This window comes from Nicotiana tomentosiformis, chromosome 8, assembly GCF_000390325.3.
Source record: "Nicotiana tomentosiformis chromosome 8, ASM39032v3, whole genome shotgun sequence".
Classification (NCBI taxonomy): domain Eukaryota; kingdom Viridiplantae; phylum Streptophyta; class Magnoliopsida; order Solanales; family Solanaceae; genus Nicotiana; species Nicotiana tomentosiformis.
Window position 1 is genome coordinate 144,604,576 of NC_090819.1, and position 72,089 is coordinate 144,676,664.

At 39.2% G+C, this 72,089-nt stretch overlaps 3 protein-coding genes across 3 annotated transcripts; all 3 read right to left on the minus strand.

Moving 5' to 3' along the window:
• Nucleotides 1–13,511: 13,511 nt before the first annotated feature.
• Nucleotides 13,512–25,460, minus strand: LOC138898276 (uncharacterized). The gene is made up of 8 exons (XM_070184335.1): nt 25,283–25,460; nt 18,023–18,322; nt 17,327–17,521; nt 16,303–16,371; nt 15,396–15,664; nt 14,929–15,110; nt 14,551–14,812; nt 13,512–13,742 (listed from the first exon to the last, which is right to left on the minus strand). The coding sequence occupies exons 1-8, from the start codon at nt 25,458–25,460 to the stop codon at nt 13,512–13,514; spliced, it is 1,686 nt and encodes a 561-aa protein (XP_070040436.1).
• A 141-nt stretch (nt 25,461–25,601) lies between these two features.
• On the minus strand, nt 25,602–30,775 carry LOC104103582 (uncharacterized). The gene is made up of 3 exons (XM_070184336.1): nt 30,717–30,775; nt 28,165–28,687; nt 25,602–25,691 (listed from the first exon to the last, which is right to left on the minus strand). The coding sequence occupies exons 1-3, from the start codon at nt 30,773–30,775 to the stop codon at nt 25,602–25,604; spliced, it is 672 nt and encodes a 223-aa protein (XP_070040437.1).
• A 13,235-nt stretch (nt 30,776–44,010) lies between these two features.
• LOC104089642 (putative F-box protein At3g10430) lies at nt 44,011–44,891 on the minus strand. The gene is made up of 2 exons (XM_070184337.1): nt 44,687–44,891; nt 44,011–44,642 (listed from the first exon to the last, which is right to left on the minus strand). The coding sequence occupies exons 1-2, from the start codon at nt 44,889–44,891 to the stop codon at nt 44,011–44,013; spliced, it is 837 nt and encodes a 278-aa protein (XP_070040438.1).
• Nucleotides 44,892–72,089: the final 27,198 nt, after the last annotated feature.

Here is a 72,089-nt window from a genome sequence, read left to right on the forward strand (position 1 = left end):
CTGGACTAGGAAGGTCAATGGCCGCATATGCGCATTCCTTACCGCAGAAGCGGAGTCGCACCTGCGGCTTCGCGATAGTAGAAGCGGAAATGGGCAGGGCCAAGCCTCATCGCAGAAGCGGACAGCTTCTTCGCAGAAGAGAGTCCGCAGAAAGATGAAGGCACTCAAATCTGTGAGTCCGCAGATGCGGCTAAGTGCATCGCACATGCGAAAAATGCTTGGGCAGAATATAAACGAAGGGTCCGACAGGTTTTTAAATTTTGGACTTTCAAGCACGGTTTAGGGGCAATTTTCAGAGAGGATTCACGGAAAAACTTGAGGTAAGTCACTTGTGATCACTTCTACTCCATAATATTGAATTTGCATCGAATAATCCGACTAGATTACGTGTTTTTAAGGTGTAAATCGGGAATTTGGACCTAGGGATTTGGAAATAAGATTTGATGATTTGGAGGTAGAGTTGATGTCGAAATTTGGTAAAATTTATATGGTTAGACTCGTGATTGAATGGGCGTTTATATTTTGTAAATTTTGTCAGGTTCTGAGTTGTGGGCCCCACGAACGAATTTTGGGTGAAATTTCGAAATTTGACGGAAAATTTATATTTTCATATGGAATAAATTCCTATATTTTTGTTTGGCTGAATCTAATTAAATATGGCTAAATACAAGGCTTTCAGAGACCAATTATTGCATCCCGTACTTTAATACTAGGATGAGTCGTATTAATCCATATGAGCTTGAAGGGATTAAGACCATTCACGAGGTTATAAAGGATTTGATATTATGTTATTATATTGAAGGGATTAAGACCACTCACGAGGTTATAAAGGATTTTTGATTATGTTATTGTAAGACCCCGTAAGTTTAACAACTTTGATACCGTTATATACATTTGATATGGTATTTTGAGTGGAACAGTTTTGGTAAAAAAAAAGTTTTAAAATATGACTTTGTATAGTTATTAATATTACTACTTTCAAACATGCTTTAAATTATACACATAATATGAGAAAGTTTATGAAATTTTCTTTATTGTAAAGATAGAAATTATTTTCTCACAAGAAAAGAAGGTTATCTTTTACCATTTTAAGAATTAAGCGTACGAAAATTTATACTCTTTATATGAGATTAGAAAAATTAGAAGTTGAGAAAGTATATGTATTTTTACATGGATATTTTAATGAAATAATAATGTATGCACATGACCATGATAGTAAGGTATATAAAGTATGTTAAAAGTGAGTAGTATTTTAAGCAATTTGAGATAATTCTTAATTATGTTGGCAATGGATTAATTATTAATTTAAGTGGACAAGTGTATGAATTGTTTTGTCCACGTGGGACCATGACAACAAAAGTAAAGTGTGACTAATATGTGTGAATGATACGGTGGTGTCACATTTTGGGATAAGAATGCTTGCTAAGCATGGAAGTTATAAGTGGGGTGGACCCCACGATCCTCCAAGAGATATTAGTTGGGAATCCTTTATTTAAGTGGCTTTCTAGGCAAAACACTAAGGATATATACAGCAAGTATAATAGAGATACCCTTAAGCTCAATGAATAGAAACATAAAAAGTACATGAGCAATCATATATTTCCATCTTTGGAGGTGATATAACGTGACTTCTATTTATGTAAAAGCAATCTTTTATCTTTGAAAATTATACGTAGCACCAATACAACATCAAATGGATATATCATCAACGTGAATTTATATTGTAGTAGCAGCAACGCGAGTTGGTATTCTATGGAAGAAGAATGCAATCTTTCTCAAGAATATCATACGTATTTTCCCCTACTTTGATCTGTGATTACGTATTTTTCGCAAAAGACGTGTATTAGAGGGATTGTTAAGAGAACCGGCTCAGGTATGTTAAGACTATCCCTCCTTTCTTTTGGCATTGTCCCAGTAACGACACGTAAACGTAATGATATTCCATAAGTGGTTCTACTCTTAACAGTTAAGGATGTCTATGTTATTCATTCCTGTAAGGTTATATCCAAGTATGTCTAAGTATGTTCCTAAGTCTCTATTGAGGTATATGATAAAGATGTAAATGTTTATAATATAATGATACATGCATCTTCATGCATTTACCACCGAGCTACGGCCGGTTGGACAGATACACATTTATCACCGAGCTACGGCCGGTCAGGCAGTCATTCATTTACCGCCGCACTACGGCCGGTCGGGAAGTCATGCATTTACCACCGCGCTACGGCCGGTCGGGCAGTCATGCATTTACCACCGCGCTATGGCCGGTCGGGCAGTTACCACTGATCAGTTGGGTAGTCATGCCTCATACGATATCGATAAGAGTCTAAAAGAGAAGTATTATATATATAAGTATACTAAGTATGTATATACGGTGGAATTTCAAAGATTCAGGTTGATTCTTATATGTCTTTAATTAATGTTGACTTATTGTTATGTTTCAATTCCGCCTTACGCACTCGGTACATTATTCGTACTGGCGTTCTTTTGTTGGGGACGCTGCATTTATGCCCGCAGGTATAGATAATCAGTTTGACGAGCCCTCGTAGTAGACGAGGTTATCATTCAGCAAAGGATCGGTAAGACTCTACCTCATTCGGAGTGCAGCCGAGTCTATGAGTCATCGTGTCAGAGTTTTGCTACAGACTTATGGGTAGGTCGGTACCCTGTCCCATTTGATGTCAAATAATCTTAGAGGCTTTGTAGAAAGAGGTTTATTTTGTACAGTATGTCAGAGGCCTTGACGGCCCATATGAATTCATGTCTTAAGAAAGATGGTTCATTGATATAGTGTTTTCCCACTTACAGTTGTACATTATGAGTTGTGTCCATGTGGGCCCATGATAGTTACAAAAGGAATGAGTTCAACTAACTCGACCTATGTATGTTCTAGTTTTGGTCGAACGATCATGAGTTACAGAGTGGTTCGCTTGGGCCAGCATGGCACCGGGTGCCAGCCACGCCTCCCCCGGTTTGGGGCGTGACACCAATTCATAAGGCAATGGCATAACGGAGTAAGAAAATACACGGTTCGAGGTAAGTAATATTTCTAAACTTGGCTCTGAGGGTATGAATCCCCGAAATTGGTTTTATATAAATTATTTGGAGATGACACACACGATAGGTGATGAGCGTGTGGATGTGAACCATAGAAATTGTGACTTGAATAAATCCTGTGAAGTTGTAAAATTAAAGAATCATGTTATTATCTGAACATGTTCCACGTGCTAGAGAAATTAAGCTGAGGCTGTTATTAAAGATCATGTGTAGGCTACGTGTCGATATTTTGGGACCCAGGGGTCGTGTTGGTGTTGAATTAATTGTTTTAAAAATGTACATTTCACCTCAGTCATATTCGTCCATTGTGAGGATATTTGTGGGATCGAGCTCCGCGTCGCAGGCCATATTGGCTTTATATATATTATTACTATATGGAAAGAGGATACCCGCCTGCAACATGCCTTATAGGTTTTATTATTATATTGATTGGGGCTGCCCCCTACAACAAGCCTTATAAGCTTTATTATTATACGGATCGAGACTGCCTGCCTGTAGTAGGCCATATCGGCTTTATATCATGCTTGGGCTGAATGAGCCCCTCTGGAGTCTGTACACAACCCTAGTGAGTGTAGATGATTATATATTCGGAATGTTCGTATCATTTACATTTGGGGATAAATTTCCCATTGTTTGATTGACCTTATATGGCACTGAGTGACTAACTATAGTCGATGTATATATATATGTGTATATATATATATATATATATATATATACAGGATGGAATATCCCTGGGCTGGATTGGCCATATACAGTACTGAGTGACCGAATGCATTGTGACCAGTAGTACATGAGGTCTTTCCACTAAGAAATCATATTCCTCATATCATGCAGTATTGATCTATTTTTGCTTGTACTGAGTTTAACTGTTGAACTTGAAAGCATACCTATATTTCTACACCATTATTTATGCACTGGACTGTACTACTTTCAGCCTAGAGGTTAGTCTTGTTAATTATTGAGTTGGTTGTACTCATACTACACTTTGCACCTTGTGTGCAGATCCAGGTGCTTCCGGACACTACGACTGTTAGACCTCAGTGTGTTACCAGTTGGAGACTATCAAGGTAGCTGCTTGGCGTCTGCTGACCTTCTCTCTCTTTCCTTCAGTTATTGTACTGTTCTATACTTTCAGACAATGTTTTTATCAGTCAGACTTTGTATTCATATTATATGCTCATGTACTCAGTGCCATCGGGTTTTAGGAGTATTTATATTTGTATTTGTGAGATTTTTTCCGCTGAGTTTAATTATTATGTTTTCAAATTTAAAAGATATGGTGGTTTATTGAGATTGTCGGCTTGCCTAGTATTGAGATAGGCGCCATCACGACAGGTGAGATTTTGGGTCGTGATAAGTTGGTATCAGAGCCTAGGTTACATAGGTCTCACGAGTCATGAGCAAGTGTCTAGTAGAGTCTTGTGGATCAGTATGATGACGTCCATACGTATCTTCGAGAGGCTACAGGGAATTTTAGGATAAACTTCCCATATTTCTCTCTTTATCATGTAGAATTGATTCAGCTTGAAATATAACTCTTTAAATTCCTTCCACGCATTCGTGTGCGCATGTGAGTGCTCAGTATCAGTTGTGCATCACTGGCTTATGATTCCATGAATGAGGTTCGAGATTAGTATTATGTGTTTTGGTGATGGGCCAGTCTAGAGGACTTGAGGTCAGGGTTAGACCACATCTTAAGCTCGGTAACTTCAGTTGTAACTTGTATATTTGGACTCATATGTCCGGTAATGTCCCTACGAGTGGCATTTATGGCTCGATGAGCGGTGGAATGGCGTTGTGATGAGTATGATATTACTGCGGGATGTGTTAAGATGATTTGAATGTGAGGAGAAGTGTTTCCTTGAAATGTAAAAAAGTCCATTGGGTGCTTGATTTTTGTTTTGATGTGACGTACAATCTCGAGTATGAATGTTTTGAAGAATATTTCACGTTAAATTTTGGGACAAATTAAATTCTCATGTCTTGTTAATGAGTTTGGACTCAGAAAGATTAAGTGCTTGCATCGTAATTATGACTACGAAAGAGTATAACATGATGCTAATTTGAGGCTAATTAGGTGGGTTATCCCCTACGGAGAAATCTACGTAGAATTATTCCTTATAATGTGGTGAGATTTGAATTTGAATCTGATTGAGAAAGTTGACTTGAGTGTCAAGAGAATGAATGCGAGCTTAGTGTATGAATGAGGTATTTTTATGGTTGGCATTGCATGAGCTTAAGAAGAATTTTTGTTAAACTGACTGCGGTATTATGGCAGTAGTAGAGTATGGGTATTGTGAGTTATCGAGTGTTTTAATCTATGCCTTTGAGCCAAGTGGGGTATCCTGCTATTGACAATTCAATTTCATGGTTATATGTTAAATTTTAGTTTTGGTCTGAGGCATACTTGTGGATTAGTTATGACTTACAGAGATTGAGATCAAGGATGACTCGAGTACTAAAATTCCTAAATATGGGTTATATTGCGCTTTATGAGTATATGAAAATCATGGGATGAGTGAGTTGTTATTTGTGAATGATGTAGTGCGCACGGAGTATGAATTTGATCGGTGGTGTTAAGGTAGGGTTACCTCTTTGAGTGTTGTTGTGCTAATGGGGCACGTGTTTTTCAACCCGTTTGGGCGGTGCAATTTAGATTTGAGCAAAGTAAGTGACTCCCGAGAAGGTTCTAATGGGTTCGAGATTTATATATAGCAATCGAGAATTTTTTTTCTGGATTTGTGTATGGATAGAATCTAAGATTTACATTTAATGGTGTCGGGACTTGCGGTAATTCTGCATGACTACGGATTCTACATTTTAGTTTAAGAAAGGTAAGAAGAACAATTTTAAATTCACATAAGGTATTTTTAGAGTGAGTGTTACAGTTGTGGTATTTATGGAGGTGCTTAAGAAGAATACAATGGCTTATGGGCCTTAGGGCGGTGTGGTTTTATATTAGGATGTCTTGTAGTGAGCTTTGGGTAAGGATCGTAGTGTTCTGACAAGGAGAAGTGTCAACTTGAGGGTAATTTATAAGAAACTCAGAGAAAATAGGACGACTAGGTAGTAGGCTAGACCAATATGGTAATGATATGCTCGGTTCTTTTGGGTAATTATGATGTGGTGAGGCTCTACAGATGGTTTGGTGACCTGCGTGGCTTGGTCAAGTTAGAGGAATTCAGTTATGATAGCTTGATTTTGTGCAAATGGACTTCAAAGTGTTCTTGATGATTTCTACCATGGTTTGAGCCGGGTATTTTCTACCGGTGTGGGGGACATGTTGTGCATTGCAATTTCCTCTTGGATGCGAGAAAATGGAAGGTTTCTAACTAACCGGGTATGTAGTTTGCTGGTGACTCAGAGTTGATAATGAGATTCTCGTGCTTTTCACATGATTACATGATAAATGAGGTGTGTTGTGCAGGATTAAAATTTACATGTACAAGGTGGTAGTTCAGTCTTGAAGGGAAGGTCCCTAATTTTTGGACAACATGGTCAGTTTCAGATATTTAGATGAGTGTTATAACTGCTCGGTAATTTCTGAGAAGGGTGCGTATTTCAGAAGGCACATTGTGTTTTGACTTACAAATGTTTATTGGTATTGCGGTACTCACCTAGTTGATAGACTGCTGATATTCAAATTATTGCTATGTGGCATAGAAGAATTATGGAAGTATTCCTAGTGGGATAATCGTGCAGGAAGGATGTGATAGTCATTCGAGTGCTGGAGTTTTGATCAGTTAAGGTGGTTTATGTGTTCTATGAATTTGGGGGACTGGGAGTTCTCAGAAGCAAATTATTTTAGGGTTGCGGCCTGTTTGAGGGGAGTATTTTTTTTAAACTCAGTGGAGACACTAATTGCATTAATTATTTGTGATAGTTGCGCACTACAAGTGCGTACATATGTTAGGTTTGATCCATGTGCATGTATCGGGGCAAGTATTCATACTCGGAAGAATGCTTAGGCAAAGATATGCCTAGAGTGGACTGTTAAGCGTAAAGTTATAACGTTTATCGTATTCGTACCTTTGTCGAGAACTATCTGGGATACACTTGAGGTTACAAGGAGGCTAATTCCCTGAATAAATTGGGTAGTTACTATTTGTGCGTTAACTTGCCGATTTGAGTTATGATAGCACACATTGCGCATGCCTACTCTATGGCGTGTTATTTATATCAGTGTAGGAGCATGTGAATTTTATTTCATTTATCATATACATATGTACTTATTTGATTGCTCATGCATTATATGCTTGGACTGGAGGCATGTGACCATGCCAGACGATTGATATTATTAGCATGTGAGTTATCCGTGCGGGTACAAACATTTATGTTATTGGTACGTGAGTTGTCTGTACGAGTCCAGATATTGATACTATAGCACGTGAGTTCTCCATGCGGTTAGTGTTAATGTGAGCTCTAGAAGAGCTGGTTACTGTTATTATATTCATGTGTCTTGGTTCTACTATATATGATGAGCTTATAGCATTGCAGTTGTGGTGGTGCTTGTTGAACTTGCAATATGGTTCTCTTCTTTGAGACATTTTCCATTTTTGGGTACACAGATTGCGCAATTGTGGCTTGAGTTATATTGGTTTCGCATGTCTATGGGATAGTTGTGTTTAATAATATATGGTCATTGGACCTAGAATGGGTATTATCAGGTTGATTACGGTATATTTGGGAGGATAATATTGAAAGTCATCTTGGAAAGTGATTATGGTTCTGGTTGGGGTGCGAGAGCTCCATGACTTTTTTTATCTCATAAGGGGTTATGAGATTCCGCATGTTTCTTTTATTATCAGCAGTGTACAAAGGTTTTTGGAATGAGGTTTGGCCTGATATAGGGTTTAATACTAGTACCAGGTTAGTTTGGAGTAGTTACTGTGATGGGGAATGGTGCTGTGAGCATGCGAGTTGTGTAGTATGTTATGTGATTATATCTGGGTTTTGGTTATGGCTAGATACAGCTTGTTCAGACTCATACAGTGTGTAGATGTGATATTCGTGTCTCGGAAAGAATTATGGATGTTGGAAATTTGGGTTCTAAGTTTTAAGGACTAAAGTTAAAGTAATGATATTTAATTATGTTGTATTGTCAAGCCTATGTTGAATAGGGTGGCGTGGGATCACCCCCGGGTACGTGTGTGGTAAGATGGAATAGTGATTTGATGTCTTGGAAACAACTCTTGGCACGTTCGAAGATGAACGTATGTTTAAGTGAGGGAGCACGTAATGACCCGGCCGGTCGTTTTTACTACTATAGCCTCGTTCCACATTTATTTCTCAATTTATGCTTTACAGTTTTTATGTGACTCGCCGGGTGATTGGTTCGGGTCCGGTGAGGTTTAGAAATAAATTGAGACACTTAGTCTCCAAGATGAAAACATAAGTTGAAAAGATTAACTGGATGTTGACTTATATGTAAACGACCCCGGAATAGAATTTTGATGATTCCAATAGCTCCGTATGGTAATTTTGGACTTAGGAACGTGCCCGCAAAATTATTTGGAAGTCCGTAGATAAATTAGGCTTGAAATGGCTAAAATAGAAATTTAAGTTTGGAAGTTTGACCGAGGAGTTGACTTTTTGATATCGGAGTCATAATCCAGTTCTGAAAATTATCATAGCTCCGTTATGTCATTTATGACTTGTGTGCAAAATTTGAGGTCAATCATAATTGAATTGATAGGTTTCGGCATGGAATGTAGTAGTTGGAATTCTTAGTTTTCGTTAAGCTTGAATTGGGGTGTGATTTGTGATTTTAGCGTTGTTTGAGTGATTTGAGGCTTCGACTAAGTTTGTATGATGTTTTAGGACTTGTTGGTGTATTTGGTTGAGGTCCCAAGGGCCTCGGGTGAGTTTCGGATGGTTAAACGGACCAAATTTGGACTTGGAGCAATTCTGGAACTTTTCCAGTTTTGGTGCAATCGCACCTACGATGGAAATGGTCGCAGGTGCGGCCTGTACTAGGAAGGGAAGTGGCCAAGCCTCATCGCAGAAGCAGATAGCTTCTTCGCAGAAGTGACTCAGACCACAGAAGTGTGAAGACCCTCGCATCTGTGAGACCGCAGATACGACTAAATGCATCGCATATGCGAAAAATGCCTGGGCATAATATAAACGAAGGGTCCGAGAGTTTTTCTCATTTTTGGACATTCAAGCACGGTTTTGGGGCAATTTTAAGAGGGGATTCACGGGAAAACTTGAGGTAAGTCACTTGTGATCATTTCTACTCCATATTATTGAATTAGCATCGAATAATCCGACTAGATTACGTGTTTTTGTGTAAATCGGGAATTTGGACCTAAGGATTTGGAAATAAGATTTGATGATTTGGAGGTCGAGTTAATGTCGGAATTTGATAAAATTTGTATGATTAGACTCGTGGTTGAATGGGCGTTCATATTTTATAAATGTTGTCGGGTTCCGAGATGTGGGCCCCACGAGCAATGTTTGGGTGAAATTTCAGAATTTTGATGGAAAATTTGTATTTTCATATGGAATATATTACTATATTTTTTTGAGTGAATCAAATTAACTGTGGCTAGATATGAGATTTTCAGAGACCAATTCACGAGGTAAGGGCATAGTGGAGTAAGAAATTACACGATTTGAGGTAAGTAACATTTCTAAACTTGGTTCTGAGGATATGAATCCCCGAAATTGGTGTTATATGAATTGTTTGGAAGTAACGCATACAATAGGTGATGAGCGTGTGGATGTGCATCATAGAAATTGTGACTTGAATAAATCATGTGAATTTGTAAAATTAAAGAATCATGTTATTATATGAACATGTTCCACGTGTTAGAGAAATTGAGTTAAAGCTAATATTAAAGATAATGTTTAGGCTACGTGCCGATATTTTGGGACCCATGGGGTCGTGCTGGTGTTGAATTAATTGTTTTAGAAATGTACATTTCACACTCAGTCATGTTCGTCCATTGTGGGGATATTTATGGGATCGAGCTGCGTGCCGCAGCATGCCATATTGCCTTTATATATATTATTACTATATAGAACGGGGTTGCCCGCCTGCAGCAGGACTTATAGGCTTTATTATTATACGGATCGGGGTTGCCCGCCTGCAGCAGGTCTTATAGGTTTTATTATTATATGGATCGGGGCTGCCCGCCTGTAGCAGGCCTTATAGGCTTTATTATTATACGGATCGGGACTGCCCGCCTGCAGTAGGCCATATCGTCTTTATATCACGCTTGGGGTGAAGGAGCCCGTCCGTAGTTTGTACACACCCCAGTGAGCGTAGTTTATTATATATTCGGGATGGACTTCCGAAGGCATGGACTTGCCTTACTTATTTATATTGTGATAAATTTCCCTGGACATGGATCTTGTCCGTATCATTTACATTTGGGGATAAATTTCCTAGGGTTGGATTGGCCTTATACGGTACTGAGTGACTGACTGTAGTCGATATGTATATATATATACGGGATGGAATATCCCTGGGCTGGATTTGCCATATACAGTACTGAGTGACCGAATGCATTGTGACCAATAGTACATGAAGTCTTTCCACTAAGATGTCGTATTCTTCATATCATGCGGTATTGATCTATTTTTGATTGTACTGAGTTTAACTGTTAAACTTGAAAGCATGCCTACATTTATGCACCATTATTTATGTACTGGACTATACCTGCAAAGCTCGTCACTACTTTCGGCCCAGAGGTTAGTCTTGTTACTTATTGAGTTGGTTGTACTCATACTATACTCTGGACCTCGTGTGCAGATCCAGGTGCTTCCGTACACGACGATTGTTAGACCTTAGTGTGTTACCAGTTGGAGACTATCAAGGTAGTTGCTTGGCGTCCGCTGACCTTGTCTCTCTTTCCTTCAGTTATTGTATTGTTCTATACTTTCAGATAGTGTTTTTATCAGTCAGACTTTGTATTCATATTAGATGCTCATGTACTCAGTGACACCGGGATTTGGGAGTGTTTGTATTTGTATTTGTGCGATTTCTTCCGCTGAATTTAATTATTATGTTTTCAAATTTAAAAGATATGGTGGTTTATTAAGATTGTCGGCTTGCCTAGTATTGCGATAGGAGCCATCACGACATGTGAGATTTTGGGTCGTGACAATATACTCCTCTACTTTCATATATTGTCTATATTTAACCTCCGTTATACTATCGGGCCAAATTTACCCCTACAATTAGCAAATTTTTAAAAATACCCCTTGATCTGTTAAGTAATCCAAAAAACTCCCAAATTCCTTTTATTTAAATCAATTGTTGTTCTTCTTGGTCCACCATTTTTTAATTAATTGAAATTTACATGCTTTCTGAATTAGAGAAAAAAATAAGAGAAAATAGTACTAAATAATACAATCGAATAAACAAAGTATAGTAAATTGAAAAGTCTAAATTAGGTAGCTTTTATAAATTCTAAAAGTATTTACAACATCCCAATTTTAATGAATTCATTGCACCAAATATATGGAGATTTTGCAAGTATTAGTGATTGAAATTGAAGTTCCTCGGAGATTTTACATTGTCTAATTCAACTTTGCTTTAATTAAATGCCAACACATTGTGCACTCTTAAGTTAGTCGATTGAACTTTATACTAACCAGGCAATGACAAAATATATTTAAATATACATGTACATACATGATGATCAACTACATATAATACATAATAAATAGACCCACTAAATTTTACGGTGTGTATATGATTGAAAAATAAATAAAATTCTAAACCAATTTTATTTATTACAAGAAGAGAAATGGGTGCATTGGTAATTAAAAACAAATTATGAATAATTTGTATAGTCTAGTAACTTTAATATTCACATCAATAGTAATTTTTGAAAATAATGGAGAAAGAAGAACAACAAGAGATTTCAATAAAATGAATTTGGGAGATTTTGGATTATTTAACAGATCAAGGGGTATTTTAAAAAAATTGCTGATTGTAGGTGTAAATTTGGCCCGATAGTATAACGGTATGGGTAAATCTGGCCCGATAGTATTACAGAGGTTAAATATAGAGAATATATGAAAGTAGATGGGTATATTTGGCCCTTTACATGCTGCGGCGTGCAGCCCGATCCCATAAATATCACTCAAAATCTCCAGTATCTCGAGCTCTCAATGACATAAAAATCAACCCGGCATGATGATATGATGTATCAGTGAATGACAATAGAGACTAAGATATGATATGCAAATAATAGATGTGACTGAGTACAAAATTGTAAATTTAAACAAGTAATTCAATAGCAATAAGATCTTTGTGGGTCCCCAAAAATTGGCACGTAATCTGAACATGATTCCTAACATGAGTCTCGGCTCAATTTCCTCTAACAGGTAGAGGATATGTGGATAATGACAAGATTATTTGATTATGCAACTCCACGGAATAAATTAAGTCACAATTTCTATGGTGCATTCCCACACGCCCATCACATAACATGTGCGTCACCTCCATACAATTCATATAACACGCAATTGAGGGATCCATACCCTCAGAACCAAGTTTAGAAGTGTTACTTACCACAAACCGCAAAATGCTTTATTCCAATATGCCTTTGCCTCGCAAATTAGCCTCCGAATGCCTCATATCTAGTCACAATTAATTTGATACAGTCAACACAAATTATAGGAATCAATTCCATATGTAAATACTAAATTTTCCAACAAAATCCAAAATTCAACTCAAAACATACAAAATATGAACGCCCATTTAACCACGAGTCCAACCATACCAAATTTACAAAATTCCGACATCAACTTGAGCTTCAAATCCTCAAATCTTATTTTCAAATCCCTTGGCCTAAATCCTAGAATTTCACCACAAAGACACGTAATCTAGTCAAAATACTCGATATATTATTGACTAACAATGATCACAAGTGACATACCTCAAGAATTCCCGTTAAATCTCTCCGAAACATCGCTCCAAACCGTGTGTTTGAAGTTCAAAAATAAGAAAGAACCTCGAAACCCCTCATTTTAACACTACCGGTGCTTTCGCATTTGCGATATTTTTACCGCTTCTGCACAATCGATTATGCGGTCTTTCTTCTGCTTCTGTGCCTCCTACGCACCTGCGGACTCACTTTTGAGAAGAAATTCTCCGCTTCTGCGGATCTTATGCTTCTTCGATGCCACGTCCGCATCTGCAGTCTCGCAGGTGTGGAAATTCCCTCGCACCTGCGACCACTGCCTCGCCAACGCATTACCCGCATCTGCGCTTGCCAAGCTCACTTCTGCGAGCTCGCACCTGCGAGAAAGGTTCCGCAGGTGCAATTGCATTAGTAGGAAGCAACTTCCAGCTTTGTTCTAAGTCCAAATTTTGATCCGCTAACCATCAGAAATTCACCCAAAGCCCCCGGGACCTCAAACGGGTTTGGATATTTGCTCCGTATATCCCGCTCAGTCTCCCAAGTAGCATCTCTGACTGGCTGGCATCTCCACTACACTTTCACTGAAGCTATGTTCTTTGATCTCAACTTTCGAACTTGCCGGTCCAAAATGGCCACAACCTCTACATCATAAATCAAATTACCATCCAACTGCACTATACTGAAATCCAAAACATGAGATGGATCTCCGACATACTTCCGTAGCATAGATACATGAAACACTAGATGAATACCAGATAGACTAGGCGGTAATGCAAGTTCATAAGCCACCTCTCCAATCCTCTTAAGTGTTTCAAAAGACCCAATATACCTAGGACTCAACTTACCCTACTTCCCGAATCTCATAACACCCTTCATAGGCGATACTCGGAGTAGTACTTTCTCTCCTACCATGTAAGCAATATCGCGAACCTTCCGGTCATCATAGCTCTTCTGTCTAAACTACACCGTGTGAAGTCATTTCTGAATCAATTTAACCTTTTCCAAAGCATTCTGAACTAAATGAGTACCTAATAGCCTAGCCTCACCCGGTTCAAACCAACCCACCGGAGATCGACACCATATCCCATACAAAGCCTCATACGGAGCCATCTGAATGCTCGATTGGTAGTTATTATTATAGGCAAATTCTGCAAGCGGTAAAAACTGATCCCAAGAACCCCAAAAATCTTTAACACAAGCGTGTAATCATATCTTCCAATAACTGAATAGTGCGCTCGGACTGCCCCTCCGTCTGAGGGTGAAATGTTGTACTCAACTAAATTTAGGTGCCTAAATCTCGCTGCACTGCTCTCCAAAACTATGATGTAAATTGCGTGCCCCGATCTGAAATGATGGACACTGGAACACCGTGAAGGAGAACAATCTTGCGAATATAAATCTCAGCCAACCGTTCCGAAGAGTAAGTAGTCCTAACTGGAATAAAGTGTGAGGACTTGGTTAACCAATCCACAATCACCCAAATAGCATCGAACTTTCTCGTAGTCTGTGGGAGTCCAACTACAAAGTCCATGGTAATACGCTCCTATTTCCACTCCAGAATTTCAAGTCTTTGTAGTAATCCGCCCGGTCTTTTATGCTCGTACTTCACCTGCTGACAATTTAAACATCGAGCTACAAAGCCCACTATATCTTTATTCATCCTTCTCCACCAATAATGCTGCCTCAAATCCTGGTACATCTTGGAGGCACCCAAATGAAAGGAATACCGCGAACTGTGGGCTTCTTCAAGAATCAACTCACGTAGTCCATCTACATTTGGTACACAAACCCAACCCTGTATCCTCAACATCCCATCATCTCCAATAGTAATATCTTTGGCATCACCGTGCTGAACTATGTCCTTCAGGAAACTCCAATAGTAACAAGCAAATGAGGATCATCATATTAGTGCTCTCTGATGTGGTCATATAAGGAAGACCGAGAAACCACACCAGCTAGAACCCGACTGGTCTCCGAAATATCTAACCTCACGAACTGGTTAGCCAAATCATGAACATCAACTGCAAGCGGCCTCTTACCAATAGGAACAAATGCAAGGATGCGCATACTCACTGTCTTTCTACTCAAGGCATCAGCCACTACATTGGCCTTCCCGGGATGATACAAAATAGTAATATCATAGTCCTTTAGGAGCTCCAACCATCTCCGCTGCCTCAAATTTAGATCATTATGTTTGAACAAGTATTTGAGACTCCGATGATTTGTAAATACCTCGCAAGACATACCATAGAGATAGTGCCTCCAAATCTTCAATGCATGAACGATGGCTACCAATTCTATATCATGAATGGGGTAGTTATTTTCATGTGGCTTCAACTGGCACGAAGTATAAGAAGTCACTCTACCCTACTGCATTAAGACACACCCAATACCAATCCGAAAAGCATCACAATGCATTATATAAGAGCCTAAAGTTGAAGGCAAAACTAGAACTGGAGTTTTGTTCAATGAAGTCTTGAGCTTCTGAAAGCTCTCCTCACACTCATCCGACCACCTGAAAGAAGCACTCTTTTGTGTCAATTTAGTCAAGGGCGATGCAATAGACGGGAAGCCCACCACAAAATGACGATAATAACCGGCCAAGCTAAGAAAATTCTGAATCTCAGTAGCTGAAGATGGTCTGGGCCAACTCTGAACTGCATCTATATTCTTCAGATCCACCTTAATTCTTTCACTAGACACTGTGTGTCCCAACAATGCCACTGAACTAAGCGAGAAATGACACTTAGAGAATTTGGCATAAAGTTTCTCCTCCCTCAGCCTCTGTAGTACAATACTTAAATGTTGTGCATGTTCCTCCTGGCTGCGTGAGTACACCATAATATCATCAATAAATAATACAACAAACAAATCAAGATACGACTAAAATACACTATTCATTAAGTGCATAAATGCTTCCGGGGCGTTGGTCAGTCCAAAAGACATCACGAGAAATTCATAGTGACCATAACGGGTCTTGAATGCAATCTTTAAAATATCTGAATCCCGAATCTTCAATTGGTGATACCCAGACGTCAAATCAATCTTAGAGAAAACCCTCGCTCCTTAAAGCTGGTCAAATAAATCATCAATACATGGCAAAGGGTACTTGTTCTTTATTGTAACTTTATTCAACTGCTTGTAGTATATGAACATCCGTATAGTACCGTCCTTCTTTTTCACAAACAAAACTGGTGTACCCAAGGCGATAGACTAGGCCTAATAAACCCATTATCAAGAAGTTCTTGAAGATGCTCTTTCAATTCTTTCAATTCAGCTGGTCCCGTACGATATGGAGGAATAAAAATGGGTTGAGACACCAAGTCAATACCGAAATCAATATCTATGTCAGGTGGCATACCTAGCAGGTCTGCAGGAAATACATCCAGAAACTCTCGCACTACTGGTACAGAGTTAATAGTAGGAGTGTCTGCATCAACATCTCTCACAAAGGCCAAATATGACAAACACCTCTTCCTAACCATACGTTGGGCCTTCAAATAAGAAATTACCCTGCTGGGCACATGATGTAGAGAACCTATCCACTCGACCCTTGGCAATCCCGGTATCACCAACGTCACAGTTTTTGCGTGACAGTCCAGAATAGCATGACATGGAGACTACCAATCCATACCCAATATTACATCGAAATAAACCATACTAAGAAATAAGAGATCAACTCTAGTCTCCAGTCCCCCAATAGTTACTACACATGATCGATACATACGGTCCATAATAATAGTATCGCCCATCGGCGTAGATACACGAACAGATGAAACTAAGGACTCAAGGGGCATATCCAAATAACGAGCAAAATATGATGATACATACGAATATGTGATACCAGGGTCAAATAATATTGAAGTTCACCATGGCATACTAAGACAATACCTGTGACTACTACATCTGAAGCAACGACATCTAGCCTGGCAAGAATAGCATAGAATCAGGCCTGACCTCCACCTCATCGGCCTCCCCCTCTTGGTCGACCCCTAGCTGACTGAGCCTCACCCCGAGCTGGCTGGACGGGTGGTGAAGCAGCTGGTGCTAAAGTCGTAGTCTGACTTCTCTACTAAGCTGAACCTCCCGTAAGGCGGGGGCAATATCTATTTATATGACCCAAATCTCCACACTCAAAATAACACTTCTCTAAAAATGTCGGCAATTACTGAGGTAGACCCCGAGAACCAGAATAACTACTAGAAGAACCTGGTACAGATGAACCCTGAACTAATGGTGCACGAGATGAACTCTGAGCTGGAAGTGCACTAAGAGAATATTGACTAGGTCGAGCATTGTATGAACCATGGCTAGTTGAGCGGGCTTAAAAGGTCGACCCCTGCTGTGATATAACTGTCCCCCAGAAGGAACATCATTGGAATTACCTGGACCACAAGACCTCTTGGCCTCCCTCTCCTCATGCTCCTGAGTACAAACTATTTCTAGCCGTCTAGCACAGTCAACTATCTCGTCGAATTTAGCACCTGCTACATTTCCCAGAGTCATAACAAAATAGAACGGTTGGTTAAGGCCATTAATGAACCTCCTGATCTTTTCCCTCTCAGTGGGAACCAACCAAACTACATGACGTGCCAATTCTAAAAACTGCATCTTACACTGAGTCACGGACAGGTCCTCCTGACATAAATGCTCGAACTGCCTGCGTAGTTCTTCTCTATGGGTCTGTGGCACAAACTTCTCCAGAAATAATACGGATAACTCATGCCATGAAAGTGGTGCTGCACCAAACCGGTCTGTACCTCTCACAAGTCTCCCACAATCTAAAGGTTGCTCCGGTTAGCTGAAAAGTAGTAAATGAGACCACACTGGTCTCCAGGATACCCGCTATATGAAGAATCTGCTGGCATCTGTCCCAAATATCCTGAGCATCCTCTTACTAATTTCCACTAAACGATGGAGGATGGAGTCTCTTAAACCTCTCTAGTATAGTCTGCTCCTCATCATTCATAATAGGACCCACCATGGCATGGGCAGCTACAATCGGCTGGACTAGTAGTGCCCCGGTATCTAAAGCCCCTACACTACCTGCTCTGGAGTACGGGCAACAGGGGTATGAGTACCTCCCCCTTCCTGAGAAGTGGTTGGTGCGGCCTGAGCCGAAACCACCTTAGCAAGGCCAGTGCATACAGTCAATATCTGGGCTAAAGCCTCTTGAAGGCCTAGAATCACAATAGGCATAGCTGGTGCTTGAGTTGGTCCTGTCGGCTCAACTATATCTGGAGCATGCTCCTGAGATGGAGCAACTAGTGGTTTTATAGGTGCTGCTCCAACTGCACTACGAGCTACACCTCGGCCTCTACCACGGCCTCGGCCTCTCGCGACCCTAATTGGTGGCACTAGTGGTTGGCCGTCCGAACCATCTGTGAGAGAATAGAATAACAGAAATTCAGTCTCCGGAATCAACAAATTCGCACGACAAAATACAAGAAAGTGAAATTCTTCCTAAGGGTTCGGTAGCCTCTCGAAGATAAGTACAGACGTCTCCTTACTGATCCACAAGAATCTATTAAACCTGCTCATGACTCGTGAGACCTATATAACCTAGGCTCTGATACCAACTTGTCAAGACCCAAAATCACACTTGTCGTGATCGCGCCTATATTAATACTTGGCAAGTCGTCAACCTCAATAAACTATAATATTTTTTAAGTTCGAAAACATATTATATAAATTCAATAAAATATCTCACAAATACTGATATAAATACACTCGCAAAACCCAGTGTCACTGAGTACATGAGCATCTAAATGATAACATATTCTGACTGATAAAAACAGTGGCTGGAAATATAGAACAATACAAATAACTAAAAGGAAAGAGAGTCAACATCTGCATATGCCAAGCAGCTACCTCGATAGTCTCCAACAGATGAAACTCCAAAATCTAGCAACCGCCGTATCCAAAAGTACATGGATCAACACATAAAGTGTAGAGTGTAACATGAGTACAACCGACCCCATGTACTTAATAAGTAACAAGACTAACCTTTGGGCTGAATGTAGTGACGAGCTTAACAGGTACAGTCCAGTATAGAAATAACAGTACAGAAATGTAGGCATGCTTTCAAGTTCAACAGTTAAACTCAGTACAAGTAAAATAGATCAATTCTAAATGATATGAGGAATATGACATCTCTATATCTAACTACCAATGTACATGTTGTATGTGACGCACCTTAGTGGAAATCTCGTGTACTCATAATCTCAATACACTCAATCACTCAGTACTATATATGGCCAATCCAGCCCAGGGAAGATCCATCCCATATATATATATATATACACATCAACTGACAGTCAGTCACTCAGTACTTTATAAGGCCAATCTAGCCCAGGGGAAGATCCATCCCCAAATATAAAATCAATCGCGCTCACTGTGGGGGGTGTAGACTCCGGAGGGGCTCCTTCAACCCAATCTCTATAATAGCTAGATCCAGGCATAAATAAATAAACATTTTGCGGCATGCAGACCGGCCCCATAAATATCACTCAATATTTCCAGTCTCTCGGGCTCTCAATGACATAAAAATCAACCCGACATGATGATATTATGTATCAATGAATGAAACCAGAGACTGAGATATGATATGTAAATGATAGATGTGTCTGAGTACAAAATTGTAAATTTAAAAAAGTAATTCAATAGCAGTAAGACCTTTGTGGGTCGCAAAATATCGGCACGTAGCCTGAACATGATTCCTAACATGAGTCTCAGCTCAATTTCCTCTAACACGTGGAGGATATGTGGATAATGACAAGATTATTTGACTATGCAACTCCACAGAATTAATTAAATCACAATTTCTATGGTGAAAGCCCAGACGCCCATCACCTAGCATGTGCGTCACCTCTACACAATTCATATAACATGTAATTCAGGGATTCATACCCTCAGAACCAAGTTTAGAAGTGTTACTTACCTCAGACTGCAAAATTCTTTATTCCAATATGCCTTTCCCTCGCGAATTGGCCTCTGAATGTCTCGTATCTAGTCACAATTAATTTAATACAGTTAACACAAATTATAGGAATCAATTCCATATGAAAATACTAAACTTTCGTACAAAATCAGAAATTCATATAAAAAACATTAGTGGGGACCACATCTCGGAACCCGACAAAAGATACAAACTATGAACGCCCATTCAACCACGAGTCCAACCATACCAAATTAACCAATTTTCGACATCAACTCGACCTTCAAAGACACGTAATCTAGTCAAAATACTCGATGATAATTCGATATTATTGACTAACAATGATCTCAAGTGACTTACCTCAAGAATTCCCGTGAAATCCCTCTAAAGAATCGCCCCAAACCGTGTGTTTGAAGTCCAAAAATGAGAAAGAACCTTGGAACCTGTCACGACCCGAAATTCCCACCTTCGAGACCGTGATGTCGCCTAACACTTCACTTGCTTGGCAAGCCAACGTTAGAATATAATTAGTCATTTTAACACAATTTTTAATTTAATTAATAACAAAGAAATAAATGCGGAAATAAAGGCTGAAATAAAGTGAATAATTGATAATACTAGTGATGTCTGAATACCATCCCAGAACTGGTGTCATAAGTGCACGAGCTTCTAGAATAATACAAACAAGGGTATGAACAAAATAAAGCTGTGTGAAAGGAAGCACACATCTAAAATAAAGTAGAAGGGGACTTCAGAGCTGCGAACGCCGTGCAACTATACCTCAAGTCTCCACTGGTAGCTGAATCCAAGCAAATCTACAGTACGCCGCTGGGACAAACTCCGAAATCTGTACAAGAAGTGCAGAGTGTTGTATGAGTACAACCGACCCCATGTACTCTGTAAATGCTGAGCCTAACCTCAACGAAGTAGAGTCGAGGCTAAGGCATGTCAATTATATTAACCTATACGCAATAATAGTAATAACAACAATAATAGAAATAAAACATGTAACTCATTTCAACTGTTGAAACCAACTCAGCAGTCATAACCAATTATTATTTCAATCAATTTCCGTTGCGGCGTGCAACCCGCTCTAATAATATAATTTCTTCAATAAATTTCCGTTGCGGCGTGCAACCTGCTCCAACAATATAAACTTAAAATATAATCCGTTGCGGCATGCAACCCGATCCCCCAATATATTCATTTTTATGTCCGTTGCGGCCTGCAACCCGCTCCAGCAATATAAAATTAACAACTCTTGATTGTAAAAAAATTACGAAACTCCGATGTCAAATGGACCTTCAAATCTTAATTTTTCATTTTTGGAAAGTTTTACAAATATTCCAATTTCTTCCATCTAAATCCGAAATAAATGATGAATATAGGCATAGATTCATGAAATATAATCATTTTTGGTTATAGAACACTTGCCCAATTCAAAGTCGTGAAAAATCCCCTTTGGAATCGCCCAAATCCGAGACTCAAAACTCAAAAATGAGTAAAAATGGCAAACTCTCGATTTTTAAGCATTCTGTCCAGAATTTTCGCATCTGCGGACATATTTTCACATCTGCGAGCTTGCATTTGCGAGAAAAATCTCGCATCTGCGAAATAGGCTTGCCCAGCGTGTGTCCGCATCTGCAGAAGTGGAGCTGCATTTGTGGCTGCGCTTGCGCATGAAGGAGTTGCAAAAGCGGTGCCTTCCGCATTTGCGATGGCCTAACCGCAGAAGCAGTGGTCGCATCTGCGACCATTTTCTCGCAGAAGCGAGTAGGCAGCCCAGCTCCAAAATTGCAGAAGCAACGAGGCTCTCTGCAGAAGCGATGCCGCACCTGCGCTCCAAACGTCGCAGGTGCGAAACACCAGAACCAGACCTGCAAACTTTTACAAAAATAATCTGAAACACGTCCAAAACTCACCCGAGCTCCTCAGGACCTCATTCAATAATACCAACCAGTTCCATAACATAATACGGACTTACTCGGGGTCTCAAATCACATCAAACAACACCAAAATTACAATTCACATCTCAATTCGGACTTTTGATTTTTAAACTTTTCAATTTGCAAAACTCGTGCCAAAACATATTAACCCAATCTGGAATGACTTCAAATTTGGCACATAAGTCATAAATGATATAGCGGAGCTATTTCAATTTTTCAGAATCGGATTCCGATCCCGATATCAAAAAGTCAAATCCGTGGTCAAACTTTGGAAATCTTTTAGCCTTTAAATTACTAGTTTCCATTAAATGGTCATAACTTGAGCTAGGGACTTCCAAATTAAATTTCGGGTATACGCCCAAGTCCCAAATTACGATACGGACCTACCGGAGCTGTCAAAATACTGATCCGGGTCCGTTTGCTCAAAATGTTGACCAAAGCCAACTCAATTGAGGTTTAAGGCTCTATTTCACATTTTAATTAATTTTTCATATAAAAGCTTTTCGAAAAATTATACGGATTGCACACGCAAATCGAGAAATAACGAATAGTGCCTTTTGAGGTCTTAGAACACAGTAATTAATGTTTAAATTAAAGATAACATTTTAGGTCATCACATTCTCCACATCTAAAATAAACGTTCGTCCTCAAACGAAATTAGACAAATACCTGAGCTGGTGAAAAAATGTGGATATCTACTCTGCATGCCCGACTCGGACTCCCATGTAGATGCTTCTACCGGCTGACCCCTCCATTGCACCTGAACTGAAGGACAACTCTTAGATCTCAATTGTCGGACCTGCCGGGCTAGAATAGCTACTGGCTCCTCTTCATAAGTCAAATCTTCCCATGATATTTTCGGAGCATAGACACATGGAACAACGAATGAATAGCTGATAAACTAGGTGGTAGTGCAAGCATGTAGGCTACTTCACCCACCCTTTCAAGAATTTCAAAGGGTCTGATATACCTAGGGCTTAACTTGCTCTTCTTCCGAATCTCATTACACCTTTCATAGGTGAAATCCGTAGCAATACTCTTTATCCAGTCATGAATGCAACATCACAAACCTTACGATCCGCACAACGCTTTTGCCTAGACTGAGTTGTGCAAAGCCGATCCTGAATAATATTTACCTTATCCAAGGCATCCTATACCAAGTCAGTGCCCAACAACCGAGCTTTCCCGGTTCAAACCAGCCAACTTGCGAACGACATCGTCTTCCGTATAATGCCTCATATGGAGCCATCTGAATGCTCAAATGGTAGATGTTATTATAGGCAAACTCCGCAAATGGAAAGAACTGATCCCAAGAACCTCCAAAGTTTATAACACAAGCGCGAAGCATATCTTCCAATATCTGAATAGTGCGCTCTGACTGTGCGTCTGTCCGTGGATGAAATGTTGTACTCAAATCAACCCGCATGCCTAACTCGCGTTGTACAGCCCTTCAAAAGTGCAAAGTGAACTGCGTACCTCGATCAGAAATGATAGACACTGGCACACCGTGAAGGCGGACAATCTCACGAATGTAAATTTCAGCTAACCGCTCTGAAGAATAGGTAACTGCCACTGGAATGAAATGTGCTGACTTGGTCAACATGTCCACAATGACCCAAACATCGTCAAATTTTCTCTGAGTCTGTGGAAGCCCAACAACAAAATCCATAGTGATACGCTCCCACTTCCACTCAGGAATTTCTAACTTCTGAAGCAAACGACCAGGTCTCTGATGCTCGTACTGGACTTGTTGACAATTTAGACACCGAGCTACATATGCAACTATATCCTTCTTCATTTTTCTCCACCAGTAATGTTGCCGTAAATCTTTATACACTTTGGCGGCACCTTGATAAATAGAATAACTGGAACTGTGTGCCTCTTCAAGAATTAATTCACGAAGCCCATCCATATTAGGCACACAAATATGACCCTGCATTCGTATAACTCAATCTTCCCCCCACAATAACTTAATTGGCATCACTGTGCCGCACCGTGTCCTTAAGGAAAAGCAAATGAGGATTATCATATTGTCGCTCTCTGATACGCTCATATAAAGAAGACCGAGCGACTGTGCAAGCTAGAACTTGACTGGGTTCTGAAACATCTAACCTCACGAACTAATTAGCCAAAGTCTAGACATCTGCAACTAACGGTCTCTCACTAACCGGAATATAAGCAAGGCTGCCCATACTCACAGGCTTTTTACTCAAAGCATCGGCGACCACATTAGCCTTTCCGAGGTGATATAAAATGGTGATATCATAATCTTTCAACAACTCCAACCATCTTCTCTGCCTCAAATTGAGATCTTTTTCTTTGAACAGATACTGAAGGCTACGATGATCAGTAAATACCTCACACGAGACACCGTAGAGGTAATGCCTCCAAATATTCATCGCGTGAACAATGGCTGCCAATTCTAAGTCATGAACAAGATAATTCTTCTCGTAAACTTTCAACTGCCGCGACACATATGCAATCACCCTACCATCTTGCATCAATACTGCACCAAGCCCAACGCGAGATGCATTACAATACACCGTATAAGATCTTGAACCTGTGGGTAATACCAACACTGGTGCCATGGTCAAGGCAGTCTTGAGCTTCTGAAAGCTCAACTCACACTCGTCTGACCATCTGAATGGAACATCCTTCTAGGTCAATTTGGTCAGTGGGGATGCTATGGATGAAAATCCCTCCACAAACCGGCAATAATGACCTGCCAAACCCAGGAAACTTCGTATTTCTGTAACTGAAGTAGGCCTAGGCCAGTTTTGAACTGCCTCAATCTTCTTAGGACCCATATTTATGCCTTCTACCGATATAACATGCCCCAAAAAGGCAACTGAGTTTGGCATATAACTGATTATTCTTAGCATATAACTGATTATTCTTCAAAGTCTGAAGCACAATCCGAAGGTGCTGCTCATGCTCCTCTCGACTGCCATAGTAAATCAAGATATCATCAATGACTACCACCACAAAAGAATCTAAATAAGGCTTGAACACCCAAGTCATCAAATCCATGAATGTTGCTGGGGCATTTGTCAGCCCAAATGACATCACCAGGAATTCGTAATGCCCATACCGAGTCCGAAAAGCTGTCTTAGGGACATCAGATGCTCTAATCTTCAACTGATGGTAATCAGACCTCAAGTCAATCTTTGAAAATACCTTGGCACCCTGAAGTTGATCAAATAAGTCATCAATTCTTGGCAACAGATACTTGTTCTTGATAGTAGCCTTGTTCAACTGCCGATAATCTATACACATCCGCATAGAGCCATCTTTCTTCTTTATAAATAGTACTGGTGCACTCCGAGGCGAGACATTGGGTCTAATGAATCCCTGATCGAGCAAATCTTGTAACTGCTCCTTCAATTCTTTCAACTCCAGCGGGGCCATACGGTATGGTGGGATAGAAATGGGTTGAGTGTCATGTGCTAAATCAATACAGAAGTCAATATCTCTATCGGGTGGCATCCCCAGCAGATCTGCAGGAAATTCATCTGGAAATTCACGGACAACTGGAACTGAATCCATAGAAGGAACTTCCGCGCTGGGATCGCGAATATGAGCCAAATAAGCTACACACCCCTTCTCGACCATACGCCGAGCTTTCACAGGCACCATCACGACCTATAGTGGAATTTGGGTCGTGACATTATTCTTCCTTAAAATATTCTTTGGTTTCTCTCTCGCCAAATATAGTAAATACTACATGCCAGCGCCATTCTAAACATTTCTGCTTTTGCGTTTTTCCAATTTGCAAATTTAACTTCCCACTCCTGTTCTTACACCCATACACCCATCCCATAACTTGTTTATGCATTCCTTTCCATTTGAGTAATTTATTCCATAGAGCTACAGAGAAGTTATAGTTAAAAAATAAGTGATCAACAAATTCATCATCTTGTTCACACAATGGACAAACTAAATTGCTTGCAATCCCACTTGGCTAATCGATCTCTTGTTTACAATCTTCTATGTGATACCATAGTCAAATTGAATACCCATTTAGGACACCCTACATTATTACACACAAGTCTCTTCCAAGTGACCTTTGGGAAAGTACCTCTCAAACTCTAATAAAGTTTTTTGATAGAAAAGGAATTCATGGCTAGAATATCAGAATAAGTATATCCTGCTTCTTCCAAATTCCTTTTGGCCTTCATTATCTTCCTAATCATCCTACATTTTTACTTTTACTTATCCACTGCTACACTAAATCAAGATAAAGACAATCTTTTTTTTTGTTTTACCCTTATTATTAACTACTCATTCCCATATTATTTCCCAATACTTTTAAAAATGCTATTATTATTATTATGGGTAAAACTGTAAAATACATAGGGCGTTAGAAAATGAGTTATATTATCACTTATTTTCCCTTGTTTGGTTGATGAGTAGAAAATATTTTTTAGGAATAATGTTTTATGCTACTTTCCTTACCCCCTCCCCCCCCCCCCCAAAACCCCAAATACCTAACGTTTTCAAGACTCGATTTTCTTCAAGAATTTAATTATTCTATTAAAAATTCACAGAAACCCAAATGGACTAGTGTGCTGCTTTACTTTTTCTCGAAAAAATAACGTCAAAATTTGTGCACCATAACTAAAACGAAAATACTCTTTTTTTGGTTGAAAAAGAAAGTATTATTTCTACAACATGAAAAAAGTACTCATTTTACTAAAATAAAAGAAAATAGTTTTTCTATATCATGAAAAGAAAATACTCATTTTGTTGAAATAATATAAAAAATATTTTATTACATTATTTTATTGAAATGAAAGAAAATACTTTTACTACATCATTTTGTTGAAATTAAAGAAAATATTTTAACTACGTCGAGAAATGAAAGATAATATAGATTACTTCAAGATTTGTTTATTATAAAAGTTAATTAAGAAAAAAGTCAAAGACACACCGATTGGGAATTGGGTACCAACACTTCTCAATAGCATTGTTTTTTATTGTGCTTTTAACTTTTAATACACTTTTGTTTCTTAAAAGGAAAAAAGGTGAATTTGTAAATATATTATTTGGTTTCGCATTGCTCAGATGGAAACAAGTTTGACTTGTGGACACTAGTTCAGGGTTAGGAGTGATTCATTAGTGCTCTTGAAATTGATATTGGAGGGGAAAACTAACACTAATATACATAATATTGTGGAGTTTGATGAGTTATTTCTAGCTTGGCACTTACATTTTTTAAAAGTAAAAGAGACGGGTTTGTTGTACAACTCTTAAATAAGTAGGCTCATACAATGTGTATTAAAAGTTAAAAGCACAGTAAAAAACAATGCTGCTGAGAATCAAGCTTGCGCAAGATAGTATACATTGGTATAGAATAGTAGTAAATTAATAAGATTAAGCAGAGGTTATGCTACCAGATGATGCACTTTCAGGAGCAACATCTTCAAAACCCATATTAATCCAAGACTGCATGTTTTGGCTGTTGAATCATTCTCCAATACAAAAGAGTTGGGAGGCCGAGTCTGATAGATCTGACCAGTCTTTTTAAGGCGCGGACCGGGAGGTTTAAATCACTACATTTGAAGATGACCAATTTATTAGCTTTATTCATATATACCCCTATCATGAATTTTGAGCCTTATATTTTAAATAAAGCATAACTCTATTCATGGCTAATGGCACATTTCATCTAACTCGTAATCTAGGCACCAACCTTTGTCCAAATTTTGAAACAATTTCAACCTTTCATAACACCAACATCATCAGGGCAAGGCTGGGCAAAGATCTAAAGACAACAATTACATTCTTTGTGAACACAGTTACAACAATCAGTAAAATGTGAACATGTTAAAGAATAAGTAAATGCTTGAGAATTGATGTAATTCCAAGTAATGAGTGCCTCAACTTTGAAGGTGAAGAAGCGGCAAAGGATACATGGTGTATGGGATTTCATGAACTTATTGTATGCATTCTATTATTCTAAAATTCAAACATAGTCTATTCTCTATAAATATAAAAGACGCTGAGTGTTTAACATATCATCCGCTCATGTCTAAAGCACAATCAAGGAGTCACAATAGGTCTTGTAAGCGGCAATGGTCCAGATCTCCATTCCCCGTTTGATCGTTACTAAGCTCTCCTTGTAACACTGAACTGAACAACCACCATTGTCATTTCTCCTCAGGCCCGGATGAAAAAATCAAAGGCACCTTGTCTCCTGGGTCATAACACCATAGGAGACCAGGCGACAATGATTGCTAACAAAAACGACTCTGTTAGGATTCCAAGACTTAATATATGCAAAATATGCAAAGCATTGAAACGTAATTATTTTGTTCCAAACCCCAGGTTGGATCATTACCCATATGTCATATTCAAATCTGTCATAAACAGTTACATTCAAGAGGGAAATGGAGTCATCAAGCAATATCAGTTTCAACACCCAATGAGTGAAAGGGCGCGGAGCATCTGGCCCTTCAATCTCTGTAAACACATCATTTCCAAAGTCAATGGAAAGAATGCTAAAATTACATATTTCCCCCTTCAGCAGCCAGCAATAAGCTTCATTCAAATAATCAGTAACAAGAGCTTCTATACAGTATTTAAATAGGAAGATGTCTTGATTTTCAGGTTGAAGGATTCTCCATGACTCCTTATAACATGAATAAACGGCTACATAAGGTTGATAGACCTTACGACTTCTGATGTTATCATAGAAGGTCCAAAACCAAACCACCTTATAGTCATTAGTCATGAGGTCTAATCTGAACCCAAACTGACGTCGATGTTCCCTGAAAGATGGTGGAAGATCGAAGTTGGGTGAAGGAAGGGATCTCACTTCCCTGGTGGTAGGATTGCATAAAGCCAAGAAGACGTTGAATATGCTGCCATCAATTACTCACTCCAATAAAAACAAACCATCCACAGAACCTAAAAGGTACGTCATACCTCTGAATTCCTGAAGATAATCAGAATTTTCATGTACGTCAACAACATCTGAGACCGAAATAGTGATGGGATTGGATTAAGAGAAGACTTATCATTTGAGGGGCATACAACATGATCATAAATCATGATTTTTGGGGGCTTGTTCTTTCTGCTCCAATCCATGTGTTCTTTGATGAAGCTAGGGCTCTTAATTATTTCGTACCAGTACTTGCCGACGCATATGACTCGATCGGCTGTAACGACCCGATCAGTCGTTTTGAGTATTTGTACTTCGCTCAGTTGTTTGAAGGCATGAGTAGCTCCGTATGATGTATTATGACTTGTGTGAATTGTCGGTTTTGGTTTTCAGATTATTGGAAATCGATTTAGAAAAATAAATTTCATGATTAAAGCTTTAGGTTGAAAGAGTTGACCAATTTTGATTTTTTAGCATTTGACCTCATATTGGAGTTTTGATAGTTCTGTTAGGTCCGTATGATGATTTTGGACTTGGGCATATGCTCGGATTTGCATTTGGATGTTTCTCGAAGGTTTCGGCATAAATTGGCAAAAGTTGGAAACATGAAGGTTTGGCAAGCTCATAAGTTTAACCCATAGTTGACTTTGATAATATCGGATCCAGATTGTGGTTCCGAGAATTGGAATAGCTTTGTTATGTCATTTGGGAATTTTGTGCAAAATTTGAGTTCATTCCGTGTTGATTTGATATATTTTGGCCCGAGTTTTGGAAGTTAGAAGTTCAAAGTTCGTTCAAGTTTGAATTGAGGTGCGATTCGTCGTTTCGATTTTGTTATGTGTGATTTGAGGCCTCGAGTAGGTCTATGTTATGTTATGGGACTTGTTGATATATTTGGACAGGGTCCCGAGTGGATCGGGTGAGTTATGAACGTGTCTAGGACCATTTTCCATTCATACGTTGTGGTTGGCAGCTGCTAGTACTGATGTTGTGCACTTGCGACTGATGTTGTGCACCTGCGGTGGTCACAGAAGCGAAGAGGTGATCGCACATGCGAAAGGAGCTAGGTTTGGAGTCATCGCATATGCGGAGCTTGAGGCGCATGTACGGTCTCGCAGAAGCAACGTCCTTGAGCTTAGGAGTGTGATTGAGCGCAATAGCAGGATTTGTGCAATGCACCTTCGTGTGCGCAGAAGCGGGGAAAGTTACGCATGTGCGGAAGGCTGGTCTTCAAATGGCTTCCTTGAAGCAAAAGTGTTCCGCAGAAGAAGAGGTTGCAGATGCGACAATGTGACCGCATATGCGAAAATGCTGGGCAGATTCTATACATATCGAGGGTTGGCAATTTTTATCACGCATTGAGCTATAGACTTCGGAATTGGGCGACTGTTTAGGCGACTTTCACCACATGGATTGGAGTAAGTATTCTCTACTCGATTTTGGTTATATTTCATGAATCTATCTTCGATTTTGGCATTTGGATGATGAATTTTAAAGAGGAAATTGGGGGGGTTTGTCTAAAGTTTCATAGAGTGAATTTTTGAGTTTTGAACATCGATTCGGATTCGGATTTGAGTGAAACTAGTATGGTTGGACTCGTAATGGAATTGGTTGTTGGATTTTGTAAGTTTCATCGCGTTCCGAGGTGGAGGCCCGAGTTTGACGTTTTGGTTGATTTTGGGCTTTTAATTAAATATTCGACCTTTATCATTTAGAATTGTTTCCTTAGGATTTATTTGATGTATTTGAGTTGCTTTTGGCTAGTTACGAGTAGTTCGAAGGTCGGTACGTGCAAGATGGAATTTTTGGAGAATTGTTTGGATTGCTCGGTATTAGATTTGGCTTGTTCGAGGTAAGTAACATTTCTAAACTTGGTGTTGAGGGTATGAACCCCTGAATATACGTGATATGTGTTTGGTGTTGAGGTGACGCACATGCTAGGTGACGGGCATGTGGGCGTGCACCATGTGAATTGTGACTCGGTTATTTCTATGGTACTGTATAGTTACCTGATCTTATCTGTAACCATGAAATCTCTACGTGATAGAGTAATTGAGTTATGATCCATGATATAAACTATGTCTAGGCTACATGCTTATCATATTGGGACCCACTGAGGTCATTTCTGCTGTTGAATTATTTGCCTACATTACAATTACATACTCAGTCACACGCATTCATTTGCATATCATATATCAGACTTTGTTACCATTTATTGATACATCACATCATTATCTTTGGACTGATTTTCATGACATCGTGAGCTCGAGAGACTGGAGAGATTGATGGCTGAGTGAGGCCGAGGGCCTGATTGTGAGGATATTGATGGGATCGAGCTCTATACCGCAATATGTTTATTTGATTCATGCCATGATTTGCTTATTATAGTGCTTGGGTTGGAATTGCCCTTGCAAAGTCTGTACATCCACAATGAGCGCAGGTACCTACTGAGTGTGAGTGCCGAAAGCAAGTGCTTAGTGTCTGGGAGGATTGAGTGACTATGAGGACTGAGTGACTGGGAAGACTGAGTGACTGGGAAGACTGAGTGAATTGATACTCTGAGAGTATGAAATTATTTTATCAATGAGTTACATTACATTCGACATGCACACTTGACATACAGGCATAAAGATGTATTCTTCCTTATGCCATTCAAAAATGAAACATTTACCTGTTGAAAGCTTTTAGAAAAAATCACAGTTTTTACAAACTTACTCTTATTTTGGTAATTTCGGCAAAAGATTTGGATTTTCACTAATATACTTTAAAGGCATGACTATTTTTTGGAACTGTGACCGAGCTGACATTTTATCTCTGAACTATTTCTTTTAGCACTTTTTATTTTGTTGTTATGAACTGTTGTTAGCTATTGGTGTTGGACGCCGACTTTTGTCCTAGCTCGTCACTACTTTCAACTTAAGGTTAGGTTCATTACTTATGAAGTACATGGGGTAGGTTGTACTCATACTACACTTTTGCTCCTTGCGTGCAGATGTTGGATGTTGATGGTGATGTGTACGGCGGGAGCTAGATTCGAAGATGTACCTGTATTCCAGTTATGCCTATCACTTGTCCTTGGTAGCATTAGATTTGAATTCTATTCATTTACATTTCAAACAGATGTTGAAATTATTTCAGTTCAGTCTTGTAAAAAAACTCTAAATCTTAGAACCTCATGATTTGTATTACCGGTCCTTGGGAAATTTCGGTATTTTGAGGGCATGAGTAGATCCGTATGATGTATTATGACTTGCGTGAATCATCGGTTTTTGGTTTTCAGGTTATTCAGAATCGATTTAGAAGAATGTATTTCATGATTGAAGCTTTGGGTTGGAAGAGTTGACCAAGTTTGACTTTTAACATTGGACCTCGGATTGGAGTTTTGATCGTTCTCGAAGGTTTCAGCACAAATTGGCGAAAATTAGAAACTTGAAGGTTTGGAAAGCTCATAAGTTTGACCGAGAGTTGACTTTAATGATATCGAGTTTTGATTGTGGTTCCGGGAAAAGGAATAGCTTCGTTATGTCATTTGGGACTTGTGTGCAAAATTAGAGTTCATTGCAGGTTGATTTGATATGATTCGGCGCGAGTTTTGGAAGTTGAAAGTTCAAAGTTCATTCAAGTTTGAATTGAGGTGTGATTCGTCGTTTCGATGTTGTTACGTGTGATTTGAGTCCTCGAGTAGATCCGTGTTATGTTATGGGACATGTTGGTATATTTGGACATGGTCCTGAGCGGCCTGGGTGAGTTACGGACATGTCTCGAACCATTTTCCATTCATATGTTGTGGCTGGCAGCTGTTGGTACTGATGTCGTGCACCTGTGGCTGATTTTGCGCAAGTGCGGTGGTCGCAGAAGCGGAGAGGTGATCACACCTCCCAAAGGATATGGGTTTGGAGTCATCGCACATGCGGAGCTTGAGGCACTGCACCTGCGTGTTCGCGGAAGCGGGGAAAGTTTCGGAAGTGCTGAAGGCTGGTCTTCAGAGGGCTTCGCAAAAGCAAAATTGTCACGACCCGAAATTTTCACCTTCGGGACCGTGATGGCACCTAACATTTCACTTGCTAGGCAAGCCATTGTTAGATTTTAATTAGCCATTTTAACAAAATTTTAAATTTATTAATAACTAGAAAGCAAATGCGGAAATAAAGTCTGAAATAAAGTGAATAATCCATAATAATAGCGATATCTTAATACCATCCCAAAACTGGAGTCACAATTGCACGAGCTTCTAGAATAATACAAATAAAGATTTGAATAAACTAAAGCTGTCCGAAAGCAAACACACAACTAAAATAAAGTAGACAGGGACTTCAAAACTACGGACGTTGTGCAGTTATACCTCAAGTCTCCTCTGAGTAGCTGAAATCCGAGCAAGTCTATAGTACGTCGCTGGGACCAACTCCGAAATTTGCACAAGAAGTGCAGAGTGTAGTATCAGTACAACCGACCCCATGTACTGGTAAGTGCTGAGACTAACCTCGACGAAGTAGTGACGAGGCTAAGGCAGGTCACTTACATTAACTTGTACGCAATAATAGAAATAACAGGTATAATAGAAATAAATCAGGTAAGTCATTTTAACAGTTAAAGCCAACTCAGCAGTCATAACCAATTATCATTTTCATCAATTTCCGTTGCAGCGTGCAACCCGCTCCCACAATATATTCATATTCAATTCTGTTACGGCGCGCAACTCACTCCTCTGATATATTCATTTCAATCAATTTTGTTGTGGCGTGCAACCCGATCCCCCAATATAGACTTTTAAATAAGTTTGTTGAGGCGTGCGCCGCAACCCGATCCCCCATTATGGACTTTTAAATAAGTCTGTTGCGGCGTGCAACCCGATCCCCTAATATAGACTTTTAAATAAGTCTGTTGTGGCGTGCAACCCGATCCCCCAATATGGACTTTTAAATAAGTCTGTTGCGGCGTGCAATCCGATTCCCCAATATATTTACTTTCATTTTCATTGTTGCTTGCAACCCGTTCCCCTAATATATTTTAACAACTCATAAATGTAACAAAGATTACTCCAATAAATACCACGTTCAATGAGAAATTATTAAGCATCGAAGCATACAATAATTATAATTCATTTATGAAACAAACAATGACAAGTAGCAATTAATTATGGAAATCAGGGAGAAAATAGGCAGTTTAATATTTAATATGCTAAATGTCAAGTAGAAATTAAGACACATAAATCAAATAAGCATGTAACAATTATTGCAGGAATTCCAGAATTAATATTTGACAAGGAATATGAGTGAAACAATTATAATAACGATTAATTCGTGTCTTAAAATAATTTAAGATATTTAAATAATTAAGCAAATAATTAATTTGACAAAGTATAGGCACCCTTCACCTTGCCTATACATCGTTACACATGAAATTAACATAGCAAATAATTCAAGGCTTCTATTCCCTCAAGTCAAGGTTAATCACGATACTTACCTCGCTTTGCAACCAAATTTCAAGAATCCAATAAACCTTTGCCTAGCGAATTCGTGTCTGAAGTCCTCAAATCTAGTCATAAACAATTCACTATACTCAATATAAATCATAGGAATTAATTCCATATGAATTTACAAATTTTTCAGATTAAAATCCGAAATTCATTTTAAAAATCAACAGTGGGACTCACGTCTCGAATTCCGAAAAAACTCGCAAAATCCGAACACCTATTCCGATACGAGTTCAACCATACAAAAATTATTGAATTCCGATATCGGACTGACCTTAAAATCTAAATTTTATATTTTTGGAAGATTTTATAAAAATCTCATTTTTCTTCCATAATATCACGGATTTATGATATAAATGAGTATGGAATCATGAAATATAATCAATACAGGATAAGGAACACTTACCCCAATGTTTCCCCGTGAAAAGCACCCAAAAGTCATCTTACCCTAGCTCAAAATCGAAAATGGTTGAAAATGGGTCGAAATCCCATTTCCATAACTTAAGTTCTGTGTTTCAGATTTTTCTTCTTCGCGAACGTGATAGTACCCTCGCATTCGCGAAGCGCATTTTTTTTCTTCCAAAACATTGCCCTTCGCGAACGCAATATATCCTACGCGAACACGAAGCTTTATCGCTTGGTGCCCGGCCAGGCCTCACCTTTTACGCGAATGCGAACGCTCCCACGCGTTCGCGATGAACACGACCCTCTACCCTTCGCGAACGCGGTGCCTTCTTCACGAACGCGAAGAGTAAATTTCACCTGCCTCAAGTTCCTCTTCGCGAACGCGATACCTCTATCGTGAACGCGAAGAAGGAAACCAGACAGTGCATCAGAAAAATTCCAGTAGAGTTCTAAGTCTAAAATTCAACCCGTTAACCATCTGAAACTCACCCGAGGCTCTCGGGACCTCAACAAAATATACCAACAAGTCCTAAAATATCATACGGACTTAGTCAAAACCTCAAATCACATCCAACAACACTAAAAATATGAATTACACATAGATTCAAGCCTAATGAACTTTGAAACTTTCAATTTGTACAAACGAGCCCGGAACCTATAAAATCAAGTCCGATTGATCTCAAATTTTGTACACAAGTCATAAATGACATAACAGAGCTATTTCAATTTTTGGAATAGAATTCCGACCCTGATATCAAAAAGTCAAATCCGTGGTCAACTTTGGAAATCTTTAGCCTTTAAATTTCTAGTTTCCGTTAAATGGCCATAACTTGAGTTAGGGACCTACAAATTAAATTTCGGACATACACCCAAGTCTCAAATCACGATTCGTACCTACTGGAATCGTCAAAATACTGATCCGGGTTCATTTGCTTAAAATGTTGACCAAAGTCAACTTAGTTGAGTTTTAAAGCTCTATTTCATATTTTAATCAATTTTTCATCTAAACACTTTCCAGAAAATTATACGGAATGTGCACGCAAGTCGAGGAATGATAAGTAGTTCTTTTCGATGTCTTAAAACACATGATTACTTATTAAATTTAAAGATGACCTTTTGGGTCATCATAGAAATGGTTCTGCAGAAGCGGAGGTCGTAGATGCGACAATGTGACCGCATATGCGGAAATGCTGGGTAGATTCTATGCATATCAAGGGTTGGCCATTTTTATCACATATTGAGCTATAGACTTCGGAATTGGGAGATGATTTAGGCGACTTTCACCACATGAATTGGGGTAAGTTTTATCTACTCGATTTTGGTTATATTTCATGAATATATCTTCTATTTTGGCATTTGGATTATGAATTCTAAAGAGGAAATTGGGAGGTTTTGTTTGAAGTTTCATATAGTGAATATTTGAGTTTTTAATATTGATTCGAAGTCAAATGTAAGTGAAACTAATTTGGTTGGACTCGTAATGGAATGAGTTGTCAGATTTTGCAAGTTTCATCACGTTCCGAGGTGCGGCCCCGGGTTTGACTTTTTGGTTGATTTTGGGATTTTGATTAAATATTTTACCTTTATCATTTGGAATTTCTTTCTTAGGCTTTATTTGATGTATTTGAGTTGCTTTTGGCTAGTTTCGAGCCGTTCGGAGGTCAGTACACGCGAGATGGCATTTTTGGAGCATCATTTGGCTTGCTCGGTATTGCATTTGGCTTGTTCGAGGTAAGTAACACTTCTAAACTTGGTGCTGAGGGTATGAACCACTGAATATATGTGATATGTGTTTGGTGTTGAGGTGACACATATGCTAGGTGACGGGCGTGTGGGCATGCACCGTGTGAATTGTAACTCGATTATTTCTATGTTACTATGTAGTTACTTGATCTTATCTGTAACCATGAAATATCTACGTGCTAGAGTAATTGAGTTGTGATCCATGTTAGAAACCATGTCTACACTACATGCTTAGCCTGTTGAGACCCATTGAGGTCATTTTTGCTGTTATGTTATTTGTTTGTTGTAATGATCCGACCGGTCATTTTGAGTATTATAACCATGTTCCCCCATTTACTGCTCAAATTATACTTTATAGTTGTTGTGTGAATTTCCAAGATAATTGGTTCGTGTCCGGTGAAGTTTTGGAATGAATTGGAACACTTAGTTCCAAGGTTTAAAGCTTAAGTTAAAATAATGACCGGATGTGAACTTATATGTAAATGACCTCAGATTCGAATTCTGATAATTCCATTAGCTTCGTTAGGTGATTTTGGCCTTAGGAGCGTATTCGGAATGTGATTTGGAGGTCCGTAGTAGAATTAGGCTTGAATTGGCAAAAATTGGAATTTCGGCGATTTCGGTCGGCAATGGAAAATCTGATATCGGGGTCGGAATGGAATTACGGAAGTTGGAGTAGGTTCGTAGTGTCATTTGTGACATGTGTGCAAAATTTGAGGTCATTCAGACGTGGTTTGGTTGGTTTCGACATCGGTTGTCGAATTTGGAAGTTTAGAAGTTCTTAGGCTTGAATCCGAGGGTAATTTAGTGTTTTAATGTTGCTTTTAGTGATTCAAAGGTTCGACTAAGTTCGTATGGTATTTTATGATTGGTTTGTATGTTTGGTTGAGGTCGTGGGGGCCTCGGGTGAGTTTCGGGTGTGTTTCGGGTGAGTTTTGAGCGAGTCCGGACATTTCCGGAACTCAGGTATGGTTCTGGTGGTTTAAATTTCGCGGACCGCAGCAGAATTTCGCGGCCGCGTTTGGAATTTTGCGGACCGCGGCAGAATTTTGCGGTCACACTTGGAAGTTCTGCAGATCCGCTTATCCGACTTCGGAAGCCTATATCTTTTGATCTACAAGGAATTTTGAGATGATTCAAAAACGAAAGTTGTAGCCCTTCGTGTATAGTTTCCAAAAAGTAAAGAAGTAATAATTTGGACATTTGTAGAGAAAGTTATGGCCAAAATACTAAAGCATGGCAGTGCAGTCCCAAGAATTTTGCGGACCGCACTATTGTTTCGCGACCGCGGGACCCGAGACGCGGCCACACTCAAATATTTGCGGACCGCAAAGTGGGAGGCCAGAGGTGCACTTTATAAATAGGGTTTAGGGCATTATTTCACATTTTGGACCTAGGGAGCTCGGTTTGTGGCGATGTTTTGTGGGTTTTTCAAGAAATTCATCGGGGTAAGTGATTCTATCTCGAATTTGGTTAATATACATGAATATATCAATGATTTCATCATCTGATTAGTACTTTGAGGTGGAAATTTGGGGAAAATTATAGCAACTTCATAAAATGAATTGTTGAAGGTGACACACACGATAGGTGACGAACATGTAGACGTGCACCACAGAAAGTGTGTCTTGAATAAATCATGTGAAGTAGTAAAATTAAAGAATCATGTTATTATCTGAACATGTGGCACGTGTTTGAGGAATTTAGCCGAGGCTTATAATAAAGATCGTGTTTAGGCTACGTGCCGATATTTTAGGACCCATGGGGTCGTGATACTGTTGAATTAATTATTCTAAAATATACATTTCACACTCAGTAATAATTGTTCATTGTGAGGATATTTATGGGATTGAGTTGCGCAACGCAGCAGGCCATTTGGCTTTATATATGTTATTATTAAATGGATCGGGGTTGCCCGCCTACAGCAGGCCAGAATGGCTTTATACATTATTCTTGTTCTGGATCGGGGCTGTCCCCCTGCATCAGGCCTTATAGGCTTTGTTATTATATGGATCGGGACTGCCCGCCTGCAGTAGGCCATATTGGCTTTGTATTACGCTTGGGCTGAAGGAGCCCCTCCGGAGTCTATACACACACCCAATGAGCGTAGATGATCATCGATATTCGAGATGGACTTCTCAGGGCATGGACTTGCCTTACTTACTGCTTATATATATATATATAGGATGGATTTTTCCTAGGGCATGGACTTGCCTTACTTATTTGTATTTTAATGAGTTATCTAGACATGGATTTTGTCAGTATCATTTATATTTAGGGATAAATTATCTGAGGGCTAGATTGGCCTTATACGGTACTGGGTGACTGACTGTCAGTCGATTTGCATATATATATACGGGTTGGAACACCCCTGGGCTGGATTGTCCATAAACAGTACCGAGTGACAGGATAATTTGTGACCAGTATTTACATGAGGTCTTTCTACTGAGATGTCGTATGCCTCATATCATGCAGTACTGATCTATTTCACTTGTACTGAGTTTAACTATTGAACTTGAAAGCATGCCTACATTTCTATAGAATTATTTTTATTGGACTGTACCCGCAGAGCTTATCATTTCTTTCAGCCCAGAGGTTAGTCTTGTTACTTATTGAATTAGTTGTACTCATACTACACTCTGCACCTCGTGTGCAGATCCAGGTGCTCCCGGATACCACGACTGCTAGAATTCGGAGTTATTTCTGTTGGAGAATATCAAGGTAGCTTCTTGACGACCGTAGACTTGATTCCCTTCCTGTTTAGTTATTGTATTGTTCTATACATCAGACATTGATGTTTATCAGTCAGACTTTGTATTCATTTAGATACTCATGTACTCAGTGACATAGGGTTTTGGGAGTTTTATATTTGAAATTGTGAGATTTTTTTTCCATTGAATTTTATTATTTTGTTTTCAAATTTAAAAGATATGGTGGATTATTGAGATTTTTGGCTTTCCTAGTATTGAGATAGGCGCCATCACGACATGTGAGATTTTGGGTCATGACATTTGCATTGCAATTACATAATCAGTCACATGCATTCATTTGCATATCATATCTCAGTCTCTCTTACCATTTATTGCTACATCACATCATTATCTTTGGGCTGATTTGCATGAAATCGTGAGCTCGAAGGACTAAAGAGATTGATGGCTGTGTGAGGCCGAGGGCCTGATTGTAAAGATATTGATGGGATCGGGCTATACGCCGCAGCATGTTTATTTGATTAATGCCATGATTGACCTATTATAGGGCTTGGGCTAAAATTGCCCCTCCGGAGTCTGCACATCCATAGTGGGCGCAGGTACCTACTGAGTGCGAGTGCGAGTGTCGAGCGCGAGTGCCGAGAGCGAGTGCTGAGTGACTGGGAGGATTGATTGACTGTGAGGATTGAGTGATTGAGAGGACTGAGTGATTGGGAGGACTGAGTGAATTGATACTCTGACAGTATGCAATTGTTTTATCAATGAGTTGCATTACATTCGACATGCACACTTGACATACAGGCATGGAGATGTATTCTTCCTTATGCCATTCAAAAATGAAACATTTGGCTATTGAAAGCTTTTGGGAAAAATTACAGTTTTTACAAACTTACTCATATTTTAGTGATTTCGAAAAAAGATTTGGTTTTTCACTAATATACTTATAAAGTATGCCTATTTTTTCGGAACTGTGAACGAGCTGACATTTTATCTCTTAACTATTTCTTTTCGCACTTGTTATTACGTTGTTATGAACTGTTGTTGGCTAATGGTGTTGGACTCTGACTTTTGTCCTAGCTCGCCACTACTTTCAACCTGAGGTTAGGTTTGTTACTTATTGAGTACATGGGGTCGGTTGTACTCATACTACACTTCTGCACCTTGCGTGCAGATGTTGGATGTTGATGTTGATGTGTACACCGGGAGCTGAATTCGAAGATGTACCTACATTCCAGTTATGTCTATCACTTGTCATTGGTAGCATTAGATTTGAATTCTGTTCATTTACATTTCAAATAGATGTTGAAATTATTTCAGTTCAGTCTTGTAAAAAATAACTCTAAATCTTAGAAGTTCATGATTTGTACTACTAGTCCTTGAGAAATTCCTTGTATAAAAGCAGTTGTATTATCTTTTCTCCTTTTAATAAATCTCATTAAATTGGATAGTTGTTAATTGGCTTACCTAGTAGGTTGAGTTAGGTGTCATCACGGCTAGTTGGATTTTGGGTCGTGACACCGACAACCTGAGTAGAATCTCCATTGCTAGATCTTTAGGGAAAGGCCGGCCATCATTATCACCGGTGGCCATATAAGAGCAGAGAAAACAGAGAGATAAAAATGATGATGAAAAATACTTAATCGTGAAGAAAAAAACTGATGGTGAAGGTCAAATCAGTAGAATAAATTGATTGAGTGAATTACTGGGCACTTCCTCTTTAATACATTCCCCAATCTTTTAGACTTCAATTTTTTACTATAATTATTACTACTACAGTAATCTGATTACCTTATAAGTGATTTAATTACTATTTTACTACTATTAAATTCTACATTTATTTCTAATTATATTTATTATTCTGCTTTTCCTAAATTATTTAATCAGAATGGTGATTAGTTAATAATAAATAAATATAGTGCGAAAGAATTATAAAGGATAATTGATCTCATTCATCCAAAGACTTATGTATCAACAATAACTTAACTAATTAGCATGCAAAGCTTTGTCCATTATATTGTGAATGATCAATTGTTTGTATTATGTTCCGATCCCTATAAGAAGAGGCGAATTCTCATATGTCATCTCATCCTTGCATACATTGAGTACGTACATTAATAATATTGCTAACAAGTTAATATAGAGAGCTACTTACTACTAATTGTATTGATTTTGATGGCTATTATCCCAAGAACTAGCTGTCAAGCACGTTACCATTTTATGGACTACGTACTACAATGGCCACCAACATTCCGTGAGATGCAACTGCTATCAAGGAAAACTCCTTGCAAATCTGGTATTCCGAAACAGTTCTTTATCCATGGTCTTTGGCCATGCGACACGAGAGCAACAACCTTGACATGTCCATGTGCGCCTATTCTCGACGATCAGAACGTAGAAAATGTGGTAAGTGCTTGAAATTAGGACGACCTAGGATATGGCGAGACTCCAGATTTCCGAGGACATGACACTTGATAGTAAGATGTGGAGGTCGAGTATTAGGGTTGTAGATTATGAGGTAGTTGAGTCGTGTCTTACTCCGTACCATTGTGAGACTAGCCATGTAGGGGTTTTGTCTAAGATAGTTAGTGGCAATGTTGTGTCTTACTATTTCGCTTTTCAGTGCAGGTTCTATTTATTAGCTATCGCTTTTACTTTGCATCTTTCTTCTCGATTTCATGGTGTTCCTATTGTTCTTATGATTGCTGTGGTGATACTAGTATTGTCTCCATTTGCTTTGCATCTTTCTCCTGAATTTTATGGTGTTCTTATTTTTCTTATGATTGATGTGGTGTTACTAATATTGTCTCCTTTTGTCCTTTTGTCTTTTTCTTTTCTTGAGCCGAGAGTCTTTCGGAAACAGCCTCTCTGCTCTTTCGGGGTAAGGGTAAGGTCTGCGTACACACTACCCTCCCCAGACCCCATTAGTGAGATTTTACTGGGTTGTTATTGTTGTTGTTGTAGCATGCACTCCGTTTCAATTTATGTGAATCTATTTCCTTTTTAGTCTGTGCCAAAAAGAATGACATCTTTCCTTATTTGGAAACAATTTACCTTTATGCAATGATTTATAGCCACACAAAATATATGTGTCTCATTTTACACCACAAGTTTAAAAGTCTTCTCTGTTTTCTTAAACTTTGTGTCTAGTCAAATGAGTTCACATAAACTGAAACGGATGGAGTATATATATATATATATATATATATATATATATAAACTTCCAAAATCTTATAAATACTTTAATTTGTTATGCTTTGTACGTACAGTTGAAAAATGACAACTTAGAGACGGTTTTCCACAATGTTTGGCCTAATTTGATAGCTGGCAGACAGGATAAAACTTTCTGGAAATACCAATGGAGAACCCACGGGTTATGTTCCAGCCCAACAATGCAAGTTACAGATTATTTTAAAGCAGCGGCAACGGTACACGCAACGATGATTGTGAAAACCCCGAAGCAAAATCTAATTGAGTACTTTGTCGCTACTGGAATTAACCCTGATGGACCTTTTACTCATTGCATGCCATAACGGCTGCTGCGAGAACAGTGGTGGGTAGTAATAATCATGTGTATGCCTCGTGTAAGTCTAATGGTACACACAATTTTCTACATGAGGTATATCTTTGTTTGGACCAACAACTACAGAACTTCATACCCTGTCCCTTACGTACAGGTGAAAGATCAGGTTGTGGTTCGTACCCGCATAAAAGAAAAATTATACTCCTACCAACTTTTTAGTATTGGTCAGCTAGCTATAGTCCAACTGATCATTTGGAATAAATATTAATGCCGGTAATAATGTTGTATTATCTCATACCATATCGATCAAGCCCAACTGATAAATAAAGACTTGTACTCACTTCATGAAATAAAGACTTCTTCCTTAATTCATTGGTCTTTTTCTTTTTAGTGCCTTTGAACTCTAAATGAAACAATCTTGGGGGTCATTTAATACGTTTGAGGTCTTACTCCTAGCTTAATCACCAGAATTTTTCATCTTTCCCCGAGGGTAAAAGTTCAAGATGAGATTAAGTATATGATGGACAGCTTAACTGCCAAGGCCATATAACGATGTATTTATATATACGATCGAGAGTACAAGTTGCACAAGACGGAATATGTTGAAAAGGGTAAATTGAGCCAACATTGTCACAGTGGAGCAACACTCGATTTGTCTTCTTGTCCTTAACAACCCTTTATTGAAGGGATAATCAGCCCTTTATATTTGAACTCAACTTCTGACTACAGCAATGTGGAAACAATGGAGAAGATTTCTTCTCATAACGGAGGAAGATAATACAAAACTTATTAACACGCCTGATTCAAATATTTATAGAAATAACAAATAACAGTAGCCTCCGACAAAAGACTATTCTTCTGTCAAACGATTAATCTCTTTAGTCGATCATGTAAATCCTACTGATATGGTGTATTCAAATATTATAAAGGTTTAGCAACGGTAAAAGAAAAAAGGCAATCATATATATAGTCAAACAAGTGAAGATTGTGATCTCCAAGAATGAAATTAGTAACTATAAAGTTATATCTGAAACAAAGCAACAATAATAATAACATGATTGTGATCTTTAAACCATAAAGCTTTATTGACACGAGACAAACTTAGATAGGAAAACTTGAGACTGAGTGGTAACATATTATCCACTCTTGTTTAAAGCTAAATCAAGAAGTGAAATATGTCAGTAAGCTTCAGTGGTTCGGCTCTCCATTCTCTCGTTTAATTATTACTAAGCTTTCCTTATAAAAATGAACGGAACAACCATCTGTGGTTTTCCAGATGGCTCTCCTCGAGTCTGGATGACGAAATCTGAGATTCCTCGTTGTCTGAGTCCTAACATCATAAGAGAATAGATGGGGACGTTTATTTACAAAAATGAGAGCGCTAGAATACCAAGACTTTATATACGAATTGCATTGAAAGGTAAATTGTTTGTTCCAAACACCTGGTTGGATCATTACCCATATATCATAAAAAATCCTTCAACAACGGTCATGAGGGCAATGAAGTCATCAAGCAATACCAGTCTCACATAGCGATGATTGAAAGCGTGTCCAACATCTGGCTCTCCGATCTCTACAAACACCTCATTGTCAAAGTCAAATGAAAGAACGCTACAATCCTTAGAAGTACAACTCCCTCTGCATAGTAGCCAATAATAAGTTCCATTTAAATAAGCAGTACCAATGGCTTCTGCACAGAAATCATGTATGAGATTTGCAGGTTCAAGTATTCTCCATGAATCCCTAGAACAAGAATAGACTGCTGCATATTGTCGTGGGATAGTATGATTTCTAATGTGATCCCAGAAGGACCGAAACCAAACAACCTTGTAGTCATTAGTCATGGGGTCTAATCCGAACCCAAACTGACGGTCCATTTGAGTGAAAAATGGTTGAAGGTCGAAGTTGGATGCAGGAAGGGGCCTCACTTCCCTGGTGGCAAGATTCCACAATGACGAGGAGGTGTTGAATATGCTGCCATCAATTTCTTGCTCCAACAAAAATAAGCCATCCACGGAACCTAACAGGTAAGTCAGACCTATAAAGCCCCGGAGATAATCAGGTGGATTTTCAAGTACACTAGCATCTGAAACCGAAAAAAAGTGATTGGAGGGGAATCATCTAGGGCACTATGATCATAAATCAAGATTTGAGGGGATTTGCTCTTGCTTTTCCAATTCATGTGTTCTCTGATGAAGCTATGGCTCTTCATTATCTCGTACCAGTGCTTGCAGACGCATTTGAATTGCAACAAGGACTCCACTGGCAATCTGAGTAGAATATCCACTGCTAAATCATCACGGAAAGGCCAACCACCATTACCGCTAGTGGCCATAGTAGTTTCGGCGACAGAGAAAGAGAGAGAAGGGCATATGGATTTGCACGTCTTTTTTTTTTCTACTAATAGGCAGTGGTTTAGATGGAGTGAGTTACCGGTTCTTCCTCTATAATATATTCTCCATTCTTTTAGACATCACCAATTATTTGCTTTAATTACTACCATCTGAATTCTAATGGAGTGCCTTATTATTCTAAAAATTTAATTTTTTATCATTAAACTAGTAAATCCATTCGCGCTTCGCACGGTCATCAAAAAGAGAATAGAAATATAGGTAAATAGTAATTGTTAGAATTATTATAAGACATCAGTCTTTACTAATCAAAGAAGTAGCCTAAAAGAGATAAAAAAATAAATTGTTAACTCATGGTCTTGAAATAACTCATGCAGTGAAACTTTTAAAGTCATCCTTAACATTGACCATTAAAATATAATTCTTATTCTAGTATTTTATCTCTAGGAGTAATATTAAATTTTATGTAATAGCAAAAGTGAGTTTCAACAAAAATTTATTCTCAAGAGCATTCAATGAATGATAGTGGAAGTAGTACTCTTTGTTCAGTTTCATCTTTTGTATATTCTCCGTCGTAACACAATTAATTTTTTATTTATTTATTGGTTTTATCATCATTAATCCCTATCAACGACCAAGAAGTTCTCAACAACTAAGAAGTTCTACATTGTAGACAAAAATCCAATAAAATTTTTAATTTTCGCTCTCTCATATATATATAGTTTGTATTTATGATATTATGATAAGTAAAAATAAAGTACAGAGAAGAAAGAATTCCCCTCCAAAACAAAAGTAAGAAGTCAAATTGTATCTCAGGTAATAAAGAAATTTTCATATTTGAAGCCGTTTACCCACATATGAAATAGTATTTGGTAAAGCATGAGTCAGGTAGCAGTAACCCCTGGAAAGCAAAGCCTTAGTCAATTGTTAGTAGGTAAAGAAGTATACGAATATATATATATATATATATATATGATATGTTATGTGTCACGACCCAAACTCCCTCTCTATAATGTCGTGACGGTACCTAGTCTCTACGACTAGGTAAGCCTAACAAATTACGGAAAATAACAAATGGAAATAAAACTTGGCAACTAATAGCAGTGGATAACTGAATAACTAGTAACAATGTCGCTCGGCATGTATAATAACCAATACTCTATAAATACCCGTCTTACTAAAATCCGGAACATCATAAGTCACGAGCCACTAAAAGAAAAATAGTATCTATGTACACAAGAGTCTAATAAAAAGAAATACAGGAAGTGTTTGACACGGGGGAGAATAGAGGGGGACTCCGAGGTCTGCAGACGCGACACACTACTAGAAATTCGCTAAAAATCGACCAAAAATACCGACCAACGTTGGTCGGTTATGGCAAATTACCGACCAAAACGCGACCTTTACGGTGTGGACGGTATTTTGATGGTCGGAACGGCTTACCGACCAAAGTTGGTCGGAAATTACCGACCAACTTTGGTCGGTATATTAAAACGACCATCTGACAAGTTTAATTACTTACCGACCAACTTTGGTCGGAAACATATTTTATTAGTTTAATGTTACCGACCAAAGTTAGTCGGATTATCTTTTTTTTATTAATTATTAAAATTTAAAAAAACGACCAACTTTGGTCGGTAATTGAAAATATATATTTTTTAAAACTAATTAAAATTAAACATTACCGACCAACTATGGTCGGTAATCTCAACAATGCAAGCAAAATACCGACCAAAGTTGGACGGTAGTCTTGAATTCTGGGAATTCAACGTTCATTAACCGACCAACTTTGGTCGGTATTTTGGAATAATTTTTTTTTTTTATTAAAAACCGACCAACGTTGGTCGGTTTTTCTGGGATTAATTTTGGCATAAAATGCATGTTTTGGCAGCTAAACCACCTACCAGCATACCAATACAACAACACAACAACACAACAACACAACAACAACAACAACAACAACAACAACAACAAAAATACAACAACAACAACAACAACACAACAACAACAACAACAACACAACAACAACAACAACAACAACAAAAACAAACACACAACAACAACAACGACAACACAACAACAACAGCAACAACACAACAACAACAACCAAAACATTCAATAAATACTTTAAAACTAACAAATTAAAGTTCAATTGAACATAAAAATCCAAAACCAAGTTAAAACTAATTACAACTAGTTCAAAACTGGTTCTATTTGTCTAGTTCAAAGTATATAAAAGTCAAGGGGTGTTTTGTACAACATCATCATCACCGTCTGATGAACTTTCATCTACAAGACGATATAGAGAACGGTCTTGTGGAAGACGGGAAGCACGATCACGGGGAGGACGGGAGGAACGATCACGAGCAGGGCGGGAGGAACGATCACGTGGAGGTCGACCCTCTGGAGATGACTCACGAGATTGGGGCAACGGAAAATCTCCACTAGATAGGAGAGTTCTGATCTAAGCTTGCATGCCAAGGAATTGAGCATCTCTAAGCCTTTCTCTTTCCTTGGCCGCTTCTAGCTCTGATGTGAGCTTTGTCACTGTCTCCCGCATAGCGGAGAGGCTCTCCCTATTAAGTTTCTCGACATGCGAGGAAGTCCCTATTCCTCGCATTCCACACTTATAGCGATGGAAGTTTTTAGTAGGAAGCCCGTATACCTTCCCCCATTTTGGACTGCCAACAGACTCCAACCATATTCTTTCAGCATCCTCGTCCGAAGGTTGGGTTGGCTCACCCGATTCACCAGCTGGATGACTACGGATGAATTCCTCCACGTTACTTTGGTAGAGACCCTATATTATTTTAAATTAAATCAGTATTTCAAGTTGTTTATAAAAGTAAATTATAATACTTAAATAAAATTAAAAGCTTACATATGCAGTCGAGGCCCGGTCCTCGACCCACCTATCTTGATCCCCCTCTTTCTTCTTCTTCACAACATGTGTCTCCTTGAATAGCTCATCATGACTCATTGGACGCCCATACTTCTTTTCCTGAAAACAAATTAATTTAGTTAATAAACAGAATAGATATACTTAGAAAAGTAAAATAATTTAAGCAATTACGTACCAATCTTCTTTTTATTGTCCCTAGGCTGATCGCACCTCCAGTGTGCAAGGAGCCTCCCTTCTCGGATGCACGAGCTTTCTTTCCTTTTTCGCTCCTCTCTAAGAACTCTGCGGTAAGCCATTGCCTTTGCAAATCATTCCACAAATTCTCAAGTAACCAGCCAGGCCTCTTGTTCTTCTTTCTAGCATCCGAGAAAGCATCCGCCAATCTCTTGCGAGATTTATGATGAAAATTTGTAGCCACTTCCGCGCTATAGCGGTCTTCCCATACACACTTGCTCTGTATTTCAAAAGTTAAATATTAGATGGAAACATCATAAGTATAAATTATTAAACTGTTTAAAAGAACATTTATACCTTAAATTGATTGAAAATTTGCTCCTTCAGTGAGAATGGGCAATCAGTCCAAGTCGCATAAGGGCCATCATAAAGCTTTCTGATGGCATTGGTGATTATCCTCGTAGTTTTATTACCCGGCCTGAACCTGCAATTTAACAACAAAAACACATTAATATCTTAGTAAAAATGTTACAAATCAATAGACGCAAAAATAATGAATAACACTTACCCATCACCCTCAGGGACTATGATGATCCTGCCATATCGATCATAATGCACTACCTCGTCATCACCATCCGAAGCATGTGTATCAGATGCATGTGAAGATGGTGTAGGCGGGTCAGAGCTAATGCCTCCCAGGCGAAGGCCTGCAATAGATGGAGTCGATGATGAAGATGCTTGCGATCCCTGTGACTGCGACATAGCTGGATGTGACCCAAGTGGATGTGATACCGATGGCTGTGACCCGAGTGGCTGTGACCCGAGTGGCTGTGACATGGGTGGATGCGATCCATGTGGCTGTGATATGTAGGGATGTGATCCATGTGGATGTGATGCAGATGGCTGTGAGGCAGCTGGACTGTATGTCGGACGTATAGTCCTGTGACCCTGTGATGGAAGACTGGGTGTCTGAATGAAGGTGTACGGCTCGTGATGCTGTGGCAGCTCAGTATAGCCATGTGGTGGAGGATAAGACATAGGCATCTCTGAAAAAGGTGGACAAGAGGGAGTATTATTTTCTACCCTCCTCTTTCCCTTCCTACCCTTTTCTCGACCCCGAGAACTAATAGGGTCATTGTTACCTTGACCCTTGCCTGCCATCTGCATAATATAATACACATTTAGATTGAAACATATAAGAAACTAGCTATAAAACGAGAGTGCTTTAAAAAACTAACTTTTTAATCCTCATCGACGTATTGTTCCTCGTCCGAGAATTCTTCGTCCTCACTTGTTTGAGCTTCATCAGTTGATTCCTCGTCCTCATTTTCTATAATTGTTACTTCATTTATATCAACTTCTTCCAATATGCGTTCAGGATGTTCCAAATCATTTTCTAACTGATCGTCCACTATTTGGTGAATATTGGAGATATCGTTTTGATATGCAACATCTAACACATTCTCGACTTCCACCCTACCTACAGGCTTAGTTTTTATTACAACCCACCAATCGGACTTATTCCGCCGCAATGGATAATGAGCATAATACACTTGCCTAACGTTATGTGCAATTATGAAAGGATCATAGCGATCATACTCCCTCGTATGATTAACCTCAATTATGTTGTATTGGTTATGTACTCTTGTACCTCTTGTTGGATTTGGGTCAAACCACTTGCATCTAAAGAGTATCAATTTCTTATATGGCCAACCTGTATATTCTAGTTGTAATATTTCTTTGACCACACCATAATAATCAATATCTCCAACTTGATTGCCATCACCACCTAGAACCCACACCCCGCTGTTGTTGCTATTTTTATTTTTAGAGCAATCCTCTGTATGAAACTTATAACCATTCACTACGTACTTAGATATTGTTGTGACCTGAAGCCCAGGTCCCCAAGATATATCTTTCAAAAATTGATTTATACCATTATTTGGATTATTTACCTACATAGAGTTAAAAAAAGTCATAAGTTAGCACAACTTATGAATCAATTTTTATACATTCACTACATATGTATATATATATATATATATATATACACACACACACACTTACAAACTGTTTGAACCACGTATCAAATCTCGTATATATAGCATCATAGCCAAATTGACCCACGAAGTGACTGTGACATATCAAATATTTTTAGTAGTTGCATCAATATGTAGTCACAGTAAATTTTACATTTTGATAACTAATAAATCAATACTTACTTGAGAAATGGTACAACTTCGGGACAATTTAGCAACACATGAAGTGTAGCTGACTTGTACTCCATATCACTCAAACTTCTCTTTCTAACATCCTTAGAACATCGGCCTGGTTGATTGAATATGGACATTGGTGGATATAATGGATCATTCACACATTCGACCGTGTGCCTATTGGGCCTATTCCTAGAACATGGCATGTTACTCTCAAAATAATAAGAACAAAAATGTGCAGTTTCCTTTGCAAGATAAGCTTCGCATATAGATCCTTCAATCTTATTCCTCTGCTTAACAAATTATTTGCATTTGCCAATTGTCCTACATAATCTCATGTTAGCCAATAACATTCAAATAAAATAGAATAGTACATCAAACTTATAATATTACCTCTCAAAGGGATACATCCATCTGCATTGAACATGCCCTCCAAGTCGTGCCTCGTGTCCAAGGTGTATTGGAAGGTGTTCCATCACATCAAAGAAACCACATGGGAATATTTTTTCCATCTTACTAGAAATTACACGGATGTTCTGGTCCATCCGAAGTAGGTTTTCTTCCCTTAATGTGGTAGAACACAAGTCTTTGAAAAACAAACTAATCTCTGTGATGGGTTTCCAGATTCTTTCAGGCAAACCACAAAATGCAATAGGCACTAAGGTCTCCATGAAAACATGGCAGTCATGACTTTTCAAATGGCTCAACTTCCCTACCTCCATATCTACTTTTTTTCCAAGATTCGACGCATAACCCTCAGGCATCTTTAATTTCGTAACCCAATCACAAATTTGTCGTCTTTCCTCCAAAGTGAATGTGTAACTTGCTTTGGGCTTGAACACCTTACCATTGTTTGTTGTCTGCAAGTATAATTCAGGCCGCCTGCAATATTCTTGTAAGTCCATTTTAGCCTTCGGGTTATCTTTTGTCTTACCTTTAACATCCATCACTGTGTTGAACAAATTATCAAAATAATTCTTCTCAATATGCATGACATCAAGGTTGTGTCGGAGAAGATTATCCTTCCAATAAGACAACTCCCAAAATATACTCTGTTTCGTCCAATTATGATTAACACCATATCCGGGGAATCTATAAGGTGGAGCCTCAGTAACTTTACTGAAGTTCTGGACCCTCTCCCAAATTTCCTCACCTGAAAGTATCGGAGGTGGAGAATCATATTCCACTTTATTCTTTTTGAATGCATTTTTCATCCTTCTAAACTCATGATCATCAGGCAAGAATTGACGGTGACAATCAAACCATGATTGCTTTCGGCCATGTTTCAAAGTGAACGCTTTACTATTTTCCATGCAGTAAGGACAAGCTAGCTTCCCAGCAGTCATCCACCCAGACAACATTCCATACACAGGAAAATCATTAATAGTCCACATTAAATTAGCACGCATATTAAAATTCTGCTTGGTTGATATGTCATATGTTTCAACACCATCATACCACAATTGTTTTAGCTCATCAATCAAAGGTTGCAAATATACATCAATCAAACTTTTCGGATTACGTGGACCGGGGATAATACAATTTAAGAATATATATGGACTAGTCATACACAACTCAGGTGGTAGATTATAAGGTGTAAGAAAGACAGGCCAACATGAATATGGTGTCGCAGATATAGAAAAAGGCGTGAATCCATCGGCACACAGACCTAACCGAATGTTCCTTGGTTCACTAGCAAAATCTGGATATGTCCTATCAAAGTGCTTCCAAGCTTCTCCATCTGAAGGATGACACATAACACCAGGTGGTCTTCTATTTTCAAAATGCCATCTCATATGAGGAGCAGAACTCATCGACGCATATAACCTCTTTAACCTAGGTATAAGAGGTAAATAATGCATTGCCTTGACAGCGACCATATTCCCGCTGGAAAGCCTCTTGAAACGAGGCTTTTCGCAAAATTTACAACTGTCTAAAGTTGCATCATCTTTATAATATAACATGCAACCATCTTCACAACAATCAATTCTCATTGACGAAAGTCCTAACTTAGAAACCAATCTCTTCGCCTTATAGAAATCACCAGGTAAGTTGATATTAGGGTCAACTAGTTCACTCATAAGGTCAATGAAACAGTCCATGGCTGCTTGAGAAATATTCCAATTAGATTTGATACTTAGTAATCTAACTACAACAGACAGCTCATAGTGCGGACTTCCTTCACATAGTGGACGACTAGCTTCCTCTAACTGTTCATAAAAACGTTTTACGTCATCATTGGGAGTTTGTTCAACATTTTCATTGAGCTCACCCCCAAAAGCATCCGCAACCATATCCTGAATTCTAGAATCAAGATTTGTATTCTCCACCGACCTACTACTTTCACCAACAACCATGTTATGAAATATCCCATGGCTACCATCGATCTCTCCATGATTAGTCCACACAAAGTAATTCTTTATAAACCCCTTCCTATAAAGATGAAGCTTAACTTCTCCCATTTTTTAAACTTCATACAATCGCACCTGACACAAGGGCACCTAATTACTCCTTCACTTTGGTATGGTGGAAGTGACATTGCATGTCTAATAAAGTCATCAACCCCTTCTACAAAATCCTCCTGCAATCCCCGCCGATTAGGATAATTTCTATTGTACATCCAAGTACGATGTTCCATCTATACAAATAAAGCAAGAATAAATTAATTTATTCTACAATTATAAATTAATTATATCATTTTTAGTTAATTCAAGATAATTATGATTTCCTAATTACATCAATTTATATCCTAAAAGTTCAATTCATATCCAAAAGGTCCAATTCATATCTTAAAAGTTCAATTCATATCCTAAAAGTTCAATTCACAAGAACAAATCCTAAAAACTAAAATTTCAATTCATATCCTATGAGTTTAAATATAAACTAACTAAACTAAAGAAATTCAACCCATACCCTAAAAGTTCGATTCACAACAACAAATTAATTTATTCTACAATTATAAATTAATTAACAAAACTAATTAGTTAATAAAACTAATTAAAACAAGACCTAAACCCTAATCCTCAATAAAATGCAATGTTCAAATAATTGAAACACTAATCAATTGAAACTAATTCATAACTAATTAACAAAACCTAGAAATAATAAATAAATGGGTTGTAATAATTCAAACCTAGAATTTTTAGGAGATGGAGAAGGAGAGGGGCGGCAGTGGCAGTGGCAGTGGCAGCGGTGACGGCGACGGCGACGGCGATGGCGAGGGGGAGGGCTGGACGCAAGGGGGAGGGCTGGGAGAAGGAGAGAGGGGAAGAGGGAAGAGGAAACATTTCAGAGAAATGGGGGTTTCCCCCGTTTTTGAGTTCTCTGATTTTAGAATTACCGACCAAAGTTGGTCGGTAATTTTGGTCGGTACATTAAGTGCTGACCGTTTGACCAAAAACCGACCAACTTTGGTCGGTTTTTTTTTTTAAAAAATTTAAATTCTTTTTTTTTGTGTTTTTTTTCCTTAAAATATTATAAATTATAAAAAAAATATTAAAAACTACAAGCATTTATTTTATTTAACTATGCAATTATTATAAATAATTATAAACTATAAGCATAATCTTTATAAATAATTATATTAACTATTTAATTTTAATAAATTATAATAGTATCTATCTAAGTAAATGTTCTAAGTTATAATTAAGTATGTGAGTAATTTCTCTCACACACACATACACTATATTGTAATTGATGCTAATAACTTCTTTTTTCATTCGTTCATCACTAATAATGCATGACATAGATTAATCGATATATAGGTCGAGACGTTTTGATGAATCATCGATTAATATTCATCAATACATCTAAGTAAGTTATAAGTCGATGAATCAATTTACAAATAGATATATTTGATGATAAAGTATATATACTAATTAGTATCGTCCCAAGTCTATCCCTAAAAGAACCCGACCCTGTGGTTCTAGCGCTTCATGTTCTTATATCTTATATATATATATATATATATATACACACACACATACAAACACACTTCATTGTAATACTTTAACTATATATATAGCTTGTTATAGTATATGTTAGTGTGTATATATATAGTTTGTTAAAGTTTGACCATGTTTAACCTATTAATTTAACTCGTTTACTTAATATTAATATCTTCTTTCATTTATTTAATTTGTGATCCATATATATATATATATATATATATGTGTGTGTGTGTGTGTGTGTGTATGTGTGTGTGTGTGTGTGTGTGTCACAGATGTTTAGTATTAATTCTTTTATTTTTCATTCATTCATCACTAATAATACATGGCATAGCTAGATTAATCGATATTAGTAGAGACGTTTTGTTTTTACTATTAGTCGATATAGGTCAAACGTTTTATTTTTAATATTCATCGATGCATCTAATTAAGTAAGTTATAAGTCGATGAATCAATTTACAAATAGCATGTTATATATAGTATATGTTAGTGTATTAATTATTTGTATTACAAAAGTATTAGCGAATTACATTTATATTATTTAGATAGTAAATATAAAAGTAATTCGAAAGTTTGATCAATATTGTTGACGTAATAACCGACCAACTTTGGTCGGTTATTTTGCAGAAAATAAAAATTACCGACCAAAGTTGGTCGGTAAATACTTCCCCTACATTAACCGACCAACGTTGGTCGGTAATTTTAAATATAAATTCTTAAATATTATAAAAATATTTTAAATAATAAAATAATTATTAAAATTTAAAAAATTGGATCCAGATTACCGACCAACGTTGGTCGGTAATCCAAAATTTTCTTGTCTGACCAGCTTGGTCAATTCATTGACCAATTTACCGACCAACGTTGGTTGGTATTTAGTTTTAAAAAATGTAAATATTTTTTTTCCCCAGTTTCCGTCCAACCCGGACGGTTTTTGGTCGCATTTTTTGACCGACCAACGTTGGTCGGAAATTGTTGGTCGGTTTTTAGCAGATTTTTAGTAGTGACAGATATACCTTGAAGTTTCCAAAGCTATCTCGACTCACTGGTAATGCAGCTGATAACGAGCACCTAATTTGCACACAAAACATGTGCAGAAGAGTAGTATGAGTACACCACAATTGGTACCCAATAAGTGTCAAGCCTAACCTCGGTAGAGTAGTGACGAGGTCAGGTCCGGGCCCTACTGGGATATAATAACAAGATAGATGATATAATAAAATGAAGTAAAGCGGAGAATTTAACAGAAGGAATTCACAGAGAAATAACAACGAACAAACAATGTGATAACAACAGGGGCGCTCCCGAGATACCGTCTCGTAGTCCCAAAAGTAAATACTCAACAGGGGATCTCCCGGGATACCGTCTCGTAGTCCCAAAAGTAAATATGCGAGGAGCTCTCCCGAGGTAACGCCTCGTAGTCTCAAAAGTAAATGTACAGGGAGAACTCCCGAGGTATCTCCTATTAGTCTCAAAAGTAAATGTACAGGGAGAACTCCCGAAGAACCGCCTCGTAGTCTCAAAAGTAAATATGCAGGGAGAACTCCCGAGGAACCGAAATATGCAGGGAGAACTCCTGAGGAACCGCCTCGTAGTCTCAAAAGTAAACACCCATCTCAACCGATAAATACCATAGTTAACAGCAAGAAATTAGACTCTCAATGGCCCAAATCTAGCCAAAATCAATTACATACCATAAATCAACTATAAAAAACTAATCTAATTAATGAAATAAACACTAAAGCAAGAAATTAGAAAATCTCCCCAAAAACCCTTCTTGGGCCCACATCTCGGAATCGGGTAAAAGTCACAAAATACGAACACTCATTCATTCACGAGTCTAACCATACATGAATTACTCGAATCCGACCTCAAATCACCTTCCAACACTCAAAATTAGCCTATGAAGTTTCTACCATTTCCCCCTAAATTTCGAACTCAAATCCCTAATTAGAAGATGAAAATAGCAGTAGATTCAAGAAATATAGTACAATCCGACTTAGAACCACTTACCCCAACAATCTCCTTGAAAAAATCTTGAAAGATCGCCTTACACCGAGCTCTCAAACTCCTAAAATCGAAATGGGAAATCAACACTCGAAATCTTATTTTCTACCCAGTAAACTCGCTTCTCCGAGCCTTCAACCGCACCTGCGGGAAATCCATCGCAGGTGCGAAAATGACTTAAATGGATGGGACCGCATCTGCGAGCTTTGGGCCGCACCTGCGAACCCGCTCCTACGGTTTTACTTCCGCATATGCGACCCTTGCCCGGCCACCCATACCGCTCCTACAACCATCACTCTGCATCTGCGGATGCGCAGATGCGGCTCCCTTCTCGTACCTGCTCTCACAAACCTTCTGGACCAAAAGCGTATTTGCGCCCTTCACTCCGCATGTGCGATCCCGCACAGGTGCGAAAATACCAGAAACCAGAATCTTTAGGCATTTGCCTAAGTCCAAATTCAATCTGTTAAGCATCTGAAATACACCCGAGGCCCCTGGGACCTCAACCAAATATACCAACAAGTCCTAAAATACCATACGAGCTTAGTCGAGCCCTCAAAACACGTCAAACAACAACAAAAATACGAATCACCCTCCAATCCAAACTTAATGAACTTGAAACTTCAAATTTCTACAACCGATGCCGAAACCTATCAAACCACGTCCGATTGACCTCAAAATTTGCACACAAGACATATTCAATCTTACGGACCTATTCCAACTTACGGAATTGGAATCCGACCCTGATTTCAAAAAGTCCACTTCCGGTCAAAATCTCCAAAAAATCGACTTTCGCCATTTCAAGCCTAAATGAGCTACAGATATCCAAAGCACAATCCGGACACGCCCCTAAGTCCAAAATCATCTAACGGAGCTAACGAAACCGACGGAACTCCATTCTGGAGTCGTCTTCACACAGTTCCGACTACAGTCAAAATCCAAAGACTTAAGCATCCGTTTTAGGGACTAAGTGTCCCAGAACACCCCGAAACCAAAAACAAGACCTCCCGCCAAGTCGCATAAGCCGAAAAAGATTCGGAAAAATAGTAAATAGGAGATTGGGGCTATTACTTTCAAAACGACCGGTCGGGTCGTTACATTATGTTATGTAAGATCACAAACAAAGCATTTGCAATGCATAACCTGTAAGCCAAATTCTTTAAGCTAATATCTGTAAGAACAACAAAAACAAATACCCGCAAGCCTCATCTTTAATCTTTTAGTATTTTATAAACTTAAAAACTAAGATATAAATAAAGAAACATGTTTAAAATTTTATAAAATTCAATTAATTAAAAATATTATAGGAATACATACATTGCAGAAAACAATCCAACACAACTTTCAGTTATATATATATATATATATATATATATATATATATATACACACTAATAGTTTTTATATTAAGATATTATGTTAAACATATGATATAAAATTATTTAATAAAAATGAAAGATAAAACCAATTAAAAAATTGAAAAAAACAAAACAGTAGAAATATACAATGATGAAATAGAAAGATGAAGAATAAAAACTTAACAAAAACATACATGTGGTTTCATGAGTGAGCACCATCTGGTGATATAGGAAAGTGAAATTGGAAGGATACCCAATTTTTTGTTGGTCGTAATACGCAAGGCATGAGATGATTCTCAGTTAGGTATGTTCTTTGTGGTATTTATGAAGAAAGTCCCCTACTATAAAATGGGATGGATAGAAGGATTAGTTCCAACTTTTAATTACTATCATCATTTCCATGATGGTAACGTTCCATCTATTTGTAACGACCCGACTTGTTATTTTAAGAATTAACGCCTCGTTCAGTGACTTAAGGTCTAGAGCAGTTTCGCAATATGTATTATGACCCACGGGAGTGGTCGAGTTTGATTTACTGAAGATTTAGAATTAAATTAAAAGAACAATTCATATTTAGAAGCATAAATGGAAAGAGTTGACCGGAGAGTTGACTTTTGAGTAAACGATCTCGGATTCAAATTCTCATGGTTCCAATAGCTCAGTATGGTGATTTTGGACTTAGGAACGTGTCTGAAAAATTGTTTGGAGGCCCGTAGTGGAATTAAGCTTGAAATGCCGAAAGTTGAATTATTGAAAAGTTTGACTAGAGAGTTGACTTTTTTAGCAAACGACCCCGGAATAGAATTTTGAGGATGGAAATAGCTTAGTATGATGATTTAGGACTTAGGCGTATGTTTGGATTTCGATTTGAAAGTCCGTAAGACAATTCGACACATTTTGGCGAAAGTTGAAAAATATAAGATTTTTGAAAAGTCCGACCGAAAGGTAAATATTTGATAACGAGGTCGGATTTCGATTTCGAAAATGGGAATAGCTCCATTAAGTCAATTATGACTTGTGTGCAAAATTTTAAGTCATTCCGGATTGATTTGATATGTCTTGGCGCAAAATATAGAAGTTGGAAGATTTAAAAACTTATAATTCGATTTGATGCGCGATTTATAATTTTGGCATCGTTTGACATGGTTTGAAACCTCGACTAAGTTTGTATTATATTTTGGGACGTGTTGGTATATTTGGTTGAGGTTCCAAGGGCCTCGGGTTGATTTCGGAAGGTTAACGGATCAATTCGGACATGAAGATAAGCTGCTGGAATTTTCTGGGCAGCAACATGAACAATGATTCACAGATGTGTGAACACTGATTCGCAAAAGCGTGAACAGTACCGCAGATACGTGAACAGTAACCGCATGTGCGAATCTGGGCAGAATGTTAAGGACAAAAAATTGGTCATTTTGCCATTTTCGTTTTTGGTATTTTTGGAGCGCGGACTTGGGCGATTCTGGAGGGATTTTTCACAAGCTTGGTTGGGATAAGTGTTCTATATCCTAAAGTGTTTATATTTCATGAATCCATGATTATATTCATCATTTAATTCGAATTTAAATGGAAGAAATCAAGATTTTTATAAAATCTTCCAAAAACGAAAATTTAAGATTTGGAGGTCGAGTTGTTATCGAATTTGATAAAATTGGTATGGTTGAACTCGTATTGGAATGGGTGTTCGGATTTTATAAAACTTATGTCGGGTTCCGAGGGGAGAGCCCCACGTTGACGTTATTTGACTTTTTGGAATAAAGTTTTAAGTCGACATATTATTATCCGGAATTATTTCCGAAAAATTTTAATGAAGTTATACAATTAATTTGGATAGATTTAAGCTGTCCGGAGGCCAATTCAAGAAAGAAGGCTATTTTGGAATATCGGCCTAACTTCAAAAAGGTAAGTGTCTTGCTTAACCTCGAGTGGGGGAATTACCCCTTAGGCATTGAGTCTTACGTGCCATTTGTGAAATGTGAAAAGCCGTGTACGCGAGGTGACGAGTACGTACTCGGGCTTATACGTGCAAAATTCATTGAAATAAAGTCTTAGGCATTATTGCGTAGTGAATTGGAAAATTGTGGAAAATTATTAAATCATCTGTTTGCCATGCCTAAATCCTTATTGTTGAATTTGTTTTTATATGATAATTTGATGTGATTGTTACTTGAAATATTTATGAAATTTCCTGAGTATTATTGATTTAATATTTCTTGGAAATTAATTCCAATATGAATCTTCTTATGCAAATAATTAATTTAAGCGAGCGTAAGAACAAGTGTTAATATAATTATCTAAATTTGCATTAATGAAGGTTTTGCTTTATGCTGAGTAATTTCTATCTCAATTGATTGTTTTTGGGTGTTATATACATTGTGTGGAGCCTTGGGCTATTTGTTGTGAAATTAATTGATTTTGTTATATCTTTGGAATTTGGTTGTGGCCATTGGGCAAATTGTGATATGAATTGAGTTTATTATATTGTCGTGTTAATTTTCCGTGTAAATTGTTGTATTGTGTAAGTTACTATTTTGGGGAGATAAGGGTGGCATTTCACCGTTGATATTATGTGGGTATAAGGTGACATTTTACTGTTGTTGTGTTTGTTGGAATATTGTCTGGGCGGAGCGATAAGGGTGGCTATAGGAGCAATAAGGGTGGCAATAAGAGCGATAAGGGTGGCTATTGATATTGTCTTGGCGGAGCGATAAGGGTGGCTATAGGAGCGATAAGGGTGGCAATAAGAGCGATAATGGTGGCTATTGATATTGTCTTGACGGAGCGATAAGCGTGGCTATATGAGCGATAAGGGTGACTATGATAATATGTGATGATGTGAGGTTGTGGTGTTGATAATTTTCATGTGATGTTGTGATTTTCTTGTGTTTATTTATATACCTTGTGCTACTCGTCTTGTTGTTGATAAATTGATAACAATCTGATTTATGTTGAAATTGAGAGACTGTGACTATTGCCAGGTGGATTATAAAATGAAATGTGGGCACGAGGTGTCGTGAGTAAATAATGAGAATATTTGGCACGTGAATTGTCCGTGCAATTGTGATATGAAATGTGGGTATGAGGTGTTATGATGAAATGATAATGATAATTGGCACGTGAATTGTTCGTGCAGTTGTGATATGAAATGAGGGCACGAGGTGCCGGGGAAATATGATGATTTAATTATGGGCACGAATAATTTCTTCCATTTAAATCCGAATTAAATGATGAATATAATCATGGATTCATGAAATATAAACACTTTAGGATATAGAACATTTACCTCAACCAAGCTTGTGAAAAATCCCTCTAGAATCTCCCAAATCCGATCTCTAAAAATCCAAAAACAAAATCGGCAAAATGGGATCGGTTGTACTGATGTGCGATACCCAGAGCAATATTCTTTCTCCAACCATGAATGCAATATCACAAACTTTACGGTCAGCATAAATCTTTTGCCTGGACTGAGCTGTACGAATTCGATCCTGTATAAGCTTGACCTTGTTCAAGGCCTCTTGAACTAAATATGTACCCAATAACCGAGCCTCCCCAGGCTCGAACCACCCAACTGGAGACCTACACCGTCTACCATATAATGCCTCATAGGGAGCCATCTGAATGCTCGACTGGTAGCTTTTATTGTAGGCAAACTCCGCTAACAGCAAAAACTGATCCCAAGAACCTCCAAATTCAATAACACAGGCACGGAGCATATCCTCTAAGATCTGAATAGTACGCTCGGACTGCCCGTCCGTTTGAGGATGAAATGTTGTGCACAACTCAACCCGCGTACCCAACTCACACTGTACTACCCTCCAAAAGTGCGAGGTAAACTACGTACCTCAATCAGAAATGATAGACACGGGCACACCATGAAGACAGACGATCTGAAGAATATAAATCTCTGCCAACCACTCCGAGGAATAGGTAACTACGACAGGAATGAAATGTACTGACTTAATCAGCCTGTCCATAATTATCCAAACTGCATCGAACTTCCTCTGAGTCCGTGGGAGTCCAACAACAAAGTCCATAATGATAGGCTCCCACTTTCACTCAGGAATATCTAACCTCTAAAGTAAACCACCAGGTCTCTGATGCTCACACTTTAGTTGTTGGCAATATAGGCATCGAGCTACATAGGCAACTATGTTCTTCTTCATGCACCTCCACCAATAATACTGCCTCAAGTCCTGATACATCTTGGCGGCGCCCAGATGAATACAATACCGGGAACTGTGGGACTCCTCAAGGATCAACTCACGAAGTCCATACACATTAGGCACACAAATATGACCCTACATCCTCAAAACTCTATCATCTCCAACAGTAACCTGCTTAGCACCACTATGCCGCACTATGTCTCTAAGGACAAGTTAATGCGGATCGTCATCATGCCGATCTCTGATGCACTCAAACAAAGAAGACCGAGAGACTATACAAGCTAGAACACGGCTGGACTCAGAAACATCTAACCTCACGAACTGGTTGGCCAAGGCCTGAACATCCAATGCAAGTGGTCTCTCACCAACTGGATTATATGCAAGGCTACCCATACTGACTGACTTTCTACTCAAATCATCAGCCACCACATTGGCCTTCCCAAGATGATACAATATGGTGATATCATAGTCTTTCAATAGCTCCAGCCACCTCCTCTGCCTCAAATTGAGTTCCTTCTGCTTGAACAAATACTTCAAGCTCCAATGATTAGTGAATACCTCACATGGCACGTCGTAAAGATAGTGCCTCCAAATCTTCAGCGCGTGAACTATGGTTGCCAGCTCTAGATCATGAACATGGTAATTCTTCTCGTGAACCTTCAGCTGTCGCGAAGCTTATGTAATAACCCTGCCACCCTGCATCAATACCGCACCCAAACCAATATGAGATGCGTCACAATATACTGTATAAGATCTTGAACTTGTGGGTAACACAAATACTGGTGCCGTAGTCAAAGCTGTCTTGAGCTTCTGAAAGCTCGCTTCACACTCGTCTCACCACCTGAACGGGGCATCCTTTTAGGTCAATCTGGTCAACGGGGCTGCTATGGATGAAAACCACTCCACAAATAGACGGTAATAGCCTGCCAAACCCAGGAAACTATGGATCTTTATAGATGATGTGGGTCTAGGCCAATCCTGGACTGCCTCAATCTTCTTAGGATCCACCTGAATACCCTCTGCTAATACAACGTGACCTAAGAAAGCAACTGAACTCAACCAAAACTCATATTTTGATAACTTAGCATATAACTGGCTGTCTTTCAGAGTCTGAAGAACGATCCGAAGATGTTGCTCATGCTCCTCTCGACTGTGGGAGTAGATCAAGGTATCATCAATAAATACAACCACAAAGGAATCCAAGTAAGGTTTGAACACCCGATTCATCAAATCCATGAATGATGCTGGGGCATTTGTCAGCCCAAATGATATCACTAGAAACTCATAATGCCCATACCGAGTCCAAAAAGTTGTCTTAGGAACATCGAATGCCCTAATCCTCAATTGATGGTAGCGAGATCTCAAATCAATCTTTGAAAACACCTTGTCACCTTTAAGCTGATTAAATAAATCATCAATCATTGGCAATGGATACTTGTTCTTGACGGTGACTTTGTTCAGCTGCCAATTGTCTATACACATCCTCATCGATCCATCTTTCTTCTTCACAAACAACACAGGTGCACCCCAGGGTGAGACACTAGGTCTAAAGAAGCCCTTATCAAGCAAATCTTGCAACTGCTCCTTCAATTCTTTCAACTCTAGTGGGGCCACGCGGTATGGCGGAATGGAAATGGGCTGAGTGCCCGGAGCCAAATCAATGCAGAAATCAATATCCCTGTCGGGTGGCATCCCCGGAAGGTCTACAGGAAACACCTCTGGAAATTCACGAACAACCGGCACCGAATCTATAAAAGGAACCTTTGTACTAGAATCGCGGACATAAGCTAAATAAGCTAGACACCCCTTCTCGACCATATGCCGAGCCTTCACATAAGAGATAACCCTGCTGGTAGAATGGCCAAGATTCCCTCTCTACTCTAATCGAGGCAACCCCTTCAAGGCTAAGGTCACTGTCTTGGAGTGACAATCTAATATAGCATGATAAGGTGACAGCCAATCCATACAAAGTATGACATCAAAATCAACCATGTCGAGAAGTAGAAGATCTACACGAGTCTCAAGACTCCCAATGGTGACCACACACGAATGATAAACACGATCTACAACAATAGCATCTCCCACTGGTGTGGACACATACACAGGAGCACTAAAAGACTCACGGGGCACAACCAAATATGAAGCAAAATAGGAAGACACATAGGAGTAAGTAGATCCCGGATTGAATAGAACTGAAGCATCTCTACTACAAATTGAAACAGTACATGTGATAACAGCGTCAGATGACTCAACCTCAGGCCTGGATGGGAAAGCATAACACCGGGGCTGGGCCCCACCACCCTAAACTACGTCCCTGGGATGGCCTCTAGCTGGTTGGTCTCCACCTCTAATGGCTTCACCTCCATCTCTAATTGTCTGGCCCCTACCTCTGGCTGCCTGACCCCTTCCTCTAGCTGGCAGAGCGGGTGATGCAAGAACTAGTGCTGGAACCATGGCACAAGAACTATGATGCTATGAGTTGCCCGTTGCCCGAGGGGAAAATCTAGCAATGTGCCTAGGATCACCACAAGTATAACATAACCTCGGTTGTTGTGACCGCTGACCCTGAAACTGACCTTGTCGACCTGAATAACCACCCTGATAACTTTGGAGTAGAGGTGCACTAATAGGAGCTTGTGGTGCACTGTAGGCTAGCTGGTCGAATTAATGCATCTGAGGGTCACGAGCACCTAAGGCACCGTGGGATGCCTGGAGTGCTGAATGAAACGGCCTCGGATGATGGCCTCTACCAAAGGTACTCCTACCTCTATATGAGGCACCGCTGAACTCGCCGGAATGACAAGCCCTCTTGTCAGACCCCTGACCTCCCTAAGTAAGAACCATCTCGACTCGTATGGTGACATTAGCAGCCGCCTGAAAATAAATCTCACTCCCAGTCTCCTTAGCCATACGCAATCTGATAGGCTGAGCAAGTCCATCAATAAACCTCCTCACCCTCTCTCTCTCTCTCTCTCTCTCTCTCTCTCTCTCTCGGTAGGAAGCAGAAGAATGGCATGACGGGCCAAATCCACAAAATGGGTCTCATACTGAGTAACAGTCATACTACCCTGCTGAAGACGCTCAAACTGACGGCGATGCTCCTCTCTCAATGTGATAGGCAGAAACTTCTCTATGAAGAGCTGAGAGAACTGGTCCCAAGTAAGAGCAGGCGACCCAGATGGTCTGGTCAATAAGTAATCTCTCCACCATTTCTTGGCGGAACCAGTCATTTGAAATGCAGCAAAATCAACCCCATTGGTGACCACTATACCCATGTTTTGTAGAACCTCGTGCCACCTGTTAAGATAATCCTGGGGGTCCTCTGAAGGGGCACCACTGAAGTGAACAGGAAAGAGCTTGGTAAACCTATTTAATATCCATAAAGCCTCAGAAGACATAGCTGGCCCATCTCCGACCTATGCCGCAATAACTGACTGAACTAATCCGATTGGCTGAGCTGCTAGAGCGTGATACTGGGGAGCTATCTACTTTTAAGCGGGAGTGGTAGGAGTCTGGGCACCTCCTCCAGCCTAAGAGACTGTTGGTGCCATGGGAAATGCGCCAGTCTGGGCCACACTCTCCATAAGGCCCACAAAACGGACCAAAGTGTCCTGAAGTACTGGGGTAGCAATGAACCCCTCGGGAACCTGAGCTGGTCCGACAGGAACAGTCTGGGCTGGAACCTCCTCGTCAATCTCTATCTGAGGCTCCACTGCTGGGGCTGCTTCTCGTCCCCTAGGTTGAGCCCTTCCCATGCCTCGGCCTCTGGCACGGCCTCGGCCTCGACCTCTGCCCTGCGTAGGAGCTATCATTGGACGCTCTGGCTGCTACTCAGCTGAGGAAGCAGTACGTGTTCTTGCTATCTGTGAGAGAATAAGAGTAGAAGAGTTCAATCAGTGTTGAGAAAGAAAAATCGCATGACAAAGAAGAATAGAAGTGAAACTTGTTCCTAAACTTCATAGCCTCTGGAAGATAAGCGCATACGTCTCCGTACTGATCCTCCAGACTCTACTAAGCTTTCTCGTGAATCATGAGACCTATGTAACCTAGTGCTCTGATACCAATTGTCATGACCCAAAATTTCCCACCGACGGGACCGTGATGGCACCTAACATTTCACTTTCCAGGCAAGCCAACGTTAGAGAATCATTAAACGAATTCCTTATTTCCATTCAGTAAATAACAATAATTAACTAAAATGAAATATAATAAGTGCGGAATATCATAAAACTGTATTAGTTATTACCACCCAGATCTGGAGTCCCAATTCACAAGCATTCTAGAATTTACTACAAGTAATAGTTTGAAAGAAATACAACTGTCTAAATGAAAGAAAACAGTAGGACATAAAAAGATAGACGGGGACTTCAAGGTCTGTGAATGCTGACAGATCTACCTTGAGTCTCCGGACAGCGGACCAATAGCAAATCTCGATCAACCTTAACCTGTATCAAAATCTGCACAGAAAGTGTACAGTGCAGCATCAGTACAACCGACCCCATGTACTGGTAAGTGTCGAGCCTAACCTCGACGAAGTAGTGATGAGGCTAAGGTAAGGCACCTACAATCAACATGTACAATTTAACAATGTATACTCAAATAACAGGAATGAAGAACTAAACAGGAAATGTCGGGAGGGGAGACATACTGAGGGGAATACAGATAAAGAACTATAACAGAATGATCACCGGAGCAGTCAATATACCATGAATCAACAGGAACAATGAATACAGTAAAGAAAAATGCACGGCATCACCCTTCGTGCTTTTACTCTCATTGTCACCATAAAGTTAATAGAAACGGCACGGCATCACCCTTCGTGATTTTACTCTCATATCATGGCACGGCATCACCCTTCGTGCATTAACACTCACAATATGGCACGACATCACCCTTCGTGCATTAACAATTTCCCTTACCATAATGCAATGCATGAATAAAAAAGGGAGATAGAATAACAAGTACAAACCTTACTTCAACATTTGGTTCCATAATATCAATCTCAACTTTGAAATAAACACTCAATTATCCCCAGAAAATTTCATAAATATGATAAGAACGATAATTTGAACAACACCAGTATAACACGTAGCAATTTGGCATAGGAATAAGACAATATAAGAAAAATAGAGAAACATGGAAAACAAGTAAATTGGCGATGCATAAGTACTCGTCAATTCACATATACACCGCTCACATGAATTTCACTTAGCAAATAATTTAAGGTTCCTAATTCCCTCAAGTCAGGGTTAGACACAACACTTACCACGCTCTGAATGCCACTTAATTCTCAATTATAGCTTTTCCTTTGGAATTCACCTCCAAACCACTGGTATCTATTCAAAAATGACTCAATAATAGCAAATATTGCTAAAGGAATCAATTATATTTCATAAATTAAATTTTCCAATTTTTCCTCCAAAAAGTTGAAAAATCGACCCCGGGCCCGCTTGGTCAAAACCCGAGGTTCAGGACAAAATATTTTTACCCATTCACCCCCGAGCCCAAATATGTAAGTAGTTTTGTAATCTGACCTCAAATTGAAGTCTAAATCCCCATATTCCCGAAATCCCTATTTTCTACCCTAACTCCTAATTCTACCATGAAAACTCTAGATTTTAGGTTAAAAATTCAAGAAATGTAATGGGTAACTGAAAGAAAATGGTTTAGAATCACTTACCAACAATTTGGGGAAGGATGACTCTTGAAAAATCGCCCCTCACCGTTTCTTATTTGTGAAAAATGAGTTTTTTAACAAAAATCCCGTTTTGGATTCTACTATGTGGTGGGAGACAGTGTTCGTCACGTTCGCATGAGCACTGTCGTGTTCGCAAAGTGTATGGTCTGCCAAGCCTTCGCGTTCGCGAGGCAGTGCTCGCGTTCACATAGGCTACCCTTCCCTAGTCTTCGCGTTCACGAGACATTGCTCGCGTTCGCGATGAAGAAAAGGCTGACTCCCCCTCCCCAGTGCCTAATGCTATGCGTTCGCGAAGGGTAACGCCCTCAACGCTTCACGTTCGCGAACAAGCCTTAGCGTTCACGAAGAAGAAATCCTCAGCTGCCCAGTTTACTCTTTGCGTTCGCGAGAGTACCTTCGCAAACACGAAGAAGGACATGCCAGAACACAGATTATGCAGAAACACCAGATTTCCAAAGTCCATAACATCCCGTAGCCTATCCGAAACTCACCCTAGCCCACGGGGCTCCAAACCAAACATGCACACAAGTCTAAAAATATTATACGGACCTACTCGCGTGATCAAATCGCTGAAATAACACCTAGAACTCTAAATTTAGCACCAATTAAAATGAAATTCTCAAGAACACTTTAAAATTTCTATTTTCTCAACTGCACGTCCGAATCACGTCAAATCAACTTTGTTTCTCACCAAATTTCACAGTCATGTCTTAAATATCATAATGAACCTGTACCGGGCTCCAGAACCAAAATACAGACCCGATACTAATAATGCCAAATATCAATCAATTCTTAAAAATAAATAATTTCCAACCTTTTAATTTTCATCAAAAATTCATAACTCAAGCTAGGGACCTCCAACTTCGATTCTGGGATACACCTAGGTCCCATAATTTGATACGGACCTATCGGGACCGTCAAAGCACGGATCCGGGCCCGTTTACTAAAAATGTTAACCGAAGTCAACTAAAATCAACTTTTAAGTCAAAAATTCTTATTTTCATTAGTTTTCAACATAAAAGCTTTCTGGAAACCTGCCCGGACTGTGAACGCAAATTGAGGAGGGTAAAAATAAGATTTTTGAGTCTTAAGAGCGCAGATTCGAGTTCTAAACATAAGATGACCTTTTGGGTCATGACATTCTCCACCTCTAAAACAACCGTTCGCCCTCGAACGAACATAGAAAAGTACCAGGGCTGGTGAAAAGGTGGGGATATCTACTCAGCATATCGGAATCGGACTCCCAAGTAGGTGTATCAATAGGCTGACCTCTCCACTGTACTCGAACTGAAGGGTAACTCTTTGAACTCAACTGATGAACATGTCAGTCTAGAATAGCCACCGGCTCCTCCTCGTAAGTCAAATCCTTGTCCAACTGGACAGAGCTGAAATCTAACACGTGGGACGGGTCATCATGATATTTTCGGAGCATAGCCACATGGAATACTAGATGAATTGAGGATAACCCTGGAGGCAACGCAAGTCTATAAGCTACCTCCCCCACTCTATCAAGGATCTCAAATGGCCCGATATACCTAGGGCTCAACTTGCCCTTCTTCCCAAATCTCAAAACACCCTTCATGTGCGAAAGCTGAAGCAATATTCTTTCTCCAACCATGAATGCAATATCACAAACTTTACGATCAACATAACTCTTTTTCCTGGACTAAGCTGTACGAATTCGATCCTGTATAATCTTGACCTTGTCCAAGGCCTCCTGAACTAAATCTGTACCCAATAAACGAGCCTCCCTCGGCTCGAACCACCCAACTCGTGACCTATACCGTCTACCATATAATGCCTCATAGGAAGCCATCTGAATGCTCGGCTGGTAGCTATTATTGTAAGCAAACTCCGTTAATGGCAAAAACTAATAACAAGAAGCTCCAAAGTCAATAACACAACCGCGAGAGCATATCCTCTAAGATATGAATAGTACACTCAGACTGCCCATCCGTTTGAGGATGAAATGTTGTGCTCAACTCAACCCGCGTACCCAACTCACGCTGAACTGCCCTCCAAAAGTGCGAGGTAAACTGCTTACCTCGATCAGAAATAATAGACATGGATACACCATGAAGATGGACGATCTGACGAATATAAATCTCTGCCAACCGCTCTGAGGAATAAGTAACTGCCACAGGAATGAAATGCACTAAGTTAATCAGCCTGTCCACAATGATCCAAAATGCATTGAACTTCCTCTGGGTCTATGGGAGTCCAACAACAAAGTCCATAGTGATAGGCTCCCACTTCCACTCAGGAATATCTAACCTCTGAAGTAAACCACCAGGTCTCTGATGCTCACACTTTAGCTGCTGGCAAGTTAGGCACCGAGCTACATAGGCAACTATGTCCTTCTTCATTCACCTCCACCAATAATGATGCATCAAGTCCTGATACATCTTGGCGGCGCCCGGATGAAGAGAATACCGGGAACTGTGGGACTCCTCAAGAATCAACTCACGAAGTCCATAAACATTAGGCACACAAATACAACTCTGCATCCTCAAAACTTTATCATCTCCAACAGTAACCTGCTTAGCACCACCATGCCGCACTATGTTTCTAAGGACAAGTTAATGCGGATCGTCATCCTGCCGATCTATGATGCGCTTAAACAAGGAAGACCGAGAGACTGTACAAGCTAGAACACAGCTGGGCTCAGAAATATCTAACCTCACGAACTGGTTGGCCAAGGCCTGAACATCCAATGCAAGCGGTCTCTCACCAACTGGATTATATGCAAGGCTACCCATACTGACTGACTTTCTACTCAAAGCATCGGCCACCACATTGGCCTTCCTAGGATGAAATAATATGGTGATATCATAGTCTTTCAATAGCTCCAGCCACCTCCTCTGCCTCAAATTGAGTTCCTTCTGCTTGAATAAATACTTCAAGCTCCGATGATTAGTGAATACCTCACATGGCATGTCGTAAAGATAGTGCCTCCAAATCTTCAGCACGTGAACAATGGTTGCCAGCTCTAGATCATGAACATGGTAATTCTTCTCATGAACCTTTAGCTACCGCGAAGCTTATGCAATAACCTTGCCACCCTGCATCAATACCGCACCCTGACCAATACGAGATGTGTCACAATATACTGTATAAGATCCTAAACCTATAGGTAACACCAATACTGGTGTCGTAGTCAAAGCTGTCTTGAACTTCTGAAAGCTCGCTTCACACTCGTTTGACCACCTGAACGGGGCACCCTTCTGGGTCAATCTAGTCAACGGGGCTGCTATGGATGAAAACCACTCCACAAATCGACGGATCTCTATAGCTGATGTGGGTCTATGCCAATCTTGGACTGCCTCAATCTTCTTAGGATCCACCTGAATACCCTCTGCTAATACAACGTGACTTAAGAAAGCAACTGAACTCAACCAAAACTCGCATTTTGAGAACTTAGCATATAACTGGCTGTCTTTCAAAGTCTAAACAACGATCCGAAGATGTTGCTCATGCTCCTCTCGACTATGGGAGTAGATCAATATATCATCAATAAACAAAACAAAAAGGAATCCAAGTAGGGTTTGAACACCCGATTCATCAAATCCATGAATGATGCTGGAGCATTTGTCAGCCCAAATGACATCACTAGAAACTCATAATGCCCATACCGAGTCCAAAAAGCAGTCTTAGGAACATCGAATGCCCTAATCATCAACTGATGGTAGCCAGATCTCAAATCAATCTTTGAAAACACCTTGGCACCCTTAAGCTAATCAAATAAATCATCAATCATTGGCAATGGATACTTTTTCTTGACAGTGACTTTGTTCAACTACCGATAGTCTATACACATCCTCATCGATCCATCTTTCTTCTTCACAAACAACGCAGGTGCACCCCAGGGTGAGACACTAGGTCTAATGAAGCCCTAATCAAGCAAATCTTGCAACTGCTCCTTCAATTCTTTCAACTCTGGTGGGGCCACGCGGTATGGCGGAATGGAAATGGGATGAGTGCCCGGAGCCAAATCAATGCAGAAATCAATATCCCTGTCGGGTGGCATCCCCGGAAGGTCTACAGGAAATACCTCTGGAAACTCACTAACAACCGGCACTGAATCTATGGAAGGAACCTCCGTACTAGAATCGCAGACATAAGCCAAATAAGCTAGACAGACCTTCTCGGCCATATGCCGAGCCTTCACTTAAGAGATAACCCTGCTGGCAGAATGGCCAAGATTCCCTCTCCACTCTAATCGAGGCAACCCCTGCAAGGCTAAGGTCACTGTCTTGGAGTGACAATCTAATATAGCATGATAAGGTGACAGCCAATCCATACCCAGTATGACATCAAAATCAATCATGTCGAGAAGTAGAAGATCTACACGAGTCTCAAGACTCCCAATGGTGACCACACACGAATGATAAACATGATCTACAACAATAGCATCTCCCACTGGTGTGGACACATACACAGGAGCACTAAAAGACTCACGGGGCACAACCAAATATGAAGCAAAATAGGAAGACACATAGGAGTAAGTAAATCCCGGATCGAATAGAACTGAAGCATCTCTACTGCAAATTGAAACAGTACATGTGATAACAGCGTCAGATGACTCAACCTCAGGCCTGGCTGGGAAAGCATAACACCGGGGCTGGGCCCCACCACCCTAAACTACGTCCCTGGATGGCCTCTAGCTGGTTGGTCTCCACCTCTAATGGCTTCACCTCCATCTCTAACTGTCTGGCCCCTA

Bases quoted from the DNA above. Each gene is read 5' to 3' on its own strand.
- LOC138898276 (XM_070184335.1), bottom strand. From the start codon at position 25,460: ATGGTGCCTGTGAAAGCTCGGCGTATGGTCGAGAAGGGGTGTGTAGCT. The intron at 18,323-25,282 runs GTATTGATTTAG...ATTCTCTCACAG, and splicing joins CGATAGAGATATTGACTTCT to ATGGTTCGGACGGCCAACCA. The intron at 16,372-17,326 runs GTAATTCCAATG...ATGTTGATGCAG, and splicing joins CAAGAGGTCTTGTGGTCCAG to ACACTCCTACTATTAACTCT.
- LOC104103582 (XM_070184336.1), bottom strand. From the start codon at position 30,775: ATGGATCATAACTCAATTACTCTATCACGTAGAGATTTCATGGTTACA. The intron at 28,688-30,716 runs GTAACTATACAG...AATTGATGGCAG, and splicing joins ATGGTTACAGATAAGATCAG to CATATTCAACGTCTTCTTGG. The intron at 25,692-28,164 runs GTAATGATCCAA...ACTTCTCTGTAG, and splicing joins GATTTGAATATGACATATGG to CTCTATGGAATAAATTACTC.
- LOC104089642 (XM_070184337.1), bottom strand. From the start codon at position 44,891: ATGGCCACTAGCGGTAATGGTGGTTGGCCTTTCCGTGATGATTTAGCA. The intron at 44,643-44,686 runs GTGCCCTAGATG...TTTCGGTTTCAG, and splicing joins AATCTTGATTTATGATCATA to ATGCTAGTGTACTTGAAAAT.